General features: G+C 36.7%; 1 protein-coding gene across 3 annotated transcripts; it reads left to right on the forward strand.

The window, feature by feature from the left end:
- Positions 1-1,179: 1,179 nt before the first annotated feature.
- Positions 1,180-32,098, forward strand: GPR174 (G protein-coupled receptor 174). Of its 3 annotated transcripts, XR_001714142.4 has the most exons (4): positions 1,332-1,978; positions 13,607-13,703; positions 27,232-29,180; positions 31,854-32,098. XR_001714142.4 is itself a non-coding variant. In XM_009439291.4 (3 exons), exon 3 carries the CDS (start codon positions 27,788-27,790, stop codon positions 28,787-28,789), a length of 1,002 nt encoding a protein of 333 aa, XP_009437566.1. In that variant the 5' UTR covers positions 1,180-1,978; positions 13,607-13,703; positions 27,232-27,787; the 3' UTR covers positions 28,790-32,098. The 3 variants fall into 3 exon arrangements, 2 of the variants coding, with proteins under 2 accessions (XP_009437566.1, XP_003317581.1); XM_009439291.4 differs by having other exon boundaries at positions 1,180-1,978; positions 27,232-32,098; XM_003317533.5 differs by lacking the exon at positions 13,607-13,703 and having other exon boundaries at positions 27,232-32,098.
- The last annotated feature ends 39,991 nt before the right edge of the window (positions 32,099-72,089 follow it).

A 72,089-nucleotide genomic window follows, 5' to 3' on the forward strand; every position in this document is an offset into this window, starting at 1 on the left:
AGCACTTTGGGAAGCTGAGGCAGGTGGATCACTTGAGGCCAGGAGTTCAACACCAGCCTGGCCAACATGGTGAAAACCCATCTCTACTAAAAATACAAAAATTAGCCGGGAGTAGTGGCACATGCCTGTAATCCCAAGCTACTCAGATGGCTGAGGGATAAGAATTGCTTGAACCCAGGAGGCAGAGGTTGCAGTGAGCCAAGATCAGACCACTGCACCTCAGCCTGGGTGAAAGAGCAAGAATCTGTCAAAAACAAAACAAAACAAAACAAAACAAAAAAACCGTTTTCCCCTTATATTTTTCTCCAGTTGCTCAAGACAATTCTCACTAAAGCTAGCCTATGATAAAATTGTTATTTTGCTTTTGGCAGTTCAGTTTTCCTATTGTTGGATCTCTTCAGTTTTCCTTTATATTCTGTTCTCAACATGTACTCTTACCTTTACAGTTCTAAACTCATTCACATCAAGGTTTTCAAATAAGTATATTTCTAGGAGAATGAGAATTTTAAAATCAAGACTTCAGGAAGAAAGAAATTCTTGCCTCTAGAGGACTGGTGTTTCAGGCAAAGTGGAGGTGATATTTTGAGGTGGAGAGCCCTCCAGGTATTCCCTATAATATACCACAGAGGTATGTCCTGGCATGAGATTGTACCTGCAATAACATGTTTTTTCTTCCATGGCCTATGTGAAAAGTCCCTTTACTCTTATCTAGAGATGTTACCCAAGTCATAGGTATTACCTCCAGTTGCTTCCTGTTCATCTACCTTTGGGAGTGGGGAGGAGGGTGTTAAGTGCCTAATACAGTGTGGCACTGGTCTCAGGGGTCTGGAACTCTGGGACTCCTTTGAACACCATCTTCAAGAGCCTGTGGCAATGGGTCTGGGCTGCAGAAAACCAACCTCTTTTCATTGGATCCTACCTAACTACTGAGAAGAAATGGGGGTTTACCTGCACTTCTTGGTAACAGGGACCCTGAGGGCAATGGGAAGTGGGTGGACAGGAAGTGGAAGGTGGATTATAGCTCCAGATTCTTCTTAAGGAGTAGGGTATTTAATTCAATGTCAGAATTTTAGAAGTTTGTGTATTCAAGAATGCCCTAGGCAGAGATCATGCTCACCTTCACCTCTTCTATTGGCAGCTTTCTAGGGAACATTCTTGAGAATGTTCACTTTGATAACTGAATGCAAGTGAGAGGCTGTGAGAAAGGATCACCCTAAGATTGCGGTGGCCCACTATCTATGCAAGCAACTTGAGGGCTCCTAGCTTCAGCAAAAGACTCCATAGGCAAATAGGCTGTGTGTTATCATGAACTCAAAGCTGAGTGCAACCACAGAAGACAATGCACTGTGGCCCTCGAAATAGAAAGGAGAATTTCTTTTCCTAAGTGTGAAGCTTTGCAGGCTCTACATGCAGCCTGTAGTGTAGTCCTGCATCATTAACGGGGGTGGGCGGGGGCGGAGAGAATGAAAGCAAAAGAGCATGCTGGCTGCCCCCTGGAAAACGGAAATGTTCAGTGTACACAGAGAGTGGCTTGCATATTTCACTCTGACATCTTACTACTATGCTTTTCAACATGATAGTGGTTAGATATTCCTGATAATTTTAATTTTTTTTCCTTTTGCTTTCATAATTTTTCTTTTGGCTTTCTTTTATTTTGTATTATTTTTACTTTTATTTATTTTCTTCCCTCCCTCCTTCTCTCCTGTATTCCTTCCTTCCTTCCTTCCTTCTTCCTTCCTTCCTTCCCTCCTTCCTCTCCTTTCCTTTTCTTTCTTTTTCTTTCTTTCTTTCTTTCTCTCTCTCTTTCTCTCTCTCTTTCTTTCTTTTTTTTCTCCTTTTGCTAGTGAAGGAGAATTGGATTGGTTATTTTCAGAACAGGGAGCCTAAATTGATGCACAAATCAGTAGCATCCTTGTTGGAGTGGCCATCACATGAATTCTTTGGAGATCTCTGAAGAAAACAGAAAGAAACTGAAATGGTAGGTTCTAATTATTTATGCATAATTAGCTCTTGTCTGTGCGTTTTTCCCTTAGTATCTAGAACTGGACTCTTCACACAAGGAACTGTACAACTTGTCAAGTCTAAGCATGGTTATGGATATAATGAACTTGGACCATCCTTAAATGTCATTTCGTTGGTATTTGAACAAACAAAAATAATTGTATGACGGGCTGCCGGAGGAGGGAGGCAACTTTAAACTTGGGAAAATATAAGTTTGACATGGAGAGATTTTTAATAATGTGTTTAGCTCAATTGATATTGAGTAAAATAGTCCTGTGAACATTTACAATTTAACCTGTTTTGTATTAAGTAGAGTTGCTTACATAAAGGTGCGGGATAATTTTTATCTACTCTTTGCTATAACTCTTTGGGGGTGCTATTTTTATCTGCTGCATAATTAAACTGGTTAACTTTGTGTCCTTTTCAAAATGAACGGTTATTTGAAAAATGAGAGATACAATATTTCAGGACCTTAGCTAATATAAATGCATGTTCCTATCAGCTTGTGTAAGTTACTTATTTTCACTGTAAAAGTTAATTGTTGTAATTAATGATAGATATAAAGATTCTGTTTTCAAACACGTTTAAGAAAATTTGTTTATAATGAGAGAAAGAGGAAATAAGAAAGATAACAGGCACAGTTGCTCTGTTTTTCATAGATAAGCTCTATTTACGATAGTAAGTAATCAGCACATTAAAAAAATCAACAATGGTTAAAATGATTTTGAATTTAATTTACACTTCTAGACACTCAAAATTGACTTATTTTGACAAAATGTAAGTGAAATTATTTCCTTGTTTGCGTGTTGTCTCTTTTTTGTGCTCCAAGAGAAAATGTTTAGGACAGTGCCTTTTGACTTTAAACCATATGATGATACTATAAATGGTGTGTAACTGCTAGGAGCTGCATTCAGAGACTAAGAGAAAAAAGTCATGAATTCCTATGTGAGAGAGAGATAGAAATGAGGAGGGATGTGGTACAACATGACCCAGGATTAAATCTCAAATAACTTTGCTGCTCCTTTGTCTCCTGTCAACAGTAATGTACATGGACTTTATTTTATACTGCTCAAAACTTTTCATAAAAGAAAAAGTTATAGTTTTATTCAATAAGCAGAACTATATGCTTTAGAGAGCTTTGGATCATTCAGCAAAGAGTATTTTGTTTTTCCTTTAGCTTCTGTAAATATCAGATATAAACACAAAAACATTAAACTTATAGAGAGGATTAAAGTTCTTCCACCCAGGGCAAGATTATACCAGTCACCCTGGCAAACATTTGGATATGCCAAGAAGTTTGTGTCCAAGAAGGATATACTTTTAATTACAGATAATGTGCTTTGCACTTGTGAACACATGTACTGCTCTGCTTTGTTATATGTTTGTAATAATATTTGTGTGAGACAGGAACCACCTAGTGTACTTATTTTGTTGGGGCCAGTTTAATATGATGCTGAATAATGTAAAGATGAATAAACACAAAATGAGTCATAGACTGCTCCCAATATCTCACTGAATTTCACCTGAAGACCCCTAGGAATGAATGCACTTCATTATGCCCCTTTGTACTAGGTAACTGAAAGGAAGAGGACAAAGAAACACACCTTCTGCATTCTGCTCATAGATACTTTAGGCACCAATCAGCTACCCAGAACCAAAAAGGGAAGTAAACTCCTTTTCCTGATCTCCACCCAATCCTGATACAAGCAGGGCACAGAAGGTGCCTCTTCCCTTGCCCATTAAAGTGACGCCCCACTCAAAACCTTCTTTTTATGCTATAGGTCTCAAGAATCAGTGTCTAGATCCCTAGTCAGAGAATAAGAAATTGTCAGAAACAGATTCAGCCCTTGTCACTTTCAGAGCAATGGCAAACATCTGAGACCTTTATGCTTTGGGAAGTAAAGTAGGTTCATAGTGTACATTGTGCAGTTGGAAAAAATGAGACTCATAGAGGTGAAGTGACTGGGTCAAGTATCTCTGTCTGTCTGTGACAGAGACAAAGGTAGAATCCAGGTCTCTTCATACCTTGTCCAGTGCTGTGTTCATTTCTCCTTGCTGACTATCAGGGTTTGTGGATTAAGAGACATGCATTATTCATTGGGAAACATTAAAAGATTTCATTTTGAGAGCATTCAAGAATCTCTCAATAACAGGCACACTTCAGGTTTCTCCCAAAGGCCCTAATATTGTAACAGACCTTGAGTTGTTGGGCTTTACCACTGTTTCCTTCCAAGAATAGGAAAGAGTTTTTCCTACTGTGCTCATAGAAAAAAAAAAAAAAACCCAAAGTGCAAACTGATACTAGATGCTGTAATACAAGATTAACAAAGACCTGGCCATATACTGGAAATGTATGTGCTGTATTGAGTGTCAGAGCAACAATACAGCCAATTCATTAGACAAGAGAGAGTATGCAGGAGGTCCTGAGGTCTAGGAGATTCCAGATTTGAGAAAGCAGTGAAGATTTTAGGGTATCTTGTCTGACAGAAACAGACATATGCAGTTGATCAACTAAGGTGAGAGTGTGAGGAAGATAAATATATACAGTAAGTGATAGTATGTGAATCCTGAAAAGGAATACAGTAATTAGTGGCTTGAATATTACTAATGTTTGTCATATAACCGAGTGCTATCTGAGATCTGAAAATTAAAGTGGGTTCTTCTGATATAGTCTTTGAAAGGTAAAGAGTGTGCTCCAGAGGCATCATTTTCCTTTGCAGCAACAGCTGCATTAGCAGCAGCCAGAGATCAAGATGCAGACAGAGCTCCTGACAAATAATCAGATATGCAAGATATTAGCCAAAATCAAGTCTGTATAGACTCTGCAACTTGGTTATGGGTCAAGAAGTTCACTACATTTAGTTATCTAGTGAGAAAACTAAAATTTAACCATTATCAAGTTCAGTTATGTGGGTCATGCGGAAGCATGACTTGTGCCCACCGTGGGAGCCAGGGTTGCCAATTCAGACTCAGTTGTGTCTTGGATAGCATAAATACTATCTCACTGGAAACCTAAAATATATGCAAATATCTCACCAAGTCAAAAGTGCCCATCAACTCCTTTCCTACTTCCTGACATGATATTTGTTTCTTCAAAAAGCTTTTACAAAATGTCACACTACTTAGGGCAGAAAATAAGGTTTTCTGTACATTCTTAGCAACGATGAAAGGCTTTAATATTGTTATTATTATTTAGCTAAAATTTTTTTCAGCTTTATTTGGCAGATGAGATTCAGTATTTCTTATAAGCTAATCACATGTTACCAGATATTTCTTATAAATCAATGACTCTTTTTTGAGACAGGGTCTCACCCTGTTACCTTGGCTGAAATGCAGTGGCATGATCACAGCTCACTGCAGACTTGATCCCCTCGAACTCAGATGACTCTCCTACCTCAGCCTCCCAAGGAGCTGGGACCATAGCCATGCACCACTATGCAAGGCTAATTTTTGTACTTTTTTTGTGGAGACAGGGTTTTGACTCGTCTGGAACTCCTGGCCTTGAGCAATCTCCCAACCTTGGCCTCCCAAAGTGCTGGGATTACTGGTGTGAGCCCCTGCACTTGGCCCCAATGACATATTTCTGTATGATAAAATAATTCTTACAACTTAAGTACAGGATGACAGTGATGAAATCCTTTACTGTTCAAAGTATTTAATCTATTTTAGGTAATACTGATGACCTATAAGTTACTTCTTTAAAACTAAAAGTGTGTTATTTTAGGTGTCTACTCTATTTGAAGTGTCAGGCCAAATGGTGTGCTGAAAAATGAATAACATGTAGAAGATAGACTGATTTATTATTTCTCACATATGTTTTTACAATTAAATGTTATGAGCAAAATATATTATGAGATGAAAGAGCCCACAGAGTCTATTTTTTTAAATTTACATTTTATTTTAATCTATAGTTTCATGGCCCCTATTAATTTTCATACTGAAGGACTTACTCATTTAATTTTCTAAAGACATATTTCTTTGACTTTTTTCCCCACATCCTTATGACAATAGCATTCTGCTTCTGTATTCTTTGGTCCAGTTTTTATTGGGATCTGTTTTTATTTTTACCTTTTTTTCCCCTTTATTTTTATACCTTATAAATGTATCCGTTGACTTCTCTCTCTTCTAAGAAAGTTAGGGTTAAAGCTAGGTAGTACTGATTTTGTAATATTTCTTAAAACTAACTCAATTTAACAAAGGAAAGTTCAGTGACTTGACCTAGCATTAGTCTCTCTGAGGAAGAACTACTGACCCTAGAAATAGAGTTTTGTATCAAAAGTCACAGTGCATATCAAGACATCTGGTACAGTAATACCTTTCTCTCTGAAATGCTATGACTTCTAAAAGTTTATTAGGGTTAAAAAGAGAATTCTACCTAGCTGAAGCAGAGTATGAATATAACAGACTAGACTGTAAAGTGGCTGGTCTAGATAATCCATCCGGATTATTTAGGGAAGGAAGATTTGTGACCCAAGTTATCCTGAGTGAGTGATCATATATTGGGTTTGGGGATACCCAGTTTTGCTCTGACATCTTGCTGAAAGGCTCTTTCGATCATGGAGAATAGATTAAACCTCCCTCAGTTTTTTTTTTTTTTTTTTTTTTTGCCATGAAATTTGGTTAAGCAAACACTCTGAGGGCATTCTGTAACCTTCAGAGAGAAAAGGGCTGTTTTTCAGAATAGAGACTATAACCTGGATTATATTTGATGTATAATTACTTGTTAATGACTGATTTAGTTCTAAGTTACAGTTTTAAGAATTTTACATTAAGAAATATTATCTTTGTGTCTGTTTGGGTCTTTCCCAGGGGAACATTTACTCAGAAATTTTAAAACTAACTGATCTCTGGGAATCATTAAATTTGAAAATATCTGTGACATAGTCCAATAGAGAAAAATTATTAAAGTTGATCACCCCAGGTTATAAGTTATTCCTTGACTGGGACTTGGGCCAAACATGAATGGCCAGAGTAAAACTATAGGCTAAATCAATATCTGAAGAATATGGGCATGGTGGTTAATCAGGCTGGCCCCTCCTCAAATGCTGTGGAACCTCTGTTGTGTGGGCTTCTTGAATACAATACATAGAGATGCAATCTTCTCTTCATAATTTTCATTTAGTGACACTCCTGGACACTCATTGGAAAAATTTTGGACACACAATAGAAATGAAAATCAATAGTAAATCACCCAAATATAGACCCTCTAAAGACTGTATGATGTTGCTTTGAAAATTTTAAATTTAATCTATTTAACATTTGCATGCATTAACCCACTTGTCATATTGGGTCAAATAATATGAAATACTTCTAAGAAGTGGTGATCAGTTCTTTATATTTTTCTGCAAAATTTCAGCACATTAATTAAAAAGATAGAATTGATTTGGTTTCATATCTAAAAATTTGTTTTCAAAATAAAAAATTTAACTTCATATAACCCTTTCCTGAGTGAGGAATTATATTTAGATTGTAACAATTTATTTTAGAATGAAAATTAGGTTTGGTTTGCTCAGTCTCACTCGTAAGCATAATGACTTTATTTTCTTCATGGGGAATTCTGAGCCTTTGGCCTTTTCCTATTCCCACATCTCCGGGAGTTCAGTCTAGTTTCTTTAGCAAAGGGAAAATAATAGTTTTCTAATATGATTTCGGATTTTGGACGTACATTTAGGAGTTTCCAGAGCCTTCTCACAGTTCCGTACATGAGTTTCAAAGCAGGTCCAAAGTCTCACCATGAACTAAGGGTCAGCATCAGATTCAGACCATCCTTGATATGGATTTTTTTTCACTGTAGAGCTTATACTCTATTCTAAATCAAGTATATTTTTAGTAATAACTCTAGAAAAAGCAGTAAAATATATAAGCAGCTACTCAGAATCTAAGATTCAGCAGGTTTTTCGAGCTTATCTACTACTGGCTCTTTTATTTTTAGTGTTCTATCATCAAAAGTAATATATATTTTTAAAATTGTACACTTAACAATATACTAAGGATTGGGCAAGATGCCTTACATCATTTTGACAACAACTACATTTGCTTTCTCCATTTTACAGATTAAGAAACTAATGTTCAAGAAATTACATAACTTGCCCAGTGATATACAACTGTTTTTTTCAACACCACTTTATTGAGGAAGGATTAGCATACAAAAAGATGTGTATATTTAATATATATAACTTGGCGAGTTTGGAGATAAATATATACCTGGGAAACCACCACCACAATCTATGCAATATACATGTCTATCTTGGTTGAGTTTCAAACCCAGTTCTGTTGATTGTCAAAGCTCTTTCTTTATGTTATGCTGTCTCTATACGATGAAGCCATAACTCACTATCTTGTCCCTTTCCACTTGAGAATCAAGAGAGTTGGTAATAGAAGAAGTCAAGATGTACCCATTTCAAAACAGGCTGTCCTTTTATTGGATTTAGGCTAGGTGAACAAGGAAAAGGAGGAGGGGAATAGGGAATAAAATGAATAAAATTGAGAATTGTAAAAAGCAAAAATTAAATGTTTTATTTATCTTCAACCATTCTTTATGATGTGTTTACTGTTTCTACAAGATATAACCCCTGCCCTCTTAGAGCTTATTTACTTGAGGAGGATAAGCTAGCGCATATTAATTCTTATTATACAAAAGAGATTTAGGAAGAAGGTGTGTGACTTCATGGAACCTTTTGCCTTAAACAGAATCACCATTCATCTATACTTAAGCTGACATAATGTAAAAAGAAAATCATATTAAAATTTTTGCTTTATTCTACATAATCTAATTTATGGCATGCTAAGGTTTAAGAGCAAAAGTTCTGAACTCCAGATATGAGCCTCTGTTAGAGATTAGAGCACAATGTGTGGTTTTAGATGCAAGTTAATATCAACAAAAGGAAAGGGCTCAAAAAATTGTACACAGAGTCTCTCCTAAACAGGTCTGCACCAATAGATTAATTTATGTGTTTACTTGTTTGCTGGCTTCCTAGTGCATTCTATATTGGCTATAAGGAATTCGAATTTGGGAGAAAATATGGGATCCTTCATATGCAAATCAAGTTTACACATCAACCATCAGAAAACAGGATAGAGCTATTTTTATATTTGTGAGTAAGCTTTTTCCTTAGGATCAAGGACTTGGAGTTACAGAATGCCTGTTCTTGTTTCAGAGCATACTCTGTGGCTACATTACTGAGAGAATTAACTGGAATCTAATCGCATACTTAAGTTCAGGAGCTCAGTGTGGTCACCATCTGATCCAGTGAGTTATCGAATCTTGAGTTAAAAGAACAAAAACACAATAACAAAGTTTTAGGCTTGTCTGTCTCCTGATAACGCTAATTATTTCCCACCACATTCTTTTGCTCTCTACACACTCGCCTCCTCTGTCTGTGCTCCCTATCCAAGAGGAAATAGAGGAAGAAACTTGGGACATCAGTTTCTAAACTCTCTTCTAAATTATGCTTTCAACAGGCACCAATCGCAAGTTTGAAGTCATGTTCCTTTGGGGCTGACTAGAAGTATAAACCTGAAGAAGGTACTAAGCTCCCTCATTTTTCAGTTTCTCTATCTGTGAAAATGGTATAATTGAGGACATTTCTCTCTTAAGGGTATGGATCACCATGCAGATACTGAACAGGTACTTTGTATTTCTTTTACCAGAGCTCCTCTGTACAATTTGCAAAATACCTTGTGCTACTGGATTGAAATCACACTGGGAACATTGAGTTGTACTTGCCTTTCACCTGACAAATTTCCCTTTGCACATGTCAGCATTATGCCTGGTTAAGCTTGCAGATTGAAGTGCTTATGAGGAGCAAAATAGTTTTAAGGCTTGCAGCTGAATAAATGAGAAAGAGAGGCATAACTTTTATGGATCAGTGAATCGCTGTTTTCAGAAATGCTGTATGGAATAGTCCAACCACTTTAAGGTCTGTTGTATGTTTCTACTCTAAATATATGGCAGCTTTCTACAAAGCTTAGTATTTGACCTGCCCAATTTAGCAACTGATTTTACACATCTCTCTTTTTTTCTGTTGTGTCACTTCTGCTAGATTTTCCAGGGCAGGGGCTATGTCTCATTTCTTCTTATCTTCTGTGATATCTAGCATGATGATTTGATTTACAGCAAGGTATTGTTCATCTCATCACTCCATTCTTTTGTCCTAGCTTGATAGTTTAGCAAACTGGAGCAGCAGGAAATGGGCCAAAGAGTAAAAATAACATTCATCTTATTTTAGTCACTTTCTTCCAGTCTTGAATGCCAGCAGAAATGAATGAACTCAATGTAAAGAGAATATCTGTGTTTCTATATGGGGTAGAGTAGAGTTAGAGAGAGAGATGGGGAATGGACAGGAATAGGTTGTGGTTTCTTCTGCATACAGTTAAGAATATTGGTTTCTATACCATTGTAGAAAAAAACAAAGGGACGCTTGTTTCTGGTGATTTGTACACTGGTATTTGATGTAAAAAATTGACAGTCTTTAACAACATAAAGCTTACATTTAGATAGTCTGACCATATGAAGGAAAGAGAAATAGCTACACACATAGTATAGAATGTGTAGTAGGGAGGAAGTGTGATGTGAGGAAATGAACAAAGGCCTATTGAATTAAAACTTAGGTTCTAGTTCTGATTGTGCCATTAACTTGTTATATAACTCAGGATGAGTCTTATTTACTTTCTTTGGGCCTCAGTTACCTTGCTTGTAAAAAGCAGAGCATTCATAGAGATTAATACAAAATTAGTGAAGGTTTAATCAAGATTAATAAAGTCTAATTTTTATTTAAAATGCTGGAATCAGTTCTTCCAGAAAATGAGAAAATATTATAAGCCTCATTAATCATTATCTACATCACCATTGAACTTATCAATGGATACGACATGCTACCCAAGGTGCTCATTAAATATGCGCTGACTGAGCTTGTTGAATTACTCCATACATAGGCTGTTGAAAAGGCTCCAGTGTATGATATGAGGAATTCAAGCTGACTATAACCTCTCCCCTATTCTCCTTTCATGCTACTGTGATCCTTTTCGTCTAGATCTGCAATGGTACCCATGTTTTTACTTAAGAAAGGCTGCTAGGAAAATCCCTGCACACTCCCTGTGAATGTCCTGGATACTATCTTCTAGTTCTCTCTCATTAATGCATTAGCTTAAATCCACTTATCACATCGCAATAGTTTTAAGCATAAAAGTAGAAACACTCGCTATAAGGGATATTTTGATGGGGAGTAGTCCGTGAGAGGAACAAATCTGTGCCAACTAGAAAAGTCTGCTTAGGACTATGGGTCTTGGATTGGATATGGAGCCCAAGCAGTTAAAGTTGTGGCGTGAGGATTCAGTCAGGCCTGAAGGATAATGCACTGGGAAGGAAGAACACAGGGATTCTTTGTATATTCCCCAATATTTATCAAGAATTGGGCCTATCTGTCTACTCAAACTTTCTACTAAACTTAGACTGTAAGAGCACAAAGTAACCTCAGGGATAATCTAGTAGCTCCCTCATTCCGCAGATGAAATACCGAGGTCAAGAGATAGAAGGGACATTCCCAAGGTCACACCACTAATTAGTGATAAGGCCAAGACTAAAAGGTAGGTGTCATATGTCTCTGATTAGTGCTCTTTTCCATACACCCTGTTTCTCTCAGCTTAAATGACTTGTCTTGAGAGTTGAAAAAGCTTCCAAGTAAAGCAGAAGAGTTTTGAAGTATATGGCTATCCTGGAAAAAAAATAATGAAGTGACTCTCTAAAACAAAATCCATTCTTTGATATCTCACCTGACTCCTGTCCATAAAGTATAACAAATTAAATGATTAAAAATTAAACAGTGCCTAAGAATATTCACGATTTCAATAAAATCTGCTTCTAGCCAGCCACATTTGTCTAGTGTTTATGATTAATCTGTGACCCTGCTCAGTCACTAAACTCTGTCCCTGCAGACTGTTACTCTAGTTTGATCTCACATATCTGACACACTAAAGTGGTGCTGTTCTGATTCTGTTTTCACAAACAACAAACTACCAGCAAGGAATATAACTTTGTCACTTTGTAACTTACTGCCTAGGTTTTCTTTCCTAGTCCCCATGATAAGCTGCTTTGGATTCTTGGGCCTCTGGACCTGCCTTTTGGTTACTCATCTTCTACTTGGTCTGTTTCTCCCACTTTGTTACCCTCTCTCAAGGACAAAAAATAATTAAAAAATAACTTTACTGTGTGTTTAATCCTGATCACTATTTTTTCCTCATCAGGTCTTTTTAAAAGGATTTATTAAGGAGTTTTAATGTGTCTAGTACTCTATTTACTAGGTGCTCGAGGAAAGAAGAAAAGGATATGTAGTATTTATTGAGCACTTGTTATGTGCCAAGCCCTGACTTACTGGTTTTTACTTATGATATCTCATGTAATCTTAACAATGTTCCCCAGGAGTAGGCATTATTATTTTATTCATTTTACATGAGGAAGAAACAGAAAGAGAGAGAGAGAGAGAGAAACAAAACAACTGGTTCAAGATTACTCAACTGAAGCTGGCATTAGAACGCAAGTCTCTTTCAAAGGATTCCTTCAAAAGTTATCATTCTAAATAAAAATCATCGTGTTAAAAGGATTAGCTTGAAGCAAATTTGCATAGGTGGAAAATATTTCATTGGATGCCTTCCCTCTGTCTTTCCTGCCTTATCCTTCCCTTTGCAGAATCCTTTGCTAACCCTTATGATCTGGCATCTCAGGTAATCCTACTATGTTACCCACCTAAGGCTGTCCCCCTCTATGTTCCTTTAATTCATTCTACCAAGTAAAATGTATTCTTTGTATTTCATTTCTTCCACTTTCTAAAGGAAAATCTAGCTTAGCTGATTGATTACAGTTAATAGGCTAATATGTAACCCCTTCTTGTAGTATTTTCACTTTATCAGTAGATTCCTGGACACATAGTTTCTTAAAGGATTGAATCCATAATGGGACATTTCTGGCAAGGTGACAAGCTTGGGCAAGTGATCATTAGGTAAAACAGAGCAGAGGAAGCTGGGGTATGGTTTTTAGTGTCCCTAAATCACCATACATAAGAAACTATCTACAAGCATTTTAAGGGTACATGTAAGGCAGCTTTGTGTAGAAATTAATTTGTCTCCTACCATGAGCTGTGCTGACAACCACTGGCCAGCTGGATCTCCCTCCATATGTATTTAATAATCAATGAAACAGTTGTGGTCATGCCAACTATTTAGAAAAGATCACTAATTGAGAAAAAGACAACTTTTACCCTTCAACTGTATTGTGAGTTTAACAAGAGGCTGTGGGATTTTTCTAACATAGTTCACCATAGTTAAGGGCTCCTTGTGACCAGGGAGTGACACATGAACTTTTCCACCGACATTCCTACCTTCTCTCACTCTTTCCGAAAGCTGCCATGTCAAAAAGAGATGTCAGATGCTAAAGAGATTCTCACTCACTCTACTTCGCTACCACTAATGACTAAGTGTAACTCTCTATACTCTCCTTTTCCTGTGGTAATTGATTTTTGGGATCTCAGCATCCACTTGCTGAAATTTCCCAGCCCTCTCTGAGCATCTTCTCCATGCTGCACCTGACCATTGCTTTTCTATGTTTTTCAAGGCATGAATGAATTAATCGTGCCAGATTCTCCAACGCTTCCTCAGGAGACCCTATTGCTCTGATCAAGAAGTTCCATCAGCACAGAAGAAAACAGCAGGTAGTCAAATACAGTCTTGACTTCTATTTCGGCATCTTTCCTAAAAATAATATTGTTTTACCCCCTGGGCCCTGTACAGACAATTAGAGCATTTGCTACCCACCTGTTGCACATTTGCTGGTCTACTTGATAGATTACCAAGCAATAGCCTGGTTTTAGCAATCAAGATATACAATCTTACAGAACACGAAAAGCTGTAGTTTCTGGAGTATTTGATAAAATGTGGCATTCTTTTCAATAGTGCTCTGCTGAGTCTTTTTTGCCTGAGACAAAGAAAAAAAATCAGTCATACTGATCCTGTCTTTATTTACTATCTTGACATTTTGTTTACTGTGAATATTTCCATTCATTTCGATTTTAAAAATACTGCATTGAAATACTATTTCTCTTCATTACTGAGTTGTTTTTCAACCCCTTAAATTTTGTGTCCAAGGAAAGTGCCTCACTCATCTAACACTAGTCCTGGCGCTGAATTTTATGGGCTGTTTGACCTACTTTTTAGCTTCAAAAGGGGATTTGGGAAACTAGGGTATACAGCCTTTATTCCCATTTTGAAAGCAAGTCTATGCACAGATTAAATAAATGCTTTCAATGTTAAACTTTTATGTAATATAATCTCATCCAGCACCCACCGGCCACTCTACATGCATACAATATTGTAATATGTGTGTATGTTGAGAAAGGTGATGCTGTTTGTGGAAAAGAAAAATTACAGTAGCCGTAGGTGAATCACTTGAATGCTTGGCAAATTTCTATTTATTGATTGGTAAGTATCAGGTTAGGGGCAGATTTGGAAGATGCAGATTCAGAGCAGCAAGTGTTTATTCTGTTTACTTTTTAGTTCTTTGTCTGGATGCCTGTTTTTAGAAGAAGTGTGTTGCCCAAGCACAAGCCTTGATATCTACTCATTGTAAAGGAACATGTCTAGTGCTTGAGCCTAGTTTGAAAAATCATGAACAAAATGACTGTACAGTTCACCTAAACATGGGGGAAAAAAACACCTCAACCATTGTAGCATTATGTTATACTTCGGACCAGGAGGTCAGAGTTCTACCAGCTAATAAAACTCCTGTAGCGCACATATCCCCTTCATGTGTAACCCAAGTATTTAATATTAGTTTGATGCAAAAGTAATTGTGGTTTTTTCAGTTAATATAGGGAATGGCAAAAACCACAATTACTTTTGCACCAAACTAATATATGGGTTTATTGGGTATCTGGAAGCCAAATTAAAGCCACCCCATTTGTTTTCTTTTCTTTTTTTTTTTTTTGTTATATCTTTTAGGCCACCCCAGTCTTTCTTTCTAGTGAGACTTTCTCATAAAAGGGAAATGAACCTCTGTTCAAGACCACTTGAGCCCTTTCCCCTGATATAATCAGGATGAGTACAGTTGAAAGCTCAATGAGACAGGGATAAAAAATTAGGCACCTGTCTGAACCATATTTTTTGTAACATTCATATATTAGTGATTCATGTTAGGTAGGGTAGCCTACACAGACAGTGGCATATTTCTTTTTCTTTCTTTCTTTTTTTTTTTTTTTGAGATGGAGTCTTGCTCTGTCGCCAGGCTGGAGTGCAGTGACGCAATCTCGGCTCACTGCAACCTCCACCTCCCGGGTTCAAACGATTCTCCTGCCTCAGCCTCCTGAGTAGCTAGGACTACAGGCATGTGCCACCACACCCGACTAATTTTTGTATTTTTAGTAAAGATGGGGTTTCACCATGTTGGCCAGGATGGTCTCGATATCTTGACCTCGTGATTCACCTGCCTCAGTCTGCCCAAGTGCTGGGATTACAGGTGTGAGCCACCGCACCCAGCCGACAGTGGCATATTTCTATTGTCAAAAGTTAATGAGTAAAAAAAAAAAAAAACAGTTAAAAAGAATGAATAAGACCTACTATTTGATAGCACAGCAGGGTGACTATGGGCAATAACTTAATTGTACATTATAAAGTAATGTAAAGACTGCAACTAGATTGTTTGTAACTTGAAGGATAAATGCTCAAGGGAATGGAAACTCCATTCTCCATGATGTGCTTATTTCATACTGCATGCCTGTATCAAAATATCTCATGTATCCCACAAATATGTATGCTTACTATGTACCCAGAAAAATTTTAAAAGATTAAACATAGAAAAAAGTAATAATCTATTGGCTAAAATGAAGTACTATACCTCTGTTGGAGGTATTAACAGATGAGATTGCTGGTTCATCTTTGCAATCCTGTTATGATACAAAATTCAAATTAACTGGGGGAAATTCAAGTGCATTTTCATTTATAAATAGACATGAAAATTCCTAATCAAGGTATGATGTCTAGTTAGAGAGAGAGAGTAAAAGAGAGAGACCCAACCATTACTACTACCAAACAAAAAACAAAACAAAACAGCAAAACATTTATTCATAGATGTATAAAGATATTCATGAAAATTTATTAAATTATTTTTTCCTGGATACATTAGATAGCATTCAGCCCTTGGCCACAACGTTTGTGTATGCACACAGTTATCTTCCACTGCATAAAATGCTAATAATTAGTTTATTTTATATATTTATATAGTACTTACTATAGAGCTTTATAAATATTAACTCATTAAATATTCATAGAGGCAGGTACTATTATCATCTCACTTAACAGAGGAGGCAACTGAGGCACAGAAATGTTTAAATAACCTGCCCAAAGCCTCACAGCTAAGAAGTGGCAGAGACAAGGTTTGAATCCAGTAAGACTGGCTCTAGAGTCCATGTTCTTTTTGCCTACTATAAATCATGCCTTATTATTTATCAAAAATTTGGATATTATGTAATATTATATACCCATACATATGAATAAATGCATATGGCATGGAGAACCAAGGCTATTTAAAACTCAGAAGTAAAGTGACAAATTATTAGAGCTAAAATTCCCTCTAAAAGTTATCTGGTTTAACATGCTTATTTTAGAGAAGAAATGGGCACCCAGAGAAATTAAGTGACTCTCTCAGGATCACACAGGCATTCAATTGCAGAGGTAGAACAAGAAGTCAAGACTTTTCACTCTCAGTCTATGACTAATTTAAGTAAAGAGCACAACTTATATTTTCAAATAAATGTCATCATTTTGAAAGTGACCTCACAAGGCTGTATGCTTATCTTAATGATGCTGTATTTCACCAAATATTCTCATACTCTTTGAAATTGTCTTTGGAATAGGTTTGAGCTGATCAAGAAAAATGAGTCTTTAAACAATGTCATCATATCATGCTTTTGAACAAAAAAAGGCCTTTTTTTTCTACTTGATCTCTAACTTCACTGTTCAGACTGGCTATGAATGGCTTTTGATTGTTTCCCAATAATTTATCTACCCTTAAAAATCAAAGATTTGTCACCCGTAAAATTATTCTAAAGAACATGATGCATGTTCTGAGTGTAATTCTAAAAGAGAATTCCAAAAATTGAAATACACATATACACCTTCAAAGTGACAAGTTAGGACAGACAAACTCATTTGGATTCTTGCTTTTTAATAAATTTATTATTTAAATAAAATATTATCACTGTGGGGAATCCCATGTCCTAAAAGTTTCAACTCACTTATGAAATATAGAGAGTACTAAGTGTGTGTGGTGTGTAGGATGTGTTTCTTGGGTAACTTTTCTCAGATTTAGAGGTTCCAAATGAAGATTACTACTCATTGTCTCAGGCTAAAGAGATGTCATGAAGATGTATACCTTGGTGTGGTATATGGAATGTGATGATAGCATACCTACAGAGGTTTTCAGAGTTAAATAATTCAAGTAAATAGAGCAAGAAAATAGGCAAAGCACAAGTTAAATCAGAATAATATTACGGAGAAGGTCAGACAAACTCAGTAGAAGTCTAAATAGAAGGCAGTGAAGAGAGAAGGGAAGAATTAAAGAATACTTCAGAGTTGAAACATTGAGCTATTGGTGGTATCAGTGATGTTCCTAATGTTAGGAAGGGCAGGGCAATAGGAGTGTCTCAGTTTTAGATAAATTTCCATTTAAGATTGCTAGCTATTTGTTTTAACCTTCCTTGATCCCATCTGGAAAAGCTTGTCTAAATTACAGATAAATAGATAGTTAAGTAGATAAGTAGACTAGAGGCCTATCACAGAACAAATGATGAAAGTACATAACCACTTGATGGTCATTTTAAAATAAAAATAACCAGAAATTGCATATTTGTAATTAAACGGTTACTGATATAATTGCTGAAACAAACAATTGGCTTTCCAAACTGTCAGAGTTATGTTTCTAATCTCTTTGCACCTGACAAATACTTAGGTTGGTAGGTACACCGAAGGGGCATCTGAACTCAAGCTATTTGCCATGGCGTAGAGGTAAACATCAGTACCCTAACACTTGCTTAAATTTTACAAAGAAAACAGGCAAAAAATACATTGAACTTGATTTAAATCAATCTCAAGAATTGGCTAGTTGCTTAGTTTTCACTCTAATGAAATAAAATCGTAAAAAAATTGCAAATAACATTTATTAACAATTCTTTTATTTATGGTCATAAGTTATGGTTTAGAAATACTTTCTCTGTTTAGATTTTCACACCATACATTTAAGGGAAGGAAGTTAGAAATAAATAAATAGCAAGCCAATGCTTAACTTACATATAAAGTCACCCTAGCCCAAATTAATTCCATAGGGCCACTGATGTTCAGGAGTCTAGCCTTACTCTCTGAGTAAATAATGATGTAGGGGGTAAACAATTAGCCCATGGCACAAATAAAAGGGAACAAACCAGCAGGTAAATTTAATTTAAAAATATTACTTTTTCTCAACTGCAGTTTTGGAGGTCAGTGTCTGTTCAACATATTTTTGGGTACTTGCCAAGTCCTTTAGCTATGGTGGGCAGGGACTTGTCATTTCCTGCCATATGAAGGCAGCAGGCTATGATAGGGAAAATAAAAATAGTACTACATTGCCACAAAGAAGTGTGGTCTACTCCATTCTGGTGCGTGTGTGTGGAGAGGAGGTGATGCTTTTTCTTCAACTGACTTGCTTTCGTTTTTACTTTCTTTGATTGTAATCCAATGTGGCTGCATAAATGTATTTCCACAAGAGTTGAGATTTTTAAATGAGGCAATGACTGTGTTTTGAGTTGTGTACTCTGCCTTAGCTCATGGATTGCAGATAAAGATGGTAATTTTCTAGTTGGATGATTTTTTTTAAAGGTTAAATGGACATGAAGCTAGAGGGGTCATTGTTGCTGCAAAGGGGGTGGTTTATTTTGCTTGTTATTAAAGTTATTTCAGTTTGCTTCACAAACACTTAAGTGAACACATTGTGATTATTTGGGGGAAACCATGCAGGAAATCCTAATCAGTTCAATGGGCAGTGTTCAAAGCACTTATTTTTATCCATTGGCAGGTGACCAGTAAGGAAGAGCAAATTTCCCGGCAGATAGGCTTGAGGGGAGAGGAGAGACAAGGGTGTAAAGAAAAAAAATCTGAATGCATTTATCAGTTTAAAAAAAAGGTTTTAAAAAAAGTGTCTTTGAAAGTTTCAAATGTAAATGTTTTTCAGTGGCCAATATCAAATAAGTAAAACAATAGCTAAAAATTACTAAATATTCCTTTAGATTTTATAACTTGAATGGCCTTTAAATGCTCTACTGCAAAGATGATACAGAAATGGACAATTTAAAATAATGATTCTGTAAACATGCAAGGACAGATGTAGTATCTGTTTAGCAGGTGTTTCTTAAAGATCTACTAATGGACATTTAGTAAAAGTCTATTCTAATTGTTGCGAGGAATGCATAAATTAATAGGACAGTGTCCCTACTCTCAAAGAGATTAGAATCTAGTGGTTGTGTAGACAACTATCTATACCATCAAAGAGGTTGAACCATATCAGGCTATGGCACAGGTACATGCAACATGCTATGGGAATTTAAAGGAAGAAGGGCCAATTCCAATGTAAATGATTCAAGGAAGATTTATGGGAAGAAATTAGATAATCAAAATTCTCCTATTAGGAATTTTCCCACCCATCAAGGTGAGAAAGAGTTGCTGGGAAGCTGGAAAATAAGGATGTTCAAGTTAAAGTCAGACAGAGACATCGAGGTACATGCTGTGTGCTAGAACAGTCTGGCATGGTGGAAGCCTAGGGCACTTGAAAGGGTGCAATAATTAATCAGGCTAGAAGGCAGAATAAGGCTTAGAATATTAGGTTTTTTAGGCCATTGCAGTGTGGACACTTGAAAGATTTTACACAACTTAACAAGATAATTCAACCTTTATCTGATAAAGGCAACTGCAGAAATATGTCAGTCTAAAATAAGAAAGTCTTTCTATTTAACGTATTAAAAAGGCAATAGGGTGATTGTCAAAATTTTATAAAAAGAGAAAATATGAATTTGTTTTTGCCTTCTGAAATACTGCTGAGTGTTACTGATATTATGCTGAAAAGGTCCAGAAAGTTTACTTTTGCCAGCAGGATATTTACTAGTCTATTAATTTTAGGTAGGAGACAACACTATGTCCTTTGAGTTAACCCAGAATGGAAGTCCATAGTCTTTCTGCAAGAACATCTGGAAAGATCGGGAAGAAGGGATTTTTCTCAGTTTCCTAGATGATTTGTAACTCAAACTGTAGACTACAAGAAAAGAAGGGATAATATATTTCTGTTTTTAAAGCCAAAAAACAAAAGCAGACATTGACCTGCTAGTCCTCCTTCATTAGATCCCAATATCAAATTGTGTTACTTTTTATCCTATGAAATAAGGAGTCACCAAAAATGAGCCAAATATTGCAAATAATGTAAATTACTGAAAATTTATTTAGTAACAAAGTATTATGCAGTGAACACAAATATGTAACATTCCATTCAAATATTGTCCATGCATTAAGCTCTAGGGCCTCACATGATCTCAGGCAAGACTTGGGATGAAGTCTGCTGTCCTTTAGGGCACTTTATACATCTTGTACAGGAGAGCAAAATGTGTGGCTCTTTGTGAATCTAGTACCTAAAAGATTATTGTGGGAAGAACAGAGGGAGCCATATGAAATGGCCCTATATGAATGGTTTTCACCACTTTCTTCCAATCAATATATATGATGCCATCTGAGAAAAATGTGACAACAGTACTGATGAGGACCTACATTATTATTTGATATTCGATATTTCATACTTGGGGCATCCTTATTATAGACTTAGAGTAGAGTGAGCTCCAAATGAATATGTCATTACCTGGGTACTTGGATCATGGGTACAATAGATGTGCCACAAGCCTTTAAGGTTAATCTAGGAATCTCTCCCCGCCCCCACCACACCCCTATGCCTTCCTTTGGAGATAGTTCCAAGGTACCACCTACTACTCTAACATTTTACAATTATAGCTCTGTTCTCAAATGTAGTAGCTTACAAAAGAAAAAGACCATGTAGGAGATGCATTAGAAATTATGTGTCACTTTCTGCTTCCACCAAAACCAGGTGGCTTGTGCCAGACACAGAGTTGTCATCACTGGTGGAAGATTACTTAAAGAGTCCAGCCATCTTTATTTTTAATGACACTCCAGTGTCACTAACCGGAAGGATATTTCTGAGAGCCATAAGTTGCCAAAATGCTTGGTTTGTTTCTACTAATCAGGAGGGTTATGCTACTGGAAGGAGAAATATAGGCCCACAATACTGGTTCTTTGCATGTTGTTACTGCTCAGTGACCATGGAGGCTTATTTTCTGAATTGAGGGATAAAATAAATTCTTCCAAAGTCTTGCCTAATTGATGATATCCACTGTAAAGGCATAGGAAAAATGGTAGAAAATTGAGAAATAACGAACCAGAATCCTGTTTAGTAGGAGTAGCAGAGGAAACATGCTACGAAGATCCAGAAAATTAATACAAGTCTAGCAAAAGATAAAACTGTGCCACTAGGGGAGGCTTATTTTCAATCATCTGGAATAATAGTGGTCAATGTTTTGCACCTCCCACCCATACCTCCCTCAAAACTTAATCTAAGGACAGAGTCTAGTGTCTGTCATTTAAAATGCAAGAATGAGACACCTGTATTTTAAATTAATTGTGTAGTTATTGAGACATAAAATGTTTCATGGGCATTTTTTTGTGTAATTACTGAAAGCTCCATGTGCGCTTTTTAGAGTAATTACTGAGAGGCCAACAATTCGTTTTTGTCACTTGTATTTTAATATTTAAATTTTTAAATTTTAAATCATTTTCATTAGGATTCTTTCTCAAAGTTTCTGAAAACCCTAATGTCTGCTCAGAGGCTTCCGTATTTTTGTTGTTGTTGCTATTTAAAATGAAATGCTGTAGATTTTGGACAATGTATTGTGAAGAAAGTGGCTCCCAAATATAAGTAAAGCACGGGTAAACGTGGAGGAATACAACGAAGCACTAAGACAAAAAAAAAAAAAAAAAAAAAGCTGATATAGTAACTGAGCTTAAAGGCCAAGGATGCAAAAGCTTTTGGATCTACTGGGATGTATTGTATATGCTCCAGAAATTCTCAGTTTGTGTGAAGTACTGACATTTCCAGGGAAAGCTTGCCAAGTTTAAGTTCCTGGGCCCCATCTTTAAAGGTGTGAGTCTGGCATTTGCAGCCTAAACTCTATAGGACAAAAGGCTTATCCTCAAGAAAAAAGGAAATTGGGCCCAAACCAAGTGGGAAAGAATATTTACCTTCCTTCTTCTTAAAATAAGGATTTTCGGTCCCTTAAAATCACACCATATAGGGTAGCCTCCTATACCAACAATTCCGGCCAGAACCTGGAGTGAGGCCTTGATAACTGGTTTTATTTTCCATTCCATGCTTGGTCTTTCTACCAGACCCCATAAGGTTGGTTTACTCCTCCCTTTTCACAGGCTATTAATCGTGTGGAGTCGTGGATAGGGCACACTCTCTAGGAGAAAACTGCAAGAGGACTGCAAAAAAGTGAAAGGGGCCAGAAGGGTCTGATTATCTTGGACCTTAGTTTATTTTATGTAAGCTTGGAAGCCCATAACTTTCCTTTAAAAAATCCTATTTCTTGTCCAAATGTTCATGTTTTCTCTGAGACACAAGGTGAACATTCAGAAAAGCTGGAGGAAAATCCCCACAGCCCTGTCAGCACCGAGAACAGGAAACATACAGCTTTCCCACTGTAACATACTAACTTGTGATCTTCTCATCACTTCTACTAAGTGGAAATATTTGAAATTTAATGTGTAAAATGGAACTTTGTAAAATTGTGACTTGTCTCTTAGGAGTTGGAGTACACACACCTAGAGTGCTAAAAACAGAAGACACTGATAGCCAGCCAGATATTTGGCTACATGTAATCCTAAACTGTCTGCTCAGTGTTTTATAGTATCCATCAAAAGTGATTTAATATTTTCACTAGTCTTTTAACCATGTATAGATAAACAAGGTGTGCAAACCACTATGAATCACAAGTTAAACAGTAGTCAACAAAATGGAGCTGTATAAAATTGTTTGCAAAAGACCATAGTATATATAAACTTAAAGGGATCTTTTTTTTTTCTTTTTTTCTTTTTTTTTTTTTTTTTTTTGAGACGCGTCTCACTCTGTCGCCAGGCTGGAGTGCAGTGGCTCGATCTCGGCTCATTGAAATCTCTGCCTCCCGGGTTCAAGCGATTCTCCTGCCTCAGTGTCCCAAGTAGCTGGGATTACAGGCGTGTGCCACCACACCCAGCTAATTTTTGTATTTTTAGTAGAGATGGGGTTTCACTATGTTGGCCAGGATGGTCTCAATCCTGACCCCGTGATCTGCCAGACTCGGCCTCCTAAAGTGCTGGGATTACAGGTGTGAGCCACTGCGCCCGGCCTAAAGGGTTCTTCTTACTACACTAGGCTCTGGTTTAGATCTAAACTTACACCTAAGCTTAGTTGAATCTAACTGAGTTTCGTCTACATGCAAAGTAACTGTGCACTTTGGAGGTGGAAGATTATAATGGTCATGAAAACACTGTCTTTGCTGGCAAGCTGCTCACAATTTTCTGGAATGAATAAGAAAGGGACATATTTCTGACACAAATAAACTGCTTTGGGAGTTCACAGGTAGGTATAATCACAACTAGGCAAGAGATCACAAAAACCTCATGAAGAAGGCAGCATTTTAAGATAGTGGCCTTGGAGGACAGGCAGGATTTCAACAAGTAAAGATGGGATAGAACAATTTAAGCAGAGAGAAAGTCAAAAACACAGGCAATGAAGATAGGAAAACACAGTGAATTCCTGCAAAAACTTCAGTTTGGTTATGTAGCTTAACAAAATAATTGAATTGGTTTTGGTATTGCTCTTTATCACTCAGTGAAGATTCTCAGATTTTAAGGCTCTCCAATTTGGTTATCTGTGATGCTTGTTAAAATGTAGATCCTTTGGCTCCACTCTTTGACAAATAAGATTCAGTTGTCCATCTGGGAATACACATTTTTAATAAGCACTCCAATTAGCCCTGGCGCCAAATTTTGAGAAACCCTGCCTAAGTAAAAGGAGAAGAATAAAAATAGACCCTGAGAGGTAAAAGCAGTGTAAGAATACGCAGCCTAACTTTTTTTTTTTTTTTTCCAATGGGTGGTAGGGGCAGGGAAGCGAATAGTAGCTAAAGGTCTTGTTAATTTCAGTACAGGTTGAATAGCCCGTGAGGTCCTCAATACTAATTGGTTTGCCCTATTCTCCAGAATATGGAATGATCACAAATTAAGAAATCTGAGAAAAGGCAATATGACTGGTGATGTGAGACTGAGTGACAACCTTCCTGCTGTCTCCAAGTAATTAAAAGAGCACTTCTCAGAGCAGAGACACAGAATGCAGTCTGATTAAGAGGAAATTGCTTTCAGATCTCAGTAGAGAAATTTAGACTTAGCTAAGTAAAATAACTTCCTGGCAAAAAGGCAATGTTCACAATAACTGCATTGTCTGTCTGCACATATGTGTTTCCTGTCTTCATGAAATTGACCTTTGAGGGAACTCATAGGAGATGTTGAAGCTAAGATAAATTGGGAGCCTGGTTCAAAGTGACATCCAGGAGCACCTCTCTTTAAAATTTATTTATTTAAAAAAAGTGATAGAATACTCAGTAGGGCAAAACTGGTGAATTTCCTAGGGGAACTAACCAGGCAAATACTTTTCAAAGCATTTTATTACTTTGAAGATTTTCAAAAGTAAAAATGAAGCCCTGAGATTTGCCTGTGTGCTGATCAGAATTAGGAAGAAATTGTTCTTTTCTCTTCTGTCCAGAACTTGGGATTGCTCATGTGTCATAATGGTACAATTGCCTTTGATATACGTGCACACAGCTGTTCAGTTTAACAACATTTGCAGTCACTTGCAGCACACTAGGTCTGCTTTTTCTGGGCTTAATAAAGTGTGCACCTAACCAGAACTGTAATATGAAGTTGAATTTTGAGCAAGTGGTTGCTTATTACCTGTGATGGGATGGTTTCTGGACAGGGCTTCACACCCCAGATGGCATCTCTACTTGCAATTAGTGTCTCAAAGACCACCATTAGAAATTAGGCAATTTAAGCTGGGCACAATCCCAACACTTTGGGATGCTGAGACAGGAGCATCTTTTAAACCCAGGAGGTGGAGAGCAATTTGGGCAACAAAGCAAGACCTCAATCTCTACAAATTTTTTTTTTTTTATTAGCTGTCACAGTAGTATGCACCTGTTGTCCCAGCTACTTGGGAGGCTGAGGTGAGAGGATCGCTTGAGCCCAAGAGTTCCAGGCTGCAGTGAGTTAGGATCGTGTAACTGCACTCCAACCCAGGAGATAAGACAGAGCTGTCTTGTCTCTTAAGACTGTCTCTTAAGAACAACACCAAAAAAAGGAATTAAGTAATTTGATAATCTGGTATTTTTAATCATTCATTTTATTTAGTTAAAACCCAGGTGCACATTTTGAAGGAAGAAAGTTTTAAGGTGCTATCAACTACCATCTTCATAGATAATGAAGCTTGCATATAGTAGGTCTCAGCAAAATGATACAAAAAGCCATTTCTAATATTCCTTTGAATGAGACTTCACCTGGACAAGCAACCAGAGACCTAATATTGCTGGAAAATACTTTTGAAACATAAGTACAACTAAGTAAAGCTTCAGATTTGGATGAACATATACATATTCATAAATAAAAAACAATAACTTCCCATAAGAACTCCATATGAAATAGTTTCTCACTTACATATGGCTGAAAAATTAGCATGCTGAATTCAGGCAATCAATTCCCTTTCTCTCTACTTTTTTCCTCGTACCAAGAAAGTAAGTACAATTGAGGAAGTACAGTATACTGAAGAAAAAAAAAATCTGCCCAAGGAGCTTGGCATTTCCTTCCAATAAGGGTCTCACTTAAAATTGGAGTCTGTTTCAGTCCCCGTTAAAATATGGATTTTTTCTTGTGAAAGGACAATCTCAAAGAAAAGTGGTATTATTTACAGTTGTGCTTCACTGTTTTTTATAACACTATCTTTCTATGTCTTCCTTACCTGAGAAATCTCGGGTATTTAATCTCTTCAATCCAAAGGCATATTATGAATCACTCATCAAGCCTTTTAAGTAAAGTGAGCATCATATCTTTGAATAAAACGTGCTGTTTCACTTACCATGAAATTGAAGTAAAATAATAATAATTTGTTCAGGGGCTCAATGACGCACACTTCAAACCACATGGATTTGATCATTCAAAGCAGGATGTTTCATAATTCCCATTTCATTTTTGTTCTTCCCACACATATCTTTAAAGTTAGTTAAGTCCTCCTAGATTTCAGCAGCCTTGAGGCAACTATCCAGGCCCCTAAGCTAAAATTTACTTACCTCAGAATAAAGGTCATAGACCCAGCTGAGTCAACTTTCTATGGATTTTGATTCTCTGCTCTGGTGGTACATCTGTTGTCTCAGGTAATTAAGAGGTGACTAAATGACTCCTGTAAATGGGATTATTTAAAGAGAAGCTGGTTGTCCACTTATTTTTAGACATATAGGAATGATTTGGATCAAATGATGGTTCAAGGACAAATGCTGGGCTGGCTATTTCAAAACCAAATGGAGAGCTTTGAAAAGATACAAATTGCATACTGTACCCCATCAGTACTCAATCAGAATCTCTGGAGGAAACACCCAGAAGCTTGTATTTTAATTTTTAACCTTCCCCAGATGATTCAGACATCAGTAATGTTAGTAAAGCAGTAGTCCAAATCATAGCTTCTCAAATGTTAATACGCAGGAGAATCATCTGAGTTCATTGTTAAAACGCAGATCTTGATGCATCAGGTCCAGGGTGACGCCTGAGATTTTGAATTTGTAACAAGCTCCCAAGCGTCATTCGTTCATGAATTTTGAGTAACAAGGGGCTAGATTACTTCTCATGTTCTTTCAAGCTATGTTTTTCTGTGATTGTAAAGTGCCTTGTAGAAACTGCAGCATAAACCCTTCCCTTACTTAAGAATTTTTTCATTCAAACTAGAATATTTTTCTGAACACAGGCTTTTTTTTTTTTTTCAAAGCTGGGCCAGGAAATAATTGACTTATTTTCTTTTGCTTGCAGCTCTGCCTTTGTTTCCTACTTTTTAGCTTTTGACATATAGCTGAAAAAGTCCCAGAAAGCTGATCTTTCCAAGTTAATCATCCCTGAAGAGTGGCGGACTCATTGTGCACTAAAGCAATCCTTTCTTCTATGTGAGCCAAAAAAAGAAAAACGGCCTGCCAGACACCTGTAAAGAGAAGGCTATCGTCATATAGGAATTTGAGGAACTGCTATATGGTACATTCCTTTTCCAAATGGGAGAGAGTAAGCTCTCATGATGTCCCAGAGGGCCTTAAAATAAACAAGAGGGGAAATTGTAACAGCTTGTCATCTGTGCTTGTACGCTAGACTTCCATGTAGTTACTCTAGACAAATCTAAATCAAAAATGCAGATCATTCTTTGAAAAATCCCCAAATCATACGTAGAGACTCAGACAGATGTGGTAAAAAGAGGAAGGTTATTTTATACTTCGTATCTCCAACCCACTGGCAATCAATCTTTTGGAAGGAACAGCAGTTGATTGTGAATTTAGTTTTGAACCACCATTAGGCAAAGATAGTTTCTCTAGAGAGAATCATGCCTGCTAATTACACGTGTACCGGGCCAGACGGAGACAATACAGATTTTCGATACTTTATTTATGCAGTGACATACACTGTCATTCTTGTGCCAGGTCTCATAGGGAATATATTAGCCCTGTGGGTATTCTATGGTTATATGAAAGAAACAAAACGAGCTGTGATATTTATGATAAACTTAGCCATTGCTGACTTACTACAAGTTCTTTCCTTGCCACTGAGGATCTTCTACTACTTGAATCATGACTGGCCATTTGGGCCTGGTCTCTGCATGTTCTGTTTCTACCTGAAGTATGTCAACATGTATGCAAGCATCTACTTCTTGGTCTGCATCAGTGTGCGACGATTTTGGTTTCTCATGTACCCCTTTCGCTTCCATGACTGCAAACAGAAATATGACCTGTACATCAGCATTGCTGGCTGGCTGATCATCTGCCTTGCCTGTGTACTCTTTCCACTCCTCAGAACCAGTGATGATACCCCTGGCAATAGGACCAAATGCTTTGTGGATCTTCCTACCAGGAATGTCAACCTGGCCCAGTCCGTTGTTATGATGACCATTGGCGAGTTGATTGGGTTTGTAACTCCGCTTCTGATTGTCCTATATTGTACCTGGAAGACGGTTTTATCACTGCAAGATAAATATCCCATGGCCCAAGATCTTGGAGAGAAACAGAAAGCCTTGAAGATGATTCTAACCTGTGCAGGGGTATTCCTAATTTGCTTTGCACCTTATCATTTCAGTTTTCCTTTAGATTTCCTGGTGAAGTCCAATGAAATTAAAAGCTGCCTAGCCAGAAGGGTGATTCTAATATTTCATTCTGTGGCATTGTGTCTTGCTAGTCTGAATTCATGTCTTGACCCAGTCATATACTACTTTTCCACTAATGAGTTCCGAAGACGGCTTTCAAGACAAGATTTGCATGACAGCATCCAACTCCATGCAAAATCCTTTGTGAGTAACCACACAGCTTCCACCATGACACCTGAATTATGCTAAAACAAAAAACCAAACTGAATGTGACCTGAAATGCAAGTACATCAGAACATATCTGCAATACCCAAGCCACAGGGAAGAACTTGCAAAACAACACAGCTTTTCAGTTCTGCTCTATCTTACTGCTATGGGGAATTCACTTCTTCAAAGCAGGACCTATTTGGAGCATTACGATCCACGATTATTGATGTTGACATGTCCATGTAGTAATTTTTCATCAAGTCTGTAAATCTTAAAATATCAAATTTCTGTGACATCCTATAAACATATGCACACAACTGTAGTCAGTACTTTTACCTGTGAACCTCAGGCACAAAAAGATTATTAGCTTGGAGTCACCATAAACATTCAGTTTTGTTGCAACAGATACTGAGTCTTTACGTTCAGAGGAAATGTAAGTGTCTTTTTATATTAGTAATCACAGTTTACATGCCATTTTCATATGTTTGGTTATATTTTAGTGGGATAGACGATATATTACCCTGTGTAAAGAAAATGTAAACATAAGATCATTTTTATCTCTCAAGTGTGATTACTCTTCAGAGTTTGAAGACTAAAATAGCTATTTTCTTCATTTTTGTGTCAACATGAAACATCATTTGTCACACCTGTTCACAGAATGAAAATCTGAACTCAGGCCTCTGGCATATTTAAACTAAGAACAATATACATATTTACATACGATAACCCTCTGTGACTGGAAAAGATGCCGTGTTGCATCTACCTAGGACAGGTAGTTTGTCAAAGTCCATACAAGGTGACTCAATTGGGCTCTAGGCCTAGGAGAAAGCAGAAAGGTGACAATCACAATTCTGCTCTCTTACACTTTTTCTAAAGAACACTTCTGGAGATGTATGGACCCGCCTAGTAGAGGAAGTTTTTATCATGTTTCTAGAGATACATTGAGGTAATGGTGACAGGTTCCTGCACTTTCTGAGCCTATGGAAGAAGTAGTGCACTAATGAATCATTAAACCTAGGCCAGAGTGAAAAGATGAAGCAAAGTTGGGTAATCTTTTAAAAATTCTCATCACATTGTATTTCTTACTCTAATACAAGGACACTTACTTAGCTTAGACTGCCAAGTTACTTACACAAGCCAGAGTAAGTCTCTCTGCCCCATCATTGCATACATATTACAGTCAGTCACATGGACCCTAGAATCCACATTGATTTTTTTTGGTCTAGCTTTGCCCCAGACATACCATTCTAAAGCCTACAAAGCCTAGCTCTTAGCAGCTGGGGAAGGCAATTATTTCACCTCTTGAAAAATGCATAGAAGATTAATTTGGTCAGCCTTTGACAACCAATGGCCAATGACTTGCCTACTACCTGTTTGGTACTATTGTGTGGGAAACAGACCCAGGATATTAGTCGTAATTAAACCTTAGGTTGTAAGTATTAGAATATTTTGAAACATGTTTTAGCAAAAAGCTCTAACTTTAAGAAAGTTCTACTTAAAATCTGTGTGTGCTATATAATGAAGATACCTTCTATGTCTCACAGAAGGAATGTAGAACCCAATCAAAGGCTTTATCATATTTAGAGGAAAGGGGTTGTTTTAGGCATACAGTTATGATACTAATACATTAGGGGAAAACTGGTGACATCAAAATGAATTCTAATATCTAGACTGATGGAAAGTTTTCTAAAGTTTTCTTTGGACAAGTGTTGATTTCACACATATGTTGTTATTAAGATAATACCCTATTAGAAAACTGACTTTGTGCTGCTAGCAAGTGTATCTATGTGTCTCCTAACTAATCATTGTAAGGTATATGTTTTGATGTGTTAAATAAGTTTTCAATAAGTGTTAAACTGTATTTTAAATAGGGCATCTATAACTGTGTCTTGTCTCTTTGCTTTAAAGTGTCTTTTGTTTGACTATAATTTAGTGTTGCAATAGGAATGCAAGTAATAATTTTGTGGAATTGTGAAATAACTGTGGGTACTTTTAATGTGAGAGTCTTATCTATAGTATTTGTGCTTAGTATTTTCTAGATTAGCATGAAGTACACTTCCTAAGGTCACTTTGGAAGATGATTGATTTGATTTAATTAACATATTGATTTCACTTTGACTATGTTTTTCTTAAAGAGGAAGGGAAATATTTTCAGGAGATGTTTGACCTTCTTAGATGAATGGTTGAGGGTAGGGCCCATTTGTTAGGCAGCCCATTTACATAATTCCAAAAAAGGACCAGTATTCAATGTTATGCTGCTTAGCTGAGGGAACCCTTTTTCCCCAGGCCTGCCAATCTACGTTTGTATTCAGTGCTCTGATTTACTTTATTCACCCCTTATCCCATCAATATGTTTTGTCTTCTGCTTGATTCCCTTGCTCTCCCAGGAAGCAACCTGATCAATTCATTCACACCATGGTGCTAATAGCTAATGTTAGGTTCATATTAATTTACCCAGGAATATCTGAATTCCAGGCTTTAGGACTAGGCATTAAACCAAAGTGGTGACTTTCAATGGAGGGCTAATACATACTGAAGCAGACAGACTGGAGGGAAAGATATTTTGGATAAAGTGGGTCCCACAGCACTGCCTTTCATATTGCATACAGTAAGCAAACACCTACTTTGGTTACCATAATGGGAATGCTGACTTTTAAGAAATTAAGAAATGTATCCATGAACATGGCTATCAGTTTCTCAGATGTCTGCTCACCTTCTTTTCATTTTGCCTCTCTCCTTTCCTACGTTGGGCCTGATTTTCAGGGGAAAGTCTAAACTAGTAGCTTACTAATTTAGGAGTACTGGTGCAGCTACGATCCAGACAGCAGCCTGTTCTCTGAGCTTCTCCATTCCATGGCTTATCCAGACTTCTCATTTATCACTCTCTGGGTTCTATGAAATTGTGGTGCAAAGAGTAAACACCCTCAACCATAGTAATGTACACTTCAAGATAAATAATTCCACATTTCCTAAAGTTGTTGAATTTTGATTCAAAAATGCATAAGTATTCCAATAAGAAAAACTTTGAATATGTAGTGATTTCTATGTAAAAATATTGTTATTATTATTATATTCAAATGGTTTATATGTTTTCATTGTCATTCAGTTAAGCAGCCAATTCTATTAGCTGGTAATTCCACAAAGAGAAGCCATCTGCCCCAGGAGCAACAGACCAAGCTGCCTTGGTCTGAGAGGGTGCATCTGTGGAACTCTTGCGCAACTTACATTTTATGTCACCTTTTGATTTTACTCCCAAGATACTGTGAAAATGTTGCACTTGGAATTTATTTATGGCTATAACTTATAATATTCATTTTAATAATAAAGATTGTCTTTGTAATTACATAGAAATTTTCTGCCTCCAGAAGTCAATGTGTACTTAGTCACTTCTTTCAACACACTGATAGACTTGATGATCTTTGTTAGTGTTCTCACATGCATGGATAAAAGTCCCCTAAGACTCTATTCTCACTTTTTCTCTCTTTGAGAGGTGCAGTCTATTCTCAAAAGGAAAGACAAACCACACCCCCAAATTTACCCCACTCTTGCCACTCACTCTGTCCATAGATAGACGTTTTACTATTCATATTCTGCTAAAAATTATTCCCCATCTTCACTGTGGACCAAGTTTATTAGAACTACTTAAAGCTCTATATTTGTAGTGATGGAACAGAGAGAATCTTTTCTTCTTAGTCTTAAGGGTTGTTAAGATGTGGCAGTCTGATTTTTTCTCTGGATTGTCAGGGGAAAATAAAAACTCATCTTCTACTGTCCCCCTCTGCTCTTCTCAAAACAGATCCACTTAAATAAAAAAAAAAGGGTGAAGTCAGGAAAATTGTCTCTGACCCTTCCCTCAGCCTGGCTCTCTTTCTTCTATTTCAGTAACTCCCTCATCATCTTACCTATATCCCTAGCACTTTCAGGACCCCAAATATCTTCTATAATAACCAAATTTTTAGGAATTATACATTTTGGCTGTTGCAAAAATATTTTCCTAGGAAGTGGTGAAGGGTTTCCCAAGGAAGAATTTTTGATGCTTTGGTAAACCTAAATAAAATAATGGGATATAGATACCAGACATGCCCTATGCTTCAAATGCCCTGGCGTTTTATAGAGACCTGTTCTGTGCCCTACTAAAGTCCGTCCAGAAACAACTTCACTGTCTTTACCACCATATTTTGATGGAGTGGTGGAGGTAAGGGAGGAGGGAGTGAGAGATAAACTCTCAAGCAAATGTGGCTATTTTCACTTGCTTATTTCTCGGTTATTAAAGGATGTGGTATGGGGAGGGGGAGAGCAAATTGTAATTTTACTGAACTTCACAGACCATTTCCTCTTCTTCAGAACTTATTCAGCCTTAACCACTACTTGATTTTGCCAAATAACTCAAGTAATAGAAATATGCCAATACTCTATTTTTTCTATTGTTTGGGGAATAATTATCTTCATCCTACTTCTTACTGCAATGCATATCTTCAGATTCAGCTACAGGCATAGCCTTATTCAAAGCCTTCCATTTGCCTTCTTGTATCTCTTCAAAGAATAATAGAACAACTGCTCCACAGGGAAGGCTGTCATTAGGCCTGCCCTTCTGACTCCAGCATTTACTTTTATTGCAGGAGCTCTTGAAGTTTGATTCTGGCCCATAATAGTGAGATTTTTCGGACTTTTCTAAACAATGTTGAGTATCTACAACTTGTAAGAAGACTTGTAGCATTCCTAATAAGAGGACAAAAATAAACAAAAAGAGTTTGAAGAAATGATGGTTCAAGTTATGGCATTGGCATAGAAGCATAGAGGAAGTAGACATACTATAAATTACCCACATTGTCTTTGCATAAAGTAAAACCCATAATAACAGCTTTAAAATGTTCTGAAATCAAATTACTGCCCTCTGTCATTAAACGAGTTTAACTTTTTACTAAAATATATATAAGGAGATAATACTATGAAAAAAGTAATTCGGTAAACTTTTTACTATGAAAAACATCAAACATATTCAAAAGAAGAGCAATAAATAAAATGAACACCCATTATTGAAATTCAAACAATATCAACACATGGCCCAGTCTTTTTTCTTCTATGTCTGCATCCAATCTCTTACTCCAGATTATATTAAAGTGCATTTCCCTTACATAATTTAATCTATGGATACTGTAGTAAATCACAGTACCATTTAAATGAACTGTTTAATGTATGATCAAAAGGTGCCGAGGAATAAAAACTGATTTTAGATGTATTCAGTAAAGACATCAAACGCTGAATCCCAAAAAGTAGAAGAATTTCTCTTTGATTAATCTGAACAAGTTTAAACTCAGAAAATAACATTTACTAACCTGAGTCTGTTTTTTTTTAGGTAAGTGTTTCTTCTGCTGCAGAAATGTAATGAAGACTAATGTTGAATTCAGTTCAGGGTCTCCTTGGTCCAAATTATGGCTCCCATGAGAAGGAGTCCAGTACACTCAGCTCCACTGAATATAAAAATACCAATGTTAACAGATTACATTTCCATATTGTAGTCAAAATGGTCCACTAAACAATACTCATAAAGTAGTATTAGAATGCATCTATGTAAATGTACACTCTGCAATATTTCTGAAGCTTATGCCATAGTTATTTGTACTCTGTGAACACTGCTCATACATAGGTGGGTAGACTTCTGTAAAGTTTCCCTCAAGCATTACACATTTTCTGCCTTTCAATTTCTTCTGACAAGAGTAGATTAGTTAGGCTATGGGTTCAACTGTGGTTAACAGAAATGTAGCTTAAACTACAAACAAATGTATTTCTCTTTTATGGAAAAGTATTAGCTAGCATGGTAGCTTTTGTTTGCGAGATGTTTTAGACCTAGATTTCTGTATTGTAACACCAATATTTCTTGGGTATTCCTTTAATCTGAATGGTGCAAGGTATCGTTTAAAAAATTAATTGGGGGATCACATCAAGTTAAAATACTTCTGCACAGCAAAGAATATAATCATCAAAGTGAAGAGACAACATGCAGAATGAGAGAAAATATTTGCAAACTACCCATTTGACAAGGGATTAATAACCATAATATATAAGGAGCTCAAACAACTTTATAGGAAAAAATCTAATAATCTGATTCAAAAATGGGCAAAAATTTTGAATAGACATTTCTCAAAAGAAGACATATAAGTGACAAACAGTCATATGAAAAGGTCCTCAACATCATTGATCGTCAGAGAAATGTAAATCAAAACTATGATGAGATATTATCTCACCCCAGTTAAAATGAGTTTTTTTCTTAACGACTAGCAATAACAAATGCTAGCAAGGATGTGGAGAAAAGGGAACCTCATACACTGTTGGTGGGAATGTACATAGTGGTGTTAGCACAACCACTATGGAGAAGAGTTTGGAGGTTCCTCAAAAAAGCAAAAATTGAGCTACCATAAAATCCAGCAATCCCACTGCTGGGTATACACCCGAAAGAAAGGACATCAATTTATCAAATAGATATCTGCACTCCTATGTTTGTTGCATCACTGTTTACAAATAGCTAAGATTTGGAAACAACCTAAGTGTCCATCTACAGACGGATGGATAATGAAAATGTGGTACATAAACACAATCGAGTAATATTCAGCATAAAAAGAATGTGATTCTGTCATTTGCAACAACATAGATGGAACTGGAGATCATTATAGTTAGTGAAGTAAGCCAGCCACAGAAAGACAAACATCATATATTCTCACTTATTTGTGGGATCTAAAAATCAAAACAATTGAGCACATAGACATTGAGAGTAGAAGAATGATTATCAGAGGCAGGGAAGTGTGATGGGGGTGGTGTTGGGGAGGTGGGGATGGTTAATGGGTACAAAAAAAATAGAATGAATAAGACCTACCATTTGATTGCACAACAGGATGACTATAGTCAAAAATAACTTTATTGTACATTTTAAAATTACTTAAATAGTGTAATTGGATTGTTTGTAACTCAAAGGATAAATGCTCAGGGGGATGGAAACCGCATTCTCCATGATGTGCTTATTTCACATACCATGCCTGTATCAAAATATCTCATGTACCACATAAAAATACACACCTACTGTGTACTTACAAACACATATATATATATATATTTTGAGATGGAGTCTTGCTCTGTCACCAGGCTGGAGTGCAGTGGCACGATCTCAGCTCACTGCAACCTGTGTCTCCTGGGTTCAAGTGATTCTCCTGCCTCAGCCTCCTGAGTAGCTGGAACTACAGGTGCGGGCCACCAAGCCCAGCTAATTTTTTCATTTCTAGTAGAGATGGGATTTCACCATGTTGGCCAGGATGGTCTCGACCTCTTGACCCGTGATCCACCCGCCTCAACCTCCCAAAGTGCTGGGATTACAGGCATGAGCCACTACGCCTGGCCACCTACAAATATTTTTGAAATTAAAATAAATAAATAAATGGGAGGTCCTTATGCAGAAATGGCTCTAGTGTCTTGGGCTTCTACATAAGCAAAGTGAAGCCCAATGTAACAGCAAAATGAAGCTTAAACTTAACCAATCAGAAACTGCCAAAACCCTTTAACTAGGGACTTTCAACCCAAATAAAGCAAATTCCTATCTGTAGCCAATCAAGTGATTTCTTTACTTTGCTTCCACATTCAAACTATAAAAGCCTGCTACTCACACTACTAAAGCAAAGCTCACTAAACCTCTTCTGTTTCTGAGTGCTGCCCAATTCACAAATTGCTCTTTGCTCAAACTCTGATAAATTTTATTTGTGTAAAGTTTTCTTTTAATCATATCTTATCACATTTATATTGTAGCTAGTATGACTGAGAAATGGGGAAAAGGAGGCATGCCTCTTCCCTTTAAGTGGATGACTAGAAATTGTGAATATTCTTTCTGCTTGCAAACCACTGGCTAAAAATCAGCTATGTAGCCCTGCCAAGCTGCAAGGGAGGTTAGAAATTATAGTCATTATTCAGGTGGCCATATGCTATTTGATATTACTTTATTATGGACGAAATGAAAAATAAATATGGGGACACAGTGTGTCCCTATCATTCTAGGGATATCAAAGGCACCAGCAATGTCATCTGCCCTAAAGATGCCATCTAAACTTCAAAACCCAGTAGACCTTCGTATGTTCATTCCATTTTTTAAAACCACCACTTTCCCTAATAAAACCACATCTTTTCTTCCCCGTTGGGGTTATCCAAACCCTCCAATATCACCTATACCTACAGCAAAAAAAGCAGTAGCCTCTAGAAAATGTGATAATAGTGGTGCCCTGGCAGTGTATGAACAAGGTTTAATATCAGCAAGCTGGGAAATCAAAGAGGAGGATATGTGGAATGACTATTTATCAGTGTCTCACCAATGCTTTCTTTGCTCTGTTCCCAGAGAGGAAGCAACACTCCCTTTCTAACCTCCCATGTATGAATCAACTCAGATATATAGCATAGCATTGCCCCCAGACTTAATTACTCAAAGGAATTAAAATCACTTCAAAAGTGTTTTGCAGTAACTGTTCCCTCTGCCTAGAATGTTCTTCCAATAGCTGTCTTGTATCTTCCTTCAGTTTTAAAAGTCCTTCAGTTCTCAAAGTGGACACCCTAGCTAAAGAGTTCCCCACCCCAGAGACACAAGTTTATTTCTAATATGTTACCTTGAATTTTTCCCTCATGACTCCTAATTTGTAATTATTTTTAAAATTTGTTTCTTGTATGTCTGCCCCACTTGAATATTTGATTTGTTCATTTTGTGTCTGCAATGCCTAGCTCACTACCTGCAACATAGTAAACACGCAAAAAATGTATGTTGAATGCATACATATATAATAAATCTAAATAAGTAGAAATCTGTTATCCAGCACTCTTCGTATGGAATGCTATATCAATTGATAGTTTATGGTTCATAGCATACAATAACAGTTCAGATTCATGGTGTTAACCCAAGGTCTTACAAAATTTTCAGGTACCATCCAATCCATATCTAAGAGGAAATATGTTCAAATTTTTTGTGTCATATGTACCTCCTTGTGTTTGTGTGGTATAATATAGAATATGTCTGGTCTTTTCTCAGAGTTCTCGGCATAGAATTAAAAAAATCATTTGAATTTCCTGAGTGGTAACAGTGTATTTGTTATGCTAAAGAAGTAACTGAAGGGAAAGAGGGCAGCTAGATAGCTTCCGGATGGGGGCTAGTCACCAGAAAGTCCAACCATGTGATTAGCGAGTTTGTCCAACCTCCTGGGAGAGGAGATAGGCTGGAGATTGAGTTCAATCACATGTCCAGTCATTTAATCAATCATGCCTACATAACAAAACCCAGATGAAATCTTGGACATCAAGGCTCAGAGGAGCTTCCTGGTTGGTGAACATATTAATATACCAGGAGGTTGGCACACCATGTCTCCACTGAGACAGAAGCTCCTGCACTAAGGATCCTTCCAGACCTTGCCCTATATAGCTGTTCACTTTCATCATTTATAATAAAATGGTAATCACAGAGTAGCACTTTCAAGAGTTCTGTGAGTAATTTTAGTGAATTATTTAACCCAAGGAGGTTACAGAAAGCCCCAAATTTGTAGGCCACCAAGGAGAAGTGTAATTGGCTTAGGCACATCTGAAACTTGCAGCTGGCATCTGCGGTGGTAGTGGTCTTGTAAAGGACTTGCCCCTGTGGGCTCTGCATTACTTCTGGGTAGTTAGTGTCAGAATTCAACTGAATTACAGGGCACACAGTTGGCGTCAGAGAACTGGTGTCGCAGCAGGTGAATCTCAATATTACTATATATTTGACTCTCAATTAAATAGGACTTAAGACTAGCAAGATCATTTCTATTTATCTGTCTGTTAAAGCCAGCAGAGAGGTTGTTATAAATAAACTTCTGTATTCTTTCTTAGGTAAATAGTCTTTCTAACACAGGGAGCAAAAATTAAGAGAGTTAATTTATTTGATCATTGCCATTGCCAGTAGAATACTGAAGTCTGTGGATGAAACAAATATGATGAAACTGGTAGTTTAACCAGTAACTAGTAGTCTAACTAAATTCTACCAGTTGATTCAGTGCTGTCTAAGAAACAAAATTTGATTTTCTTTGCAATAGGCACAGCTCTGGATGAAAATGCTCATCTTTCAAAAGAGAATCATACTTGACTTTTGTGTACCTTAAAAACGTATTATCCCCTCAATGAAAATGAGTCATTTGTCTTGGTTTTAAGCTGTCGCATGTGTTTGTATTTTAAAACTGTCTAAGCATGGTTTCATTAAAGCCCATGCCTGAGCCAAAATTGCATTCTGGGGAATCGGCTTAGGAAAATCGTCATGATTTACCTGCCAAAATTATACAGAAACCCAAACAGAAAGAGAGAATTGGCTTTCTCAAAGGTATTGCCCAGGAGAGAAATTTATTACTTCCTTACCAATCCATCCAGCCTGGTTATTGTTCCAATGGGACCTAGCCAAAAGCATGTAAAAATCATTATAAAAAAATCCAGTCAATGCTGGACTTAAGGTAGAAATTAAATAAGTCTAGTTTTTTCTTTACCAACTATAATTCTTTTTTTTTTTTACTTTTATTTTATTTTATTTTATTTTTTTTTTTGAGTGACAAAGCTGGGCATAAAGCTTACCTTTATTCCATTTTTGTGAGGAAAATATTTTTTCTTTTTTTTTTTTCCTTTTTTTTTTTTAATTATACTTTAAGTTTTAGGGTATATGTGCACATTGTGCAGGTTAGTTAAATTTTCGCAACCTACTCATCTGACAAAGGGCTAATATCCAGAATCTACAGTGAACTCAAACAAATTTACAAGAAAAAAACAAACAACCCTATCAAAAAGTGGGTGAAGGACATGAACAGACACTCCTCAAAAGAAGACATTTATGCAGCCAAAAAACACATGAAAAAATGCTCATCATCACTGGCCATCAGAGAAATGCAAATCAAAACCACTATGAGATATCATCTCACACCAGTTAGAATGGCAATCATTAAAAAGTCAGGAAACAACAGGTGCTGGAGAGGATGTGGAGAAATAGGAACACTTTGACACTGTTGGTGGGACTGTAAACTAGTTCAACCATTGTGGAAGTCAGTGTGGCGATTCCTCAGGGATCTAGAACTAGAAATACCATTTGACCCAGCCATCCCATTACTAGGTATATACCCAAAGGACTATAAATCATGCTGCTATAAAGACACATGCACACGTATGTTTATTGCGGCATTATTCACAATAGCAAAGACTTGGAACCAACCCAAATGTCCAACAATGATAGACTGGATTAAGAAAATGTGGCACATATACACCATGGAATACTATGCAGCCATAAAAAATGATGAGTTCATATCCTTTGTAGGGACATGGATGAAATTGGAAACCATCATTCTCAGTAAACTATCGCAAGAACAAAAAACCATACACCGCATATTCTCACTCATAGGTGGGAATTGAACAATGAGATCACATGGACACAGGAAGGGGAATATCACACTCTGGGGACTGTGGTGGGGAGGGGGGAGGGGGGAGGGATAGCATTGGGAGATATACCTAATGCTAGATGATGAGTTAGTGGGTGCAGCACACCAGCATGGCACATGTATACCAACTATAATTCTAACCCCTTATTTCTGAGTGAGTACAAAATATTTCAGTTTTTCTCCTATTACCAACTGTATTACAGGGTTTGAGGCCTGAACCTGACCTGGTATGGACAGGGAAATTCTCACCACTGACTCTGCCACTGCCCAGGTCAGCTTCTGAGTTGAACATGGTGATCATGTGCTAACAAATCATCTAATGAGATAGTTAACCCCAAATCAGTAGCTTCTATGTAATAGCTCTGAAAAGATAATTTGAATTTTACTTAGCAGTATGATCAGGTAGTTCACACTTAAAGAGTGGTTTGGAAAAGCAATATAGTCAGAATAGGATGAGACTGAGGCTTAATTAAGCCCTTTTCAGTTTCCTTGTCTGCTGGTTAACCTCATCACAACCTGTGTCACTGGCTGTATTTCAGATTTTCAGTTAGAGAGACCTCTGGGAATGACTAAGCTGATTCCTCTAAAATGGGTATGTGAAAAAGATGGGGGCAGAAATGTGTGTTTGGGAGACTAGTGAGAGAGTGAGGAACATTAAAACTGCTAGAGAAATACAAATATTTAGAAAAGGAATGCCTAGTAATATAATGTACCTAATGTATGTATTTGCAGAGCTGTATTTTTTTCTCTTTCTGGCTGTGAAAATGCAGTCATGTGCGATATAACAAAGTTTTGATTAATGATTTACCACATATGCAATAGTGGTACCACAAGATTATAATATTCTTACTTTATCTTTCTAAGTTTAAATATGTTTAGATACACAAATACTTACTATTGTGTTACAATTGCCCACAATATTCAGTATTGTCAGTCATGTGCTGTACAGATTTATAGCCTAGGATCAATAGGCGATACCATATAACCTAGATGTGTAGTAGGCTATACCCTCTAGGTTTGTGTAAGTGTACTCTATGATGTTCTCACAAAGATGAAATTTCCAAAGGATGCATTTCTCAGAATGTATCACTATTATTAAGTGACACTTAAATATAAAACAAAGCAATAGACTTCATCTTTATGATAAACTACATTATGTTCTATCTTCAACATTAACTATGATAGAAAAAGTTGTTGATGTCCACTCTTCCTACTAGTTAATTACTCAAATAGTTAAATATTAAATATGTACCAGGTAACATGCTTTGTGTTAGGCAACAGGATGTGAAGATAATAACTACAGTGCTTGCTTAATAAGGCTGTCTCTGTTTCTTTACATTGCATTTACTTCTCAGCACATGTTAATCTGGCCTTTCTGTCACAGTTTCATGTATTTTTCATTCATCCATAAACAAATATTTTTGAGCATCAGTTAATGGCAAGTACTAGTTAGGTACTGGGAGCTTACCATCTAGATTACACAGGGTCAAACTTAACCATACAGTCGACCTTCTGTATCTGTGGTTTCTGCATCCTTGGTTTCAACCAACCATGCGCTGAACATATTTGAGGAAAAAAGCAATAAAAAATAACAATATAACCAAAAAATTAAGGCAAATAATAATACAGTATAACTATTTACATAGTACTTACCTTATAATAGGTGCTGCAAGTATATAGAGATGATTTAAAATATATGGAAAAATGTGTGTTTTTAGAGGAAATACTATGCCATTTTATAGAAGGCACTTAAGTATTCTTGGTTTCTGGCACTGGGGGGAGGTCCTGGAACTAATTGTCTGTGGATACCAAGAGAAGACTATATTTATATTTATATATGCATTTATATTTTAAGGTAAAAACAAATTTTATTCTAAAATTGCTATTACATTTATTCATTTCTAGTCATGATATTTATTCTTTTTTCTTTTTCTTTTTTGAGACAGAGTCTCACTCTGTTGCCCAGGCTGGAGTGCAGTGGCGTGATCTTGGCTTACTGCAACCTCGGCCTCCCAGGTTCAAGCAATTCTCCTGTCTCAGCCACCTGAGTAGCTGGGATTGGAGGCACCCACCACCATGCCCGGCTTATTTTTGTATTTTTAGTAGAGACGGGGTTTCACCATTTTGGTCAGGCTGGTCTCGAACTCCTGACCTCAGGTGATCCACCCACCTCGGCCTTCCAAAGTGCTGGGATTACAGGCATGCTCCATTGCACCCAGCCTAATCTATTTTTAAACTATAAATAACATTAAAGAGGGATGTGAGACCGTTTTCATCTGTTTATTAAAGAGGTTACATAAGAGTTAAAATGAAGTTAAGAAAGATGTTATTAAAGTGGGCCTTGAGTCTATCATCCTGAGGGTAAGTTGTCGTAGGAGTTTTACCCCTATCTCTTCGTTCAAGCTGGAGTCTAGTGTAACAGAGATTTGCACCAGTTATCTGGATCGTTGTAGTAAAAAACTGGCTTATCTGAGCAAATGAGGTGATACTACTTTAAAAGAAAAACAAAATACTCTTATTCACAGGAATTCAAACTGAAATTTAAAAAAAATTTAAACTATCATGTATAATTTGTATATATTTGATATGATACTTTTGACTTGGGCCCAATATACTAATCTTTCTGAATTGCTATTATCACAATTAACAGCTTTACTATTTATGCTTAGAAAAACCCACAGACTGTCTTCAGGGCCTCAGTTTATTTAAATGTTAGCTTAAATTACAGAATTATAATTTCTAAGGACCATTCTAGTATTCAAGGTTTGTGGTCTTATGAAATTATCTGATACCTGTATAATCAGAAATGTTACTGAAGGTTTTCTATATGCTGTGACGTGTGGGAGTAAAGATATTCCTGTTCTCTATGTCTTCACTGCTTGCGGAAACCAAGGAGTTACTCCAGATGACAAAATACCAGTAGAAAGTTAAACAGTGCTGTTAAAGCTCACAAGGCAGGCATTTCAGAGTTTAGTGTTTTGTGTCATTGTTGCCACCTGAAGATGTAATGCATACCTGCCCCCTTACAGTTTATGGAAAGGAAATGCAAAGAACTACTGTGTTTGCCTCTGATTTCCTTCTGAAGTAAGGATTCTCGAATCCTTAGAATATATTCAGGCAAATTAGAGATCATTCTTGCAAAAGTAACCCCAGACTTCGATTTCACAGTACAAAAAATGTTTCATAAAGAAAAAGTAGGAGGGGTTGACAGAAGGTTGTGTTTTGCCAAGTATGCTAAAGCAAATTACCGACCAAGTACATTGACTATCACCATTATTTTATTTTAAAAAGAACATTTTAATCTCTCAACCTTCCCCGAAGAAAGAGCCTAAACTCAGAATAAAAAAAAAGTTGTTTAAATAGAATATATTTAGCCTTGCAGAAATACTCACTACATTGTTTATATTTTTCCCATTCATATGAAACTTTTTGTGTGTGGATTGGCATTTGGGAACCACTGTTCCACAGATCTTAAATAAATGATTCAAATTCAGACCTAAAAGGGAGTAGTGATGGGACTCATGATTGACTACTAGCTCTTGAAAGTTATCATGAGCCCTCAAGCCTGGGCTGAGTGCCCCAAAGAAATTTGTCTCCAAGGAGACTTGGCCACAAATTGAAAATAACATACTGTATAGACAAAAGAGCAATTAATCCTATCTCAGGCATTTATTAACACTGCCTTTAAAACCTTCATCCACTAAATGAAAATTGTTACTACAACTCTCTAGGTTAAGCTTACTGTGCCTTTGTGAATACTAGGACTTGCCCTTCAATCCTCCCCTTCTTGTAAGTCACTTTCTCTTTAGGACCATTGTGGGGTAGATGGCATCAATTCGGTGAGATTCCTGGCATATAAACAGTAGTCCTCTTTCCCTTGAGAAGTAGAAAATTTCACACTAATTTAAAGTATTACACTCTCAGCTCCTTTACCAGTGGAAATTCTCTTTTCCTTCTTCCCTTCCTTCCTTCCTTCCCTCCTTCCCTCCTTCCTTCCTTACTTCATTTATTCCTTCCTTCCTTCCTTTTACTTCTTTCCTGACTTCGTTCCTTCTTTCCTGCCTTCCTTCCTTCTTTCCTTTCCTCCTTCCTTCTTGTATTTTTCTTTTATTCTGCACTCCCCTCACCACACACACACACCTGATCCCAGCCAGTGATAGGAGAAGGAATTATTTGCAGTCAGGTGACTGTCTGAGCAGGAACAGAGAGAATCTGCATATATAGAGAGAATAACTTAAGACCTATCAAAACTATTAAGACTATTGACTCTGTTTTCAGATAAAACACTAATAAATACTCATCTAAATATGAGATAGACTTTTTTGGCCTAGCTAAATCATCAAAAATATTTTCCCTGTCTAAATATCTCACAAAAACCTTCCAATGGGTCTCGTTGTCCTGGGAAATTAATTGGAAGTATTGTCTTCCAAGATACTCCAACTTTTGGCTCCCTAAAACTTAACATTGCTCTTAACTCAAACTCTGTCTTTAGTTGTCACATGCATATTTTTTAAAAGTTTCTTTTTTTTTTTTGGGGGGGAGAGAGACATCAAAAGGACTGGGTTTTCAATAAGTCTTTATATCTCACTTATCCAGGATAGGGTTGATGGGAGAAAGGTCTAATAAATAATTTTTCATTGTAACCTGTGCTTTCCTTTTCTGCTTTCCCAGATGTCCATTGCCATTTTGTAACCCTGGCCCTGCTATATGCCCTGTTGTGCTTTCTCATTATCTCAGTGCCAGATCTCTCAGGTTTATTTAATTTGATGAAGTAGTCCATGCTAATGATATGAATTTGTTAACAATGGTAACAGGTAGCAAAACAGGGATGGTACTCTAAAGAAAATAGGTGGTTGATGGGAAATTTCTGAAACTGTGGAATGACAGTGGGTGAAATTGATTCATATGATTTTAGAGGTAAAAGAATCCTAAGGTTGTCTGGTAGAGTATTTGTCAAAGTGTGGCCTGTAACCTACCAGGATCATAATGCTCTGGGGCTACTTGTTTAAAATTTATTTCAAAGATTGCCCTTCCCCAAATCATGATCCCTTGAGTAGGGCCAAGGAATTGGTATGTTAGCAAGTACTCTGAATTATTCTTATGCAAATTTTAAGTTTGGTTTTATCAAACTTCTTTATTTTACAATTAAAAACCTAAGTCTCACAGAGGAAAAAGTATTTACCAAAGTACAGAGTTAGCTAGTGGTAGACTCCGGTTTGGAACCCAAGTTGTATACTCATAACAACTGACCATTAATTCTCAATGAAGTACCTACCTAGCATAGTGACTGGCATAAAATAGCATTTTGGTAAATATTTGACAAATGAATGTTTCAAAATTCTTATACCTATTTTTTTAATAAAATATGTATAACTTTCATCTTATTGTTTTAACTATGCTAAAGTGTACAATTCAATGGCATGATGTACATTAACATTGTTGTGCAACCTTACCACTATACAGGTTCAGAACTTTTTATCATCCCAAACTGAAACTTTGTATCCATTAAACAATAATTCTCCATACCCTCCTTACTTCAGCCACTGGTAATCATAATTCTATTTTCTGTGTCAATGAATTTCTCCATTTAGGTACCTCATATAAGTGGAATCACACAATATTTATCCTCTTGTGTTTGGCTTAGCACAATATTTTCAAAATTCATCCGTATGGTAACATGTATCAGAATTTCATTCCTTTTTAAGGCTGAATAATATTCCATTGCATGTATATACCATAATTTGTGTATTTCTTCATCTCTCAGTGGACATTTGGGGCATTTCCATATTTTGGCTACTGTGAGTAATGCTGCTATGAACATTGAGAAATAAATATTTGTTTGAGTCACTGTTTTAATTATTTTGGGTACATACTCAGAAATGGACTTGAAGGATTATACAATAATTCCATTTTTAATTTTCTGAGGAAGCACAGTACAGTTTTTTTTAATGACTGTACCATTTACATTTTCACCAGCAATGCACTAGCATGCCAAATTCTCCACAACTTTTCCAACTGTTGTTATTTTCCAATTTTTTTTCATACTCCCCATCCTAATGGGTGTGAAGGGACATCTCATTGTGGTTTTGACTTGCATTTCCCTAATGATTACTGATGTTGACACCATCTTTTCATGTGTGTATAGGCGATTTGGAGAAGTGTCTATTCAAGGACTTTCCTCATTTTTAATTGTTTTTTTTTTTGTTCCTATAGAGGTGTAGAAGTTCTTAATATATTGTGGCAATTAAAGCTTTAACAGACATATGTAATACAAATATTTTTCTCTCATTCTGTGGGTTGCCTTTTCACTTTTTGATAGTGTCTTTAGAGGCACAAAATTTTTTAGCTTTTATAAAATAAAATGTATGCATATTTTTATTTTGTTGCCTGTACTTTTGGCGTCTTATCCAAGAAATCAGTGCCAAGTTTAATATTGTGAATCTTTACCTCATGTTTTCTTCTAATAGTTTTATAGTTTTAGCTCTTACATTAAGGTCTTTGATCCATTCTGATTTTTCTATTTGATTTTCCTGTTCTACAATATACATCATTTTAATGGGGATCAAATTGAATCTGTAGATTGCTTTGCAAGTATTAATGACTTAACAATATAAGTCTTTCAATCCATGAATGCCAAATGTCTACACATTTATTTGTGTCTTTTCCACTTCTTGCACCAATGTTTTGTTTTTTTCAGTGTACAAGCCTTTTGCCTCCTGGATTAAGTTTATTACTAAGTAATGTTTCTTTTCAATGCTACTATAAAAAGAATTGTTCTTAATTGACTTTTTGGATTTTTTTTGGCAATGTAGAGAAGCAAAACTGATTTTTGCATGTTGATTTTGCCACTATGGTTCAATTTATTAGTTTAAACAGTTTTGGAGTTTTTTTTTGTGGAATACTTATGGTTTCTATGTATAAAATTATGCTATCTCTGAATACAGATATTTGACTTCTTTCATTACACGTTTCATGCCATTTATTTTTTATTTATTTGCCTAATTGCTCTGATTAGACTCTCCAGTACTATGTTGAATAGAACCACTGAAAGAATGCATCCTTATTCCCGATTTTAGAACAAAAACTTTCAATTTTTCAACACTGAGCATGTTGTTAGTTGTGGTATTTTTATGTAGGGCTATTACTATGTTCAAACAGTCTCCCTCCAAACCTAATTTGTTGAGTGTTTTCATAATAACAGGGTGGTTACTTTTCCCAAATGTATTTTTTTTGCATCAATTATGATTATCATGTGATTTTTTTCCTTTATTCTGTTAATGTGGTATGTAACAACAATAATTTATATTTATACAAATACTATTACGGGTAAAAACATAAAATTTATAATTTTAACCATTTTTAAGTGTAAAACTCAGGAGTTTTAAGTATATTCACATTGCTGAGCAACAAATCTCCAGAATATTTTCATTTTGTAGAACTAAAACTCTACATCCATTGAACAGCAGCTCTCTATTTCTCCCTTCCCCCAGTCCTGGATAACCACCATCAACTTTCCGTTTCCATGAATTTGATTACTTTGGATACCTCATGTAAGTGGATTTATACCTTATTTGTTTTTTTTTGTAGTTGGTTTATTTTCTTAGCATAATTCCTCAAGATTCATCTATATCATAGCATGTAACAGGATTTCCTTCCATTAAAAGGCTGAATTGTATGGTTATGCCAAATTTTGTTTATCCATTCATCCATCAATGGACATTCAGGCAGCTTCTACCTCTTGAGTTTTGTAAATAAAGCTGCTATAAATAGGGCTGTGAAAATAACCTATTTCATATATACTCAATATGTACTCAAAATGGATATATACTGAAAAAGGGGATTATTGAATATTAGTGTAATTTTTTACAAAAATTTTTTTGAGAAATTTCCATGTTCCTTTTCACAGCAGTTCCACTACTTTACAATCTCACCAACAGTGCAAAAGGGTTCCAATTTGTTTGCATCTTCACCAACCCTTGCTATTTCTGTTTCATTGACAGTAGCAATTCTAAGGGATGTGAGGTGATATCTTGCTGTGGTTTTGATTTGCATTTATCTGGTGATTAGTGATGTTGAGCATGTTTTCATATGCTTTTTGGCAATATGTAAATCACCTATTCAAGTCTTATACCTATTTTTAAGTCAAGTTTTGTGGTGATGTTGAATTGTAGAAATTCTTGATATATTCTGTATACTAACCCCTTATCAGACATATGATTTTAAAATATTTTATCATTGTATAGTTTGCCTTCTCACTTTGTTAAATGTGTCCTTCAATGCAGAGGAGTTTTTGGCTTTGATGTAGTCTCATTTGACCATCTTTGTTTTTGTGGTCTGTAATTTCCATGTCATGGCAAGAAATCATTGCCAGATCTAATGTCATAAAGCTTCTCTCCTAGGTTTTCTTCTAAAAGTTTTATCATTTTGGGTTTTATGCTTTGGTCTTTAATTGATTTAGGGTTATTTTTACATGTTAATATTATATAAAATCAGGATTCAACTTCACTCTTGTGTGTAGATATCCAGTTTTCCTAAAGCCGTTTGTTGAAGAGCTGTCCTTTTCCCACTGAGTGTTCTTGCCACCCTTGTCTAAAATTATTTGATCATATACATGAGAGCTTATACCTGAGGTTTCTAATATAGCCTATAGGTCTATTTGTCTGTCTTCATCCCAGTACCACACTGTTTTGAGTACTGTGATTTTGTAATATTTTTTTAAATCAGAAAGTGTGAGATTTCCAGATTTGTTCTTCTTTATCAAGACTGTTGTGGCTATTTGAATCTCTCCAGATTGCATACAAATTTTACATAGATTTTTCTATTTCTGCAGAAAATGCCATTGGGGCTTTTTTAGAGATTGAATTGAACCTGTAGATCATTTTGGTTAAAACAATTGAATTTTGTGTGTCGAACTGCTTTTGCAGTCCCAGAATAAATCCTATTTCTTTATGGTGTATAACCTTTTTAATATGTTGCTGATTATGTTTTGCTAGTATTTTGTTGCAGAATTTTACACCTATATTCACAAAAATTATTTTTCAGTAGTTTTAAGTCTTATAGTCACTTTGTCTAACTTTGGTATCAAGTTAATGCTGGCCTCATATAATTAGTTAGGGAATATTCCCTCCTCTTCTACTTTTGGAAGAGTTTCATAAAAATTTGTGTTAATTTTTCTTTAAATTTTTGGTAAAATTTACCAGTGAAGCTATATGATCCAGGGCTTTCTTTTGCTGTAAGGTGTTTGATTATGGATTCAATCTCTGTGGTAGTTGTAGGCCTATTCAGATTATCTATTTCTTCATAGTTTATTCTTGGTAGTTGTGTGCTTCCAGAAATTTGGAATTTTTACCTAGGTTTTCCAACTTGTTGACTTATCATACTACTCTCTTATAGTCCATTTTATTTCTGTAAAATTGGTAGCAATGTCACCATTTTAATTTCTGATTTTACTTCTTTTTGTATTTTATCTTTTTTTCTTAGTTAAAATACCTAAAGGCGTATTCATTTTGCTAATCTTTTTGAACAACCAACTTTTGATTTCACAATGTTTCTCTGATGTTTTTCTATTCTCTTTTATTTATCTCTGCTCTGATATATTTATTTCATTCTCTCTGCTAGGTTTAGTTTGGTTTATTCTTCTATTTCTACTTCCTTAATGTCTACAGTACGGTTGTTGGTTGATAACTTTCTTCTTTTATAATATATGCATTTAAAGCTATAAATCCCCTCTTAACACTGTTTTCTCTGAATCCCATAAGTTTTGATATATTGTGTTTCTGTTTTCATTAGTCTCAAAATATTTTCTCATTTTCTATTTGATTTATTCTTTGACTCATTGGTTGTTCAAGAGTATATCTTGTAATTATCCCATAATTTTGAATTTTCTAGCCGTCATTCTGTTATTGATTTCTACATTTACTCTATAGTAATCAGTAAAAATATTTGGTTAAATACAATTTTTTAAAAATCATTAAGCCTTCTTTTGTGGCCTTACATAAGTTCTAAATCTTGGAGAATGTTCTATGTCCACTTCAGAAAAATGTGTATTCTGCTGTTGTGGGGTGAAGTGTTCTGTATATATCTGTTAGCTATGGTTAGTTTATAAGGTTGTTCAAATTGTTTATTTCCTTATTGATCTTCTGACTGGATGTTACATCCATTATTGAAAGTGTGACATTCAACCCTTCAGCTATTATTGTATAGCTTGTTATTTTTCCTCTCAATTTTGTCAAAGTTTGCTTTATATATTTCAGAATTCTGATGTTTGGTGCATATTTGTTCACAATTATTATATCTGTTGGTAAATTGACCTTTTATTAATATACAATGTTCTTCTTTCTCTCTTGTAACTGTGACTTAAAGTCTATTTTTTTACTAATATTGGTATAGCCACAGCAGCTCACTTTATACTTTCTGTGGAATACCTTTTTTCATCTTTATTTATTTATTTTAAAATATTTATTTATTTATTTATTTTTAATTTTACTTAAATTCTAGGATACATGTGCAGAATGTGCAGGTTTGTTACATAGGTATACATGTGCCATGGTGGTTTGCTGCTCTTATCAACCCACCATCTAGGTTTTAAGCTCCAGATGCATTAGGTATTTGTCCTAAAGCTCACCCTCTCCTTGCCTCCCAGACCACAACAGGCCCCCATGTGTGTTGTTCCCCTCCCTGTGTCCATGTAGTCTCACTGTTCAACTCCCACTTATGAGTGAGAACATGCATTGTTTGGTTTTCTGTTTCCGTGTTAGTTTGCTGAGGATGATGGCTTCCAGCTTCATCTATGTCCCTGCAAAGGACATGATCTCATTCTTTTTTATGGCTGCATAATATTCCATGGTGTATACGTACCACAGTTGTAAATAGTGCTGCAATAAACATATGTGTGCATATGTCTTTATAGCAGAATGATTTATAATACTTTGGGTATATACCCAGTAATGGGATTGCTGGGTAATTTTTTTTTTTTTTTTTGAGAAGGAGTCTCATTCTGCTGCCCAGGCTCAAGTGCAGTGGCGCAATCTTGGTTCACTGCAACCTCCACCTCCCAGGTTCAAGCAATACTCTTGCGTCTGCCTCCCAAGTAGCTGGGACTACAGACATGCACCACCACTTCTGGCTAATTTTTTATATTTTAGTAGAGACAGGGTTTCACCATGCTGGTCTCAAACTCCTGACCTCAGGTAATTTGCCCATCTTGCCCCACCAAAGTGAATTACAGGCATGAGCCACTGTGCCCAGCCCTGTTTCCTGACTTTTTAATAATTGCAATTTTGAGTGTGGTGTGAGATGGTAGCCATACTCAGAAAACTGAAACTAGACCCCTTCCTTACACCTTATACAAAAATTAACTCACTATGGTTTAAAGACTTAAATGTAAAATGTGAAACCATAAAAACCCTAGAAGAAAACCTAGGCAATACCATTCAAGACATAGGCATGGGCAAAGACTTCATGATGAAAACACCAAAAGAGATTGCAACAAAAGCTAAAATTGACAAATGGGAACTAATGAAACTAAAGAGCTTCTGCACAGCAAAAAAACTAGCATCAGAGTGAACTGGCAGCCTACAGAATGGGAGAAAATTTTTGCAATATACCCATCCAACAAAGGTCCAGCATCCAGAGTCTACAAGGAACTTAAAAAACTCAAGAGAAATAAACAAACAACCCCATCAAAAAGTGGGCAAAGGATATGAACAGACACTTCTCAAAAGAAGACATTTATGTGGCCAAAAAAACGTATAAAAAAAGTTCATCATCACTGTTCATTAGAGAAATTTAAATTCATCATTTTTTTAATCAACCTATAATAAATTCTTAGATCTAAAGTGAGTCTCTTATAAACAGCATATAGTTGGATGGTGTTTATTTTCACATTTATCTAATATATGCCTTTTGATTAGAAAAGGTAATCCATTTATATTTAAATAAATTGCTAATAAAGAAGAACTTATACTTGCCATTTTGTTATTTTTTCCTGATTCTCACTTATTCCATTATTGCCTTCCTTTGTTTTTAGCAGTTTCTAAATTTAGTACCATGTTTTGATTCTCTTCTTTTTTTTGTATATATTTTATTGATATTTCCTTAGAAGTTACCATGGAGATTATACTTAATATTGTAGAATCTTAACAATTTATTTTTTAATTTGCACAAATTTAACTCTAAATGTGTACAAAAACTGTAATATTATACTGCTCCCATTCCCTTAGACTTGAAGGGAAATACCCAGTTCTAACAGTATTCATCATCAGCTAAGTGAAGAGTTCTTGGGCCCTGACTAACCAACAGAAATACTCAGGTAATATATTGATGGCTTTGGGTGAGAGTCTGAGGCTTGCTGGCCTTAAGTGAGATTCAGCACATTCCCACCTGTAGTGGCTGTGGGACGAGACTCATTTTGCTTGAGAAATCAGAGGAAAAAGTAAAGAGGACTTTGTCAAGCCTTAGGTACCAGCACAGCCACAGAGAAATAAAGCACCACTAAGTGGGCTCTTGGGGTTCCTGATTTCAGGACGTGGCTCTTGGATGGCATTTCTGGACCTGCCCTGGGCCAAAGGAGAGCCCACTGCACTGAAGAATATAAGTCCCAGGTCAGGCAGCATTCACCAAAAGCTGACTTAAGAGCTGTTGGGTCTTAAGGGGACATTAACTGTAGCCTGGAAGTACTCTACATGTACCTGTGGTGGTAGTGGCCATAGAGTGAGGTTCCTCTGCCTTTGAAATGGGGAGGAAAGAGTAAGAAGGACTGTATCTAGTGGTTTGAGTCCCAGTTCATCTGCAGTACAACAGAATACGAGGTAGACTTCTAAGATTATTGAATCTAGTCACTGACTCTGAGGCAGCACCTCTGGACTGCTCAGGGACTGGGGGATCTCACCACCCTGAAGGGAAAACAGGCCTGGCTTGCATTGCCACCTATTGATTGTAGAGCCTCATGGCCTTGATTGAATATACTCATTGGACAGGAAGTGATTACAGCAGACCATAAATAAAATACAGTACTGTGCTAGCTACAGGTCTGACCGAGCACAGCCCTAGTGGCCACAGGGCTCCTTGTGTCACTCCAGTCCAACTTCAGGTGGCTCATAGCAGAGAGTGTTTGGGAGAAATTAAGGGACAAAAACAAATGTTTTCACCTGTTAATCCAGAGAATTCTCTCAGATATTGTCCAAGACTATCAAGGTAGTAACTCTATGAGCCTGCAGGAACCACAGCGCTACTGGGCTTGGCATGCCCTGTAAAGCAGATACAGCTCAGATCACAATATCCAAGTCCTTATGGGTATCTGGAAAGCCTTCCCAAAAAGGATGAGTAAAAACAAGCCCAGACTGAAGACTACAATAAATACCTAATTCTTCAATGTCCAGACGTAGATGATGTCACCAAATGAACTAAATAAACCAGCAGGAACTAATCCTGCAGAAACAGAGATATGTGACCTTTCCAGGAGAGAATTCGAAATAACTGTCTTGTAGAAAAGAAAATTCAAATGAATTCAAGATAAAATCAAAGAAAGAATTCAGAATTCTGTCAGATAAAATTAACAAAGTTATTCAAATAATTTAAAAGAATCAAACAAATTCTGGAGCTGAAAAATGCTATTAGCATACTGAAGAATGCATCAGCCTTTCAATAACAGAATCAATCATCAGAAGATATAATTAATGAGCTTGAAGACAGGCTATTTGAACATACAAAGTCAGAAAACACCAAAAAAAGAAACAATAAAGCATGCATACAGGATCTAGAAAACAGGCTCAAAGGAGCAAAACTAAGAGTAATTGGCCTTAAAGAGGACATAGAGAAAGACATAGGGGTAGAAAGTTTATTCAAAGAGATAATAACAGAGAACTTCATAAATCTAGAGAATGATATCAATATCTAAGTACAAGAAGGTCATAAGACACCAAACAAATTTAACTCAAGGAAGACTACCTCAAGGTGTTTAATAATCAAATGCCCAAAGACCAAGGGTAAAGAAAGCATCCTAAAAGTAGCAAGATAAAAGAAACGAATACTGTACAAGGAAGCTTTAATACACCTGACAACAGACTTTTCAGTGACAACCTTACAGACCAGAAGAGAGTGGCATGATATATTTAAACTGCTGGAGGAGGAAAAAAAATCAAACTAAAAAAACACTTTTACCCTAAAATAGTATATCCAGCAATAATATCCTTCAAACATGAAGAGGAAATAGACATTCCCAGAGAAAAACATAAGTGACCTGATGGGGCTGAAAAACACAGCACGAGAATTTCGTAAAGCATACAAAAATATCAATAGCAGAATATGTCAAGCAGAAAAAGGATATCAGAGATGAAGATCAATTTAGTGAAATAAAGTGTGAAGACAAGAGTAGGAACAAAACAATAAAAAGGAACAAACAAAGCCTCCAAGAAATATGGGACTATGTGAAAAGACAAAACCTACATTTGACTGGTGTACATGAAATTGGTGGGAAGAATGGAACCAAGATGGAAAACACTCTTCAGGATATTATCCAGGAGAATTTCCCCAAACTAGCAAGACAGGCCGACATTCAAATTCAGGAAACACAGAGAAACCATAAAGATACGCATCAAGAAGAGCAACCTCAAGACACGTAATTGTCAGATTCACCAAGGTTGAAAGGTAGAAAAAAGTGTTAAGGGCAGCCAGAGAGAAAAGTAGGGTTACCCACAAAGGGAAGCCCATCAGACTAGCAGTGGATCTCTCTGCAGAACCCCTAAAAGCCAGAAGAGAGTGAAAGCCAATATTCAACATTCTTAAAGAAAAGAATTTTCAACCCAGAATTTTAGATCCAGCCAAACTAAGCTTCATAGGCAAAGGAGAAATAAAATCCTTTACAGACAAGCAAATGATGAAATATTTCGTCAAAACCATCCCTGCCTTACAAGAGCTCCTGAAGGAAGCACTAAATATGGAAAGGAAAAACCAGTAACAGACAATGCAAAAACATACCAAATTGTAAAGACCATTGACACTATGAAGAAACTGCATCAACTAATGGGCAAAATAACCAGCTAGCATAATAATGACAGGATCAAATTCACACATAACAAGATTAATCTTAAATGACTCATCAGTGTGCTGTTTTCAGAAGACCCATCTCACGTGCAAAGACACATATAGGCTCAAAATAAAGGGATGGAGGAAGATTTACCAAGCAAATGGAAAGCATAAAAAAAGCATGGTTGCAAAACTAGTCTCTGATAAAACAGACTTTAAACCAACACATACATATATAAACAACAAAGAAGGGCATTACATAATGGTAACAGGATCAATGAAACAAGAAAATCTAACTATCCTAAATATATATGCACTCAGTACAGGAGCACCCAGATTCATAAAGCAAGTTCTTAGAGACCTACAAGGAGACTTAGACCCCCACACTATAATAGTGGGAGGCTATAACACCCCACTGTCAATATTAGACAGATCAACGAGACAGAAAATTAACAAGGATATTCGGGACTTGAACTCAGCTCTGGACCAAGTGCAACAAATAGACATCTACAGAACTCTTCACCTCAAATAAACAGAATATACATTCTTCTCAGCACCACGTCACACTTTTTCTAAAACTGACCACACAATTGGAAGTAAAACACTCCTCAGCAAATGCAAAAGAACAGAAATCATAAGTCTCTTAGACCACAGTGCAATCAAATTAGAACTCAGGATTAAGAAACTCACTCAAAACTGCACAACTACATGGAAACTGAACAACCTGCTCCTGAATGACTATTGAGTAAATTACAAAATTAGCGCAGAAAAAAATAAGTTCATTGAAACTAATGAGAACAAAGACACAATGTACCAGAATCTCTGGGACACAGCTAAAGCAGTGTTTTGAGGGAAATTTATATCACTAAATGACCACAGGAGAAAGTGGGAAAGATCTAAAATTGATACACTAACATCATAATTAAAAAAACTAGAGAAGCAAAAGCAAACAAATTCAAAAGCCAGCAGAAGACAAGAAATAACTAAGATCAGAGCAGAACTGAAGGAGATAGAGACATGAAAAATACTTCAAAAATTCAATGAATCCAGGAGCTGGTTTTTTGAAAAGATTAACAAAGAGGTATACCACTATCCAGACTGATAAAGAAGAAAAGAGAGAAGAATCAAATAGACACAATAAAAAATGATAAAGGAGATATCATCACTGATCCCACAGACATACAAACTACCATCAGAGAATACTATAAACACCTGTATGCAAATAAACCAGAAAATTTAGAAAAAATGGATTAATTCCTGGACACATGCACCCTCCTAAGACTAAACCAGGAAGAAGTCAAATCCCTGAATAGACCAATAACAAGTTCTGAAATTGAGGCAGTAATTAATAGCCTACAAACCACAAAAAGCCCAGGACCAGAAGAATTCACAGATGAATTCCACCAGAGGTACAAAGAGGAGCTGCTAACATGACTTCTGAAACAATTCCAAACAATTGAAAAGGAAGGACTCCTCCCTAACTCATTTTATGAGGCCAGCATGATCCTGATAAAAAAAAAAAATCTGGCAGAGACACAACAAAACAAAAATTTCAGGCCCAAATCCCTCATAAACATCGATACAAAAATCCCCAATAAAATTCTGGCAAACCGAATGCAGCAGCAGATCAAGAAAGCTTATCTACCACGATCAAATTGGCTTCATCCCTGGGATGCAAGTCTGGGTCAACATATGCAAATCAATAAACGTAATCCATCACATAAACAGAATCAATGACAAAAACCACATGATTATCTCAATAGATGCTGAAAAAGGCCTTCCATAAAATTCAACACCCTTTCATGCTAAAAACTCTCAATAAACTAGGTATTGATGGAATGTTTCTCAAAATAATGTCAGCTATTTATGACAAACCCAGAGCCAATATCATACTGAATGGGCAAAAACTGGAAGCATTCCCTTTGAAAACGGGCACAAGATAAGGCTGCCCTCTCTCTCCACTCCTATTCAACGTAGTATTGGAAGTTCTGGGCATGGCAATCAGGCAAGTGAAAGAAACGGTATTCCAATAGGAAGAAAGGAAGTCAAATTGTCTCCGTTTGCAGATGACTTGATTGTATATTTAGAAAACCCCTTGGTCTCAGCCCAAAATCTCCTTAAGCTGATAAGCAACTTCAGCAAAGTCTCAGGATACAAAATCAATGTGCAAACATCACAAGCATTCCTATACACCAATAATAGACAAACAGAGATCCAAATTATGAGTGAACTCCCATTCACAATTACTACAAAGGAAAGAAAATTCCTAGGAATACAATTTACAAGAGATGTGAAGGACCTCTTTAAGGAGAACTACAAACCACTGCTCACGGAAATAAGGGAGGACACAAACAAATGAATAAACATTCCATGCTCCTTGATAGGAAGAATCAATATTGTGAAAATGGCCACACTGCCTAAAGTAATTTATAGATTCAATGCTATCCCCATGAAGCTACCATTGACATTCTTCACAGAATTAGAAAAAACTACTTTAAATTTCATGTGGAACCAAAAAAGAGCCCATATAGCCAAGACAGTCCTAAGCACAAAGGACAAAGCTGGAGGCATCACGCTACCTGACTTCAAACTATACTACAAGGCTACAGTAACCAAAACAGAATGCTACTGGTACCAAAATAAACAGATATGTAGACAAATGGAGCAGAACAGTGGCCTCAGAAATAACACCACACATCTATAACCATCTGATCTTTGACAAACCTGACAAAAACAAGTAATGGGGAAAGGATTTCTTATTTAATAACTGGTGTTGGGAAAACTGGTTAGCCATATGCAGAAAACTGAAACTTGACCCCTGCCTTACATGTTATACAAAAATTAACTCAAGATAGATTAAAGACTTAAACATAAAACTTAAAACCATAAAAACCCTAGAAGAAAACCTAGGCAATACCATCTAAGACATAGTCACGGGCAAAGTCTTCATGACTAAAACACCAAAAAGCAATGACAACAAAAGTCAAAATTGACCAATGGGATCTAATTAAACTAAAGAGCTTCTGCACAGCAAAAAAAAAAACCAAAAAAACAAAAAACTATCAGAGTGAACAGGCAACTTACAGAATGGGAGAAAATTTTTGCAATCTATCCATCTGACAAAGGGCTAATACCCAGAATCTACAAGGAATTTAAACATATTTACAAGAAACAACTCCTTCAAAAAGTGGGCAAAGGATATGAACAGATACTTTTCAAAAGAAGACATTTATACAGCCAATAAACATATGAAGAAATGCTCTTCATCACTGTTCATTAGAGAAATGCAAATCAAATCCACAATGAGATACCATCTCAAGCCAGTTACAATGATGATCATTAAAAACTCAGGAAACAACAGATGCTGAAGAGGATGTGGAGAAATAGGAACACTTTTACACTGTTGGTGGGAGTGTAAATTAGCTCAACCATTGTGAAAGACAGTGTAGTGATTCCTCTAGGAATTACCATTTGACTCAGTAATTTCTTTAACAGAAATTAACGGTGTATAATTTCTTTATACACCCAAGGATTATAAATCATTCTACTTTGAAGACACATGCACATGTATGTTTATTGCAGAGCTGTTCACAATAACAAAGACTTGGAACCAACCCAAATGCTCATCAGTGATAGACTGGAAAGAGAATGTGGCACATATACACCATCGAATACTATGCAGCCATAAAAAGGATAACTTCATGTCTTTGCAGGGACATGGATGAAGCTGGAAACCATCATTCTCAGCAAAGTAACACAGGAACAGAAAACCAAACCCCACATGTTCTCACTCATAAGTGGGAGTTGAAAAAACGAGAACACATGGACATATGGAGGGGAACATCACATACCGGGGCCTGTTAGGGGTTGGGGGCTAGGGGAGGGATAGCATTAGGAGAAATACCTAATGTAGATGATTGGTTGATGGGTGCAGCAAGCCACCATGGCACATGTATACCTATGTAACAAACCTGCATGTTCTGCACATGTATCCCAGAACTTCAAGTATAATAAAAAAATTAATTGAAGCAAGTAATAATGGAAACAACATATCAAAACATATCAAATACAGCAAAAGCAGTACTAAGAGAGAAGTTTATAGATATAAGTGCCTACATAAAATATTCAAATAAACAACCTGTTAATGCATCTTAAAGAAGTAGAAAAAGAATAGCAAGCCAAATGCCAAATTAGTAGAAAAAAATCATAAAGATCAGAGCAGAAATAAATGAAAAAGAAATGAAAACAATACAAAAATCAACAGAACAAAAAAACTGTTTCTTGAAATGTTAAATAAAATTGACAGACCTTTAGCCAGATGAACTAAGAAAAAAATAGAAAGTATATGAATAAGTAAAATCACAGATGAAAAAGGAAACATTACATTTGATACTGCAGAAATGCAAAAGATCATTACTACTATGAGTAACTATTTTCCAATACATTGGAAAATCTAGAAGAAATGGATAAATTCCTAGACACATACAATCTACCAAAATTGAACCAATAAGAAATCCAAAACCTGAGCACACTAATAACAAATAATGAGGTTGAAGCCATAATGAGACGTCTCCCAGTAATGAGAGGAATCTGATGGCTTCACTGCTGAATTCTACCAAACATTTAAAGAAGTACTCATACCAATCCTACTCAAACTTTTCTGAACAATACTGGAGGAAATAGTCCAAAATTCATTCTATGAGACCAGAATTACCCTGATACCAAATCTAAACAAAGACACATTGAAAAAAATAAAACTACAGGTAAACATCTCTGATGAATAAAATCCTCAACAAAATACTTGCAAACTGAATTCAACAATACATTAGAAAGACTATTCATCATGTTCAACTGGGATTTATGTCTAGGATGCAGTGATGGTTCGACATATGCGAATCAATCAGTGTGATACATCACATCAACAGAAAGAAGGACAAAAACCATATGATGACTTCAACTGATCCTAAAGAGCATTTTATAAAACTTAACATCATTCATGATAAAAACCTTAAAAAAACTGGTGATAGAAGGAACATACCTCAACATAATAAAAGCCATATATGACAGACCCACAACTAGTACCATACTGAATGGGGAAAAAATGGAAAACTTTTCTCTAAGATCTGAAAACAGACAAGGATACCCACTTTCACCGCTGTTTATCAACACAGTACTGGAAATCCCAGCAAGAGCAATCAGAGAAGAGAACAAAATAAAGGGCATCCAAATTGGAGAGGAAGAAGTAAAATTATGCTTGTTTTCAGATGATAAAATCTTATGTTAGAAAAAGCTGAAGACTCCACTAAAAAGAAATATTTGAACTAAAAAATTTAGTAAAGTTGCAGGATACAAAATCAGCATACACACATCAGCAGCATTTCTATATGCCAACAGTGGGCAATCTGAAAAAGATGAAAAAAAAGTAATTCCATTTATGAAGTAACCACAAAAATTAAAACACAGGAATTAACCAAAGAAATGAAATGTCCTCATAATAAAAACTACAAAACCATAATGAAATAAATTGAAGAGGACACAAAAAAAGAAAATATATTTCATGTTCATGGTTTGGAAAAATTGATGTTTTTTAAATGCCCATATTACCCAAAGCAATCTACGGATTCAATTCAAGACCCATCAAAATACCAATAACATTCTTCACAAAAATGGAAACTAAAAATCCTATAATTTCTATGGAACCACAAAAGACCCAGAATAGCCAAAGCTATCATAAGCAAAAAGAACAACATTAGAGGAATCACAATACCTGACTTCAGATTATACAGCAGAACCATAGTAGCCTAAACAGCAAGGTACTGGCATAAAAACACATAGACCAATGGAATAGAATAGAGAACCCCAAAACAAATCTACACACATACAGTGAACTCATTTTTACCAAAGGTGCCAAGAACATACACTGGGGAATAGACAGTGTCTTCAATAAATGGTGCTGGGTAAACTGGATATCCATATTCAGAAGAATGAAAGTAAACCCCTCTCTCTTGCCATAAAAAATCAAATCACAGAGGAAGATGTCAAGCTAGGGAATTACTACAAGAAAACAATGGGGAAAATCTCCTGGATATTGGTCTGGGCAAAGAGTTTTGAGTAATGCCCCACAATTACAGGCAACAAAAGCAAAAATAGACAAATGAGATTTTTGTAAGTTAAAAAGCTTCCAGACAGCAAGAAAAACACTCAACAAAGTAGAGTCAACCAAAAGAATGATAAAAACATTGACAAACTACCCTCTGATGAGGCGTTAATAAGCAGACTATAAGAGTTCAAACAACACTATAGAAAAAAATCTAATAATCCAACTAAAATGGATAAAATATTTAAATAGACATTTCTCAAAAGAAGATATACTAATGGCAAACAGGCATATAAAAAGGTACTCAACATCATTGATCATCTGATAAATGCAAATCAAAAATACAATGAGATATCATCTCACTCTAGTTAAAGTGGCATATATCCAAAAGACAGGGAATAACAAATGCTGATGAGGATGTGGAGTAAAGAGAACTTTTATATACAGTTGGTGAGAATGTAAATTATTACAACCACCATGGAGAATAGTCTGTAAGTTCCTCAAAAATAAAAAAGTAGAGCTGGGTATATACCCACAAAAAAGAAAATCAGTGTATCGAAGAAATATCTGTACTCCCATGTTTGTTGCATCACTGTTCAGAGTAGCCAAGATTTGAAAGCAACCAATGTTCATCAAGACACAAATGGATAAAGAAAATGTGGTACATATACACACTGGAGTTCTATTTATCCACAATAAATCATGAGATCCTGTCATTTGCAACAGCATGGATGAAACCAGAGCTCATTATTTTAAGTGAAATAAGTCAGACACAGAAAGGCACACTTCGCATGTTCTCATTTATTTGGGCTAAAAATTAAAACACACTCATGAGGTTAAGAGTAGAAGAATGGTTACCAGAAGCTGAGAAGGATAGTGGGAAGTTGATGGGCATGGTTAATGGATACAAACATTTACTTTTTGTAACACCAAAGATAAATATTTGAGGGGATGAATACCCAAATCTCCATGACTTGATTATTCTGCATTACATGTCTGCATCAAAACATTTTATGTGCCCCATAGATATATACACCTACTATGTAAACACAAATATTAAAAATAAAAATTGAAAAAGTAATATAAAATAAAATAACTAAGAGTATAATTGGATTATCTGTAACACTAAGGATAAATCATTGAAGAGATGGATATCCCATTCTCTATGTTGTGGTATTACACATTAAATGCCTGCATCAAAACATTTCATAAACCCCATAGATATATACACCTATTATGTACTCACAAAAATTAAAATAAAAAAATTTGTAAAGAATGTCTAATTCAAAGTCATTCTGTGGCAACTAAAAATGAGATTCTCTATTCTTGGATTCTCCTTTTGAGTATCTTCAAATATACAAGTGTTAATAAATTTATTCAGTTTTTATGTCTCAGTTTTATAAGAAAGGCATCAGACAGGCCTACTATAGATAGATACTCTGCCCATTTCCACCAGATACAGAAAAGAATTTTCTTCTTACACTAACTTGTTTTGGCAATCATGAGGACAGCTTTTAGAAAACCCAGGGCTTTCATTTTACTATGCAAGACAACACAGCTCTTGTCATATAATGCTGCCCAAGGATTTGGTACTGGTCAGATTGTGTTCTGCCCATATCCTATCTCATTTACTGGCAGTCTGCATGGGAAGTTAGACTTTGTTCAAGGCTCAGATGATGCCACAGAAGACTTGTCATTCAATGACCTTCCTTGTTGAAATCTTCCTGGTTTTCTCCAAGGAAACTGCCCAAGTCTGCTTCCATGGGCAGAATATAGCTTGTAATTCACTTTATTGGACATTTTCTGCTTCCTGTTAAACAGTGCTTATTTTTAATTATGTTTATTTCTCTCATATCACCTCCAACCAAATAATATCATACTTTCACCGCCTGCTGTGTAGTCACTACGTGAGAGATACTAGCCCTGACACTCTCAACAGGTTTGTTTTCAGAATTTGAGGAGATGGTCAGAAATTGTTACTTTTTGGTTGAATAAGCCATCACATCAGTTAATGAAGCAAGCCATAATTGAAAGTAGCCCACCGAAAAAAAAAAAACTTATAAATGTGTGGCTAAGGAGTTTATAATTCTTTACATTAAAATAGCAGTTCCCACTATCATGGTAAATTAGAGGTAGAAATTTGCCTAAAGCAAGTTTTAGAATCTAAATCCAGTTTACTTTATTTATTTATTTATTTATTTATTTATTTATTATACTTTAAGTTTTAGGGTACATGTGCACAATGTGCAGGTTAGTTACATATGTATACATGTGCCATGCTGGTGCGCTGCACCCACTAACTCGTCATCTAGCATTAGGTATATCTCCCAATGCTATCCCTCCCCCCTCCCCCCACCCCACAACAGTCCCCAGAGTGTGATGTTCCCCTTCCTGTGTCCATGTGTTCTCATTGTTCAATTCCCACCTATGAGTGAGAATATGTGATGTTGGGTTTTTTGTTCTTGCGATAGTTTACTGAGAATGATGATTTCCAATTTCATCCATGTCCCTACAAAGGACATGAACTCATCATTTTTTATGGCTGCATAGTATTCCATGGTGTATATGTGCCACATTTTCTTAATCCAGTCTATCATTGTTGGACATTTGGGTTGGTTCCAAGTCTTTGCTATTGTGAATAGTGCCGCAATAAACATACATGTGCATGTGTCTTTATAGCAGCATGATTTATAGTCCTTTGGGTATATACCCAGTAATGGGATGGCTGGGTCAAATGGTATTTCTAGTTCTAGATCCCTGAGGAATCGCCACACTGACTTCCACAATGGTTGAACTAGTTTACAGTCCCACCAACAGTGTAAAAGTGTTCCTATTTCTCCACATCCTCTCCAGCACCTGTTGTTTCCTGACTTTTTAATGATTGCCATTCTAACTGGTGTGAGATGATATCTCATTGTGGTTTTGATTTGCATTTCTCTGATGGTCAGTGATGGTGAGCATTTTTTCATGTGTTTTTTGGCTGCATAAATGTCTTCTTTTGAGAACAGTCTGTTCATGTCCTTCACCCACTTTTTGATGGGGTTGTTTTTTTCTTGTAAATATGTTTGAGTTCATTGCAGATTCTGGATATTAGCCCTTTGTCAGATGAGTAGGTTGTGAAAATTTTCTCCCATTCTGTAGGTTGCCTGTTCACTCTGATGGTAATTTCTTTTGCTGTGCAGAAGCTCTTTAGTTTAATTAGATCTCATTTGTCAATTTTGGCTTTTGTTGCCATTGCTTTTGGTGTTTCAGAAATGAAGTCCTTGCCCATGCCAATGCCCTGAATGGTAATGCCTAGGTTTTCTTCTAGGGTTTTTATAGTTTTAGGTCTAATGTTTAAGTGTTTAATCCATCTTGAATTAATTTTTGTATAAGGTGTAAGGAAGGTATCCTGTTTCACCTTCCTACATATGGCTAGCCAGTTTTCCCAGCACCATTTATTAAATAGGGAATCCTTTCCCCATTTCTTGTTTTTGTCAGGTTTGTCAAAGATCAGATAGTTGTAGATATGTGGCATTATTTCTGAGGGCTCCGTTCTGTTCCATTGATCTATATCTCTGTTTTGGTACCAGTACCATGCTGTTTTGGTTACTGTAGCCTTGTAGTATAGTTGGAAGTCAGGTAGCGTGATGACTCCAGCTTTGTTCTTTTGGCTTAGGATTGACTTGGTGATGCGGGCTCTTTTTTGGGTCCATATGAACTTTAAAGTAGTTTTTTCCAATTCTGTGAAGAAAGTCATTGGTAGCTTGATGGGGATGGCATTGAATCTATAAATTACCTTGGGCAGTATGGCCATTTTCACGATATTGATTCTTCCTACCCATGAGCATGGAATGTTCTTCCTTTTGTTTGTATCCTCTTTTATTTCCTTCAGCAGTGATTTCTAGTTCTCCTTGAAGAGGTCCTTCACATCCCTTGTAAGTTGGATTCTTAAGTATTTTATTCTCTTTGAAGCAATTGTGAATGGGAATTCACTCATGATTTGGCTCTCTGTTTGCCTGTTTTTGGTGTATAAGAATGCTTGTGATTTTTGTACATTGATTTTGTATCCTGAGACTTTGCTGAAGTTGCTTATCAGCTTAAGGAGATTTTGGGCTGAGACGATGGGGTTTTCTACATATACAATCATGTCATCTGCAAACAGGGACAATTTGACTTCCTCTTTTCCTAATTGAATACCTTTTATTTCCTTCTCCTGCCTAATTGCCCTGGCCAGAACTTCCAACACTATGTTGAATAGGAGTGGTGAGAAAGGGCATCCCTGTCTTGTGCCAGTTTTCAAAGGGAATGCTTCCAGTTTTTGCCCATTCAGTATGATATTGGCTGTGGGTTTGTCATAAATAGCTCTTATTATTTTGAGATATGTCCCATCAATACCTAATTTATTGAGAGTTTTTAGCATGAAGAGTTGTTGAATTTTGTCAAAGGCCTTTTCTGCATCTATTGAGATAATCATGTGGTTTTTGTCTTTGGTTCTGTTTATATGCTGGATTACATTTATTGATTTGTGTATATTGAACCAGTCTTGCATCCCAGGGATGAAGCCTACTTGATCATGGTGGATAAGCTTTTTGATGTGCTGCTGGATTTGGTTTGCCAGTATTTTATTGAGGATTTTTGCATCAATGTTCATCAAGGATATTGGTCTAAAATTCTCTTTTTTGTTTGTGTCTCTGCCCGCCTTTGGTATCAGGATGATGCTGGCCTCATAAAATGAGTTAGGGAGGATTCCCTCTTTTTCTATTGATTGGAATAGTTTCAGAAGGAATGGTACCAGTTCCTCCTTGTACCTCTGGTAGAATTCAGCTGTGAATCCATCTGGTCCTGGACTCTTTTTCGTTGGTAAGCTATTGTTTATTGCCACAATTTCAGATCCTGTTATTGGTCTATTCAGAGATTCAACTTCTTCCTGGTTTAGTCTTGGGAGAGTTTATGTGTCCAGGAATTTATCCATTTCTTCTAGATTTTCTAGTTTATTTGCATAGAGGTGTTTGTAGTATTCTCTGATGGTTATTTGTATCTCTGTGGGATTGGTGGTGATATCCCCTTTATCATTTTTTATTGCGTCTATTTGATTCTTCTCTCTTTTTTTCTTTATTAGTCTTGCTAGCAGTCTATCAATTTTGTTGATCCTTTCAAAAAACCAGCTCCTGGATTCATTAATTTTTCAAAGGGTTTTTTTGTCTCTATTTCCTTCAGTTCTTCTCTGATTTTAGTTATTTCTTGCCTTCTGCTAGCTTTTGAATGTGTTTGCTCTTGCTTTTCTAGTTCTTTTAATTGTGATGTTAGAGTGTCAATTTTGGATCTTTCCTGCTTTCTCTTGTGGGCATTAAGTGCTAGAAATTTCCCTCTACACAGTGCTTTGAATGCATCACAGAGATTCTGGTGTGTTGTGTCTTTTTTCTCGTTGGTTTCAAAGAACATCTTTATTTCTGCCTTCATTTTGTTATGTACCCAGTAGTCATTCAGGAGCAGGTTGTTCAGTTTCCATGTAGTTGAGTGGTTTTGAGTGAGTTTCTTAATCCTGAGTTCTAGTTTGATTGCACTGTGGTCTGAGAGACAGTTTGTTATAATTTCTGTTCTTTTACATTTGCTGAGGAGAGCTTCCAACTCTGTGGTCAGTTTTGGAATAGGTGTGGTGTGGTGCTGAAAAAAATGTATATTCTGTTGATTTTGGGTGGAGAGTTCTGTAGATGTGTATTAGGTCCACTTGGTGCAGAGCTGAGTTCAATTCCTGGGTATCCTTGTTAACTTTCTGTCTCATTGATCTGTCTAATGTTGACAGTGGGGTGTTAAAGTCTCCCATTATTATTGTGTGGGAGTCTAAGTCTCTTTGTAGGTCACTCAGGACTTGCTTTATGAATCTGGGTGCTCCTGTATTGGGTGCATATATATTTAGGATAGTTAGCTCTTCTTGTTGAATTGATCCCTTTACCATTATGTAATGGCCTCTTTGTCTCTTTTGATCTTTGTTGGTTTAAAGTCTGTTTTATCAGAGACTAGGATTGCAACCCCTGCCTTTTTTTGTTTTCCATTTGCTTGGTAGATCTTCCTCCATCCTTTATTTTGAGCCTATGTGTTTCTCTGCACATGAGATGGGTTTCCTGAATACAGCACACTGATGGGTCTTGACTCTTTATCCAATTTGCCAGTCTATGTCTTTTAATTGGAGCATTTAGTCCATTTACATTTAAAGTTAATATTGTTATGTGTGAATTTGATCCTGTCATTATGATGTTAGCTGGTGATTTTGCTCGTTAGTTGATGCAGTTTCTTCCTAGTCTCGATGGTCTTTAAATTTTGGCATGATTTTGCAGTGGCTGATGCCGGTTGTGCCTTTCCATGTTTAGTGCTTCCTTCAGGAGCTCTTGTAGGGCAGGCCTGGTGGTGACAAAATCTCTCAGCATTTGCTTGTCTGTAAAGTATTTTATTTCTCCTTCACTTATGAAGCTTAATTTGGCTGGATATGAAATTCTGGCTTGAAAATTCTTTTCCTTAAGAATGTTGAATATTGGCCCCCACTCTTTTCTGGCTTGTAGAGTTTCTGCCGAGAGATCCGCTGTTAGTCTGATGGGCTTCCCTTTGTGAGTAACCCGACCTTTCTCTCTGGCTGCCCTTAACATTTTTTCCTTCATTTCAACTTTGGTGAATCTGACAATTATGTGTCTTGGAGTTGCTCTTCTCGAGGAGTATCTTTGTGGCATTCTCTGTATTTCTTGAATCTGAATGTTGGCCTGCCTTGCTAGATTGGAGAACTTCCAACTTGGTTCCATTCTCCTCATCACTTTCAGGTACACCAATCAGATGTAGATTTGGTCTTCGTACATAGTCCCATATTTCTTGGAGGCTTTGTTCGTTTCTTTTTATTCTTTTTTCTCTAAACTTCCCTTCTTGCTTCATCTCATTCGTTTCCTGTGGAAGTTTTGTCTCAGAGGAGTACCCGGCCGTGTGAGTTGTCAGTCTGCCCCTACTGTGGGGTGCCTCCCAGTTAGGCTGCTCAAGGGTGAGGGGTCAGGGACCCACTTGAGGAGGCAGTCTGCCCATTCTCAGATCTCCAGCTGCGTGCTGGGAGAACCACTTCTCTCCTCAAAGCTGTCAGACAGGGACATTTAAGTCTGCAGAGGTTACTGCTGTCTTTTTGTTTGTCTTTGCCCTGCCCCCAGAGGTGGAGCCTACAGAGGCAGGCAGGCCTCCTTGAGCTGTGGTGGGCTCCACCCAGTTCGAGCTCCCCAGCTGCTTTGTTTACCTAAGCGAGCCTGGGCAATGGGGGCACCCCTCCCCCAGCCTCGCTGCCACCTTGCAGTTTGATCTCAGACTGCTGTGCTAGCAATCAGTGAGACTCCGTGGGCGTAGGACACTCTTAGCCAGGTGCGGGATATAATCTCCTGTTGCACCATTTCCTAAGCCCGTCAGAAAAGCGCAGTGTTTGGGTGGGAGTGGCCCGATTTTCCAGGTGCCATCTTTCACCCCTTTCCTTGACCAGGAAAGGGAACTCCCTGACTCCTTGCATTTCTCGAGTGAGGCAATGCCTCGCCCTGCTTCAGCTGGCACACGGTGTGCTGCACCCACTGTCCCGTGCCCACTGTCTGGCACTCCCTAGTGAGATGAACCCGGTACCTCAGATGGAAATGTAGAAATCACCCATCTTCTGCTTCGCTCACGCTGGGAGCTGTAGACCAGAGCTGTTCCTATTAGGCCATCTTGGCTCCTCCTTCTTTGTTATAGAAAAATCACCCTTCACCACTATCATCACTGGCTACTCATCAGATAATTTATAGATGTCAGACTTTCTGATTATTCCTACAAAGCCTATTTTGTGTTGCTTTTGAAAATATTCTTTCTTGTTAAAATGAGAAATGAAACCTAGATGTTCACATTTCAGTTGACATTTTTACCATTTCCTTCCTGACAGAAGACTAGGTCCTATCTTATTGTACTTACACTTTGATAGCCCTGTGATGGCCTGAGAAGGTGGTCTCTTTTCTACTGTGAAATTCTTGACTCTTAGGACATGTAAAGGAGGACCCAAGCCCTACCCATACCAAGCCTTTCCCTTAGAGCTCTTGCAGCCACCTATGAAATTAAAAAGGAAGTAAGCCAGTGTCAAGGTGAAAGAAATTGGAAAAAAGGAAATGAGGACCCCAGGCAATGTACAATGTACAGCCCAGTTCTTGCCCTCATTTTGAATAACTGTTCCTCCTCATACTGCCCCCAGGGCATCCACAGCCTCCAGCTGTCCTATCCTGACCCACTACAGGTCTTACACCTTGTCTAGGGTTTCCATTCACATAATCTTCCAACAAATCTTGCTTATTCTAGCTCTGCTTTCCTCAGGGTCCCTGTGTTTCCTAAACACACGTTAGTAGCTTATAGGTTAATGAGATAAGTGAATTCCATTAATGCATTATGGACTACATAATGCAATGCCTTAAATTAAATATGTATCTAAGGAGAGTCTCTAATGTCATATACATGTGATAGGCTAAGAAAGAGGTATTTTTAGCAGAAGGACTTTTTTCAGGGGTAAGGTTAAATAACAACAGATGGATGTAAACTGCCCTCTAAGGATGGTGAATATGCTAACACTGTAATATTTGTTCCCACATTAAATGGCTAATGTGGGTTAACATTGGTGGTAGGTGGGAAGGTTCTCCTCACAAAATCAGGGGCCCAGAGCTAATGAGGTTTCTGCCATAATATAGCTGTACCATCTGAAACATGTGATCTCCAAGGTCATCATGGAAAGAGGAGGGGGAAGATTGAGTGGGCATACTGTTTCTTAACTGCCTCAGCCCAGCAATAAATGCTTCAACCCCATTCTGAATAAATTGGCCAGAACTGGTCACACAACCCAATCTAATAGCAAGGCAGTTGAGAAATATAGAAAAACACTTTGAATATTTAGTGAGCACTAATATCTGACATTGTGGGTCTGGTTAGCTGCAGGTCTTTTATTCTGCTGAAGAGCATTTGCTAGTTAAGGACTAGGACTAAGTTATTAGTGATGGTAGAGGTTGAGAGTTGTTTGTAGTTGTCCTTCTCCATCTTCCCCCATGCAGTGCTCAACATCACTATTAAACACATTTATACATAGAGAGTGTTATTTTGAGTCTGCCAACTTAATTCTGGCCATTCACCTACGTGTTTTGATATGAACTTGGTCCATTTCTGGCAGTAAGGAAACATGCAAAGTGTTCAAGTATTTTTAACTGATAGGAATATATGATCAAAATTTTTGGAGGCTCCTGATTTGGACTATCTTCCTAGTAGAGCACTTTCTAAAGTGTGTTTCCCACTATACCACTACTCCTCTCCCCTTTATGAAAATGCTCTGAGGATACAAAGAGACATCTGTATGCAAGGGCACTGGAAGTTTCAGGTGGTGTGTATGTGTGTCTCTGAGTGTTAAAATTTTATTTTATTTAAACTTTAGTTTCAAGGGTACATATGCAGGTTTGTTATATAGGTAAAGTCATGTCAAGAGGGTTTGTTGTGCAGATTATTTTGTCACCCAGGTACTAAGCCTACTACCCAATAGTTATTAGTTCCAGGTGTGAAGTTGGGACTTTGACATTCATATTAGAGCCCTTTGACTTGGCAAAGAGTTTTGCTGCAAAATTTAAGCCCACATATTCATTCTCCTAGTTTCTTTCTAAATCTGCTAGGGGACTGTGGATAGTTGAATTGGAACAACTGCTAGGACTCATTCCTCTACTTTTGTTACATTCCTTAGGGGATGACTCCTGCTTTGTACCCTTCTATCTCTAAGCTGAAAGTTTTACAGGTACAGGACACCATAGACTGCCAGTGCTGTATGTGTACTTAGAGGTACTAGTTCCAACAATATTCCAAAAATGGGAATAGGGCCAGGAGAGAAACAGAAAATTTGTATCCAAATTATTTACCCTATCATTGATCATATTCTTTTTTTTTCAAGTTTCTATCTGAGCCCGTATGCCATGTTATGCTTAGAAGTCAAGAAGTGGGCATTGAAGACTGTTTGGGTTAATGGAGAAAACCCTCATAGATTGAAGGATCACAGACTCAGGGGTGGGGAAGACCATAAAGGAATGCTTTGAATTACTATCTTACTACATTAAATTAATATTGATCTCTGGGCCATGTTTTTACGTCCTGCATCTATGTTTCTGTGAGGATTATCTCAAACCCAAGAGAACAAACCATTGTTATTTTTTTTTTACTGTTCTGGATTTATTTATTTATTTAATTATTGTACTTTAAGTTATGGGATACATGAGCAGAATGTGCAGCTTTGATGCATAGGCATACACATGCCATGATGGTTTGCAGAACCCATCGACCCATCATCTACATTAGATATTTCTCCTAATACTATCACACCCCTAGAGACCCACCCCCCAATGGCCCTGGTGTGTGATGTTCCCCTCCCTGTGTCCATGTATTCTCGTTGTTCAACTCCCACTTATGAGTGAGAACATGTGATGTATGTTTTTCTGTTCCTGTGATATTTTGCTGATAATGATGGTTTCCAGCTTCATCCATGTCCCTGCAAATGACATGAACTTATCCTTTCTTATGGCTGCATAGTATTCCATGGTGTACATGTGCCACATTTTCTTTATCCAGTCTATCACTAATGCCATTTGGGTTGTTTCCAAGTCTTTTCTATTGTGAATAGTGCTGCAATAAATGTATGTGTGCATGTGTCTTTATAGTAGAATGATTTATAATCTTTTGGGTGTATACCCAGTAATGGGATTGCTGGGTAAAATGGTAATTCTGG

The sequence above is a fragment of the Pan troglodytes genome, chromosome X (assembly GCF_028858775.2).
Source record: "Pan troglodytes isolate AG18354 chromosome X, NHGRI_mPanTro3-v2.0_pri, whole genome shotgun sequence".
Taxonomy (NCBI): Eukaryota; Metazoa; Chordata; class Mammalia; order Primates; family Hominidae; genus Pan; species Pan troglodytes.

Coding starts and splice junctions, on each gene's coding strand:
- GPR174 (XM_009439291.4), top strand. CDS start 27,788: ATGCCTGCTAATTACACGTGTACCGGGCCAGACGGAGACAATACAGAT.